This window comes from Garra rufa, chromosome 5 (genome assembly GCF_049309525.1).
Source record: "Garra rufa chromosome 5, GarRuf1.0, whole genome shotgun sequence".
Classification (NCBI taxonomy): Eukaryota; Metazoa; Chordata; class Actinopteri; order Cypriniformes; family Cyprinidae; genus Garra; species Garra rufa.
In genome coordinates, this window is record NC_133365.1 from 22,236,007 (window position 1) to 22,305,871 (window position 69,865).

Sequence of the window (69,865 nt, forward strand, 5' to 3'; positions counted from 1 at the left end):
AACTCATAAGCCAGAGCTAATAAAAGAATGATGCAGGAAGTCACTTAATCATGTGTAAAACTTGGTCTCTTGCAGGATGACTGCTGCAGGCATGATAGAGCTAGAGAGACATTGTTTGCCACAAATAATAATCTGAAATATTACAAATAAAGATGACTGTATTCATTACCAAATATGGATTACACTCTTAAAAATAAAAGTTCAAAAGAGGTGTTTTTGTAGTGATGCCAAAGAACCATTTTGACAAACATTTTAAAAATCTAAAGAACCTTTTCTGCATTTGAAAGATTCCATGGATGTTCAACGTTCTTTGATGCCAATAAAGAAGCTTTAGAGTGTAGTTTTTTTTTTTTGAAAGCATATTAAATCTAGGTTAACATTCTCCACCCAGGAAACACAGCTGACTGGAAAATAAGAAACTTCAAGCATGTGCCCAAACAGTGCTGAAAAGGAGAAGTAGCAGGAGTTTCAAGTATGATATTTATCATAATGAGGAACAAAATAACTCTATAATTAGTGATATATCATAAAATCTGAACATTTTCTCTGTTTCATTTTATAGATGGAGTTTTTACGTCAGTATTACTGGCCAGCATTACTGCTGACCATCATTGTGGTGTCTCTGCTGATAGTAATGATTTTCATAATCATCAATGTTTGCATCAGTAAAAGAGGTAAAATACATCTGAAAACGGTACAGAAGCTGTGTTTAACAGGAAGTAACTGTCACACTTTTTACTGCAGTAAATATAAATAATACTTCCACTATTACTGGCTAGGGAAAAATAGTTGAGTTTATATCAATGCAATTCATTGTAGCTCATTTAACACCCATTAACTCACTTGTTTGTAGCTTTAGCAAAAAATATGAAGGAATGTACAAAAATGATTAGAATTTAAAAGTGTTTTGAACTACATGTTTGAAACTGCAGAAAACAACCTTCAGCTTTCTGAATTCTGCCTCATTTGACTAGTCATTATTATAGCAGATTGATTAAATTTATCTAACTTTTTTTTTGTTTTGTTTTCTCTTTTTCTAGCTGCTTGGTACAGTACACAAGTAAAACCAAATAATTACGGTCACACACATTTTGAAAACCAGTAAGTCTGTCAAGCTCATGTAAGACTAGATGCTTATTACACAAAAATGTGTTTACACTCTAAAATAAATGACTTTTATCATTGCAGGAACAACCAAGTTCATCAAAAAGACGTTGAGAATGAGAAACCCCCGCTACCTTCCAGAGATCAGTTCAAATCCATGGAATCTGGTCAGTTTTTCTGTTAGTCAGGGTAGTGGCATATTTAAATTTTTGACAGGATAAAAATGAAGCAGTGAGGGACAGAAGTACTATACGTTCATTGGATCGTACTGTTGTTTAACATTACACTTATTGTTATCTTTATAAACAAATTTCAGTAGACATAAAGTGAGAAATATTACATGATCTAGGTCTTTTATAGAGTGCGTGCTACTGTAAAGACTGCAAGTCTATCACTCACAGCTTCGATTTCGTCATCACTCAAAAAAGAAAATTTTGTCCTCATTAAATTACCATCAGAGTTGGGTAGATTACTTACAAATTGTACTCTGATACGTATTCCAAATTACATGACAAAAATGTATTAGTAGTTACGTAATCTGTTACATTACACATTTTAGGTAATATAAGATTTTAGATTACTTTTTGATCTCGTTTATCGCATTGATCTAAATATTCATCTTGTACCATACTGAGAATAAAAATACAAAGATTAAGAAAATATATTCCATTCATTGTTATTCCATACATTAAGTGCATTAAACCTTTTATAATGTCAAGGTTTTTAAAAGTTTAATGAAAAGCTTTCTTGAAATGTTTTTAAAAGCTGTTAATTAAAAGTGTTTAATGAAATAAGTCATTTATAAAATTAATCAAAATAAAACACTTACTAAAAAAATGCTATATGTTATTTGTTTATTTACGTCACGTGACCATAACCAACGCCATGCAGAGAACCATGAACATGCAAATGTGATACTTAATTATTAAAATATTTATTTGTAAAATCTCAGGGGTGCTTCAATAAATTTAGATATATTTTGTGAAAGGGGATCAGATGTGAAAACTGGTTTTTGTGAATTTGCGAATTCATGAATTTGTGGATTTGAATGTGCTTGAAAGACGAAAGCTTTCTAAAGACATAGTTAAATAACAGACATGGTTAACCTACAGATTGATAATTCAAATAAAAACTAATGTGTTCATCAGTAGTTAATGCATTATTGAAACACTTCTTAAACCTGAAATTATTTTTACAAACCCAGTGGTCAAATGCTGTGTCGCCACCTGACTAGCGACTCATCTTTGTGTGAATATCCAAAACTTTCTGAATGTATATAACAGTAGTCTATTTTAGAAAGGAACATTTAAAAGATGAAAAAGAGAAATTAGAGAGAATCAATAAATTATGAATAGTAGCCTATTATTGCTATTGTGTAAATAATATGCAATCATGTCATCCATAAAAAAGTAACTGTAGTCTGATTGCGAGTATTTTAAAATGTGATTTATTCTAATTACAAGTACTTCATTTTAGGAATCCGACTACATAATCCAGATTACATGCAATCAGTTACTACCCAGCTCTGCTCACCATCATATTATTTCATACCTGTATAAGTTGATGGTAGCCATTGAGAGTTTTTTTTTAATACTGTGGTAGTTCGTGGCTACCATGAAAACATCTCATACAGGCAGGTTTGGAACAATATAAGAGTGAGCAAATGATGATAAAACTTTCATTTTTTGGTGAACCTTCATTTTTAAATTCAGAATGCCATTTAACCTGACAACCTCCCTGCTGAAAAAAACAGCTAAAACCAGCCTAGGCTGGTCGGCTGGTTTTAGAGGGGTTTTGGCCCCTTTTCCCAGACTTGCCAGGCTGGGAGACCAGCTAAAACCAGCTACTTCCAGCTAAGACCAGCCAACCAGCCTAGGCTGGTTTTAGCCATTTTTTTTGGTCAGCAGGGCTGCCTCTGAATCACAAGTAGCAGAATACTACTACAGAATACATGGCCATGATGCAAAATAAGCATCACAAACTCATCAATATATCAACACAGGAGTTATTTATTATTATTATTATTATTTAATTGATCAGAGTCTCTTAAGTTCATCCACCTTCCCTGCTGAAAAAAAACAGCTAAAACCAGCCTAGGCTGGTTGGCTGGTCTTAGCTGGAAGTAGCTGGTTTTAGCTGGTCTCCCAGCCTGGCCAGGCTGGTTTTAGCTGGTGGTCTCCCAGCTAAGACCATCCTGACCAGCCTGGCAAGTCCTGGAAAAGGGGCCAAAACCCCTCTAAAACCAGCCGACCAGCCTAGGTAGCTGGTTTTAGCTGGTCTCCCAGCCTGGCGGGGCTGGTAAGGCTGGTTTTAGCTGGTGGTTTCCCAGCCTGACCAGGCTGGAAAAGTGGCCAAAACCCCAATTAAACCAGCCTGCTTGTTTTAGCTGTTTATTTGCTTGTTTATTTTTAATGTAAGAGCAGTGCAGCCATTTTGTAACTGAAATGCACAAGGCCTCCGGTGTTATTATTCACTTCCAGTTATTTTAGCTGTACAAAACAGCATTTTGCTGTATGATACTGCAAAAATGATATTTATTTTCTTATTCATACACACTATCCACTTTATTTCTCAATGTGGAAATAAGCCTATGGGCGAGACTAATAATTAGATTAACAATTTGCAGTAAACCGTAAAACTGTTTACCGCACTACAAACCAGTGTGTTAAAGATTATACTTTAAAATAATAAGATATGACACACCAATTTGCAATATCAAGCAGCAAAACGAGCTGTTTTAAAACAGTAAATTTACAGCTAAAAGCGCTGGATGCAGATGAGACAGGAGGCCAGACAGATTAAATTTACAAATGGCCGCACTCCTACCTCAAAAATAAGGTGGATAGTTTAACAGTTTACTGCACTTTACCGGCTAATCAATCTAAAGTCTCGCAAATTGATGGAAAATAGCATCCAAATTTCAAAATGAAGTGAATAGGATAAATGATCTTTCTCTGCATATTACAATACGCAAAACAGAAATGTAACCAGTTTAATATCATATCTGAATTTCCAGTGGATCAGAGTTATGAGGACGTAGATGCCGCGTTGGACTATGTGGAGGTTGAGGATGAGTCGAGCCCTCCTGTCCTTCAACAACCCCCCTTCACGCCACACTACACCACCGCCGAAACTAAAAGTCTAGAGCAAGACGCTGTCTCTGAGGATTACGACGATGTTGAAATCCCTGCTAACTCTGACAGCGAGGATTATGATGACATAGGGTAAAAGACAAAAAAAAAACTATTACTTTCCCTTCAGCTGGACACCTAAGCGGACCCACAAATCAACTATATGTTTCCTACAAAGTACTATTGTAAAGTATTCAAGCAAAAACAAGTTCTAATAGAATGTAAGCGAATATAAGTGTGTGTACTTTCATATTAACCAATCTTTCACTTCCTATTCTTAGAAATGCAATACATCTTACAAAAACGTCATTTGTTTCGTCATTTTCTGTTGAAGTGCAGCACATGAAACATTTGCGTGACAGTTGTTATGCAAGTTCAAATGATGTTAGAGCAATATCTTTATATTTATATCATTTGCACAGACAAATTTCTGATAAATTCTGATACTACAGTGTACCTTTTTTATTCTGTTAATATATCAACAAAATGCTTTTTGGAAAAGAAAAACAAACAAACAGTACTCTGAAACTGTTTTCATACATTTATTCTTAAAAAAGAAAAAAAGAAAAAACAAAGTAAAATGGTGACTATCAATAGATATTTGTCTTTCACAGCTGCTCGATTTGGAATCGCTGTTGTTCGGGGGAGCAACAGCAAAAGCAACATATCAAAAGTCAGTTCTTTTTTTAAACCCATGCCCACAGTCAGAGGAGCGTTATGGGCCTTGCAGACATTTCGAGGCGTATGATTTCCGTGCACACAAAACTACAAGTCTCCCTCTTGCTTGGTGAGTGGAGCTCCAGTTCTTTTGTACACAAGAGAAACAAGTCGAAAAAAAGACGATTTTTTCTTTTCTTGCTCTCAGAGATGTCCATTAAGCGGCAGGCACACGGGTGCTCAAACTAGCCTCCTAGTCGCTGACCCTCACCCCAGGCAAAGCCGCCTGGACGGTCCTCGGGGAGAGGGTTGTAGTTGGCATCTTCCTCAGGTGTATCAAACAGCATCTTACTGGAAAGGTAGAAAGAAAGGGTGTTTCACTTCAAAGCAAAGACTAAAATATCATCTAGAAGTTTTTATTTGATGGCTACGTGTGGACTGGAATGGATAAAAAGCTTTTTTAATGGTGTTGGCTTTGTGAAATTCTGTTTTTTGTGGAAACATAATCTTCAAAGTGAATATTTAAGTTTGCCTGATCACTTTTCTGCAGCAGTTCTGTGTTGTTTGGACAGACACAGTCCCTAATAGTGTTGCTTTTTGCCCACTATTCTTCTTCGTCATGCTTGCGGAAGTATGACAAGTGTATTTTGGTGTGGCACTCACAGGATGGAGGGTGTCCTCAGCCATCTGCCACCACCAGGTTGGTTGGGAAACACATCCTCCAGAAAGAAGTACACGTGTCCCACTGCGATACCTTATATTGAAAAGACAGAAAATATAACACCGGTAACAGATTAATTCATTATTACTTAAATTCATTCCATCACATTAAAATTACAAATAATACTAAATTAAATTGGACTAATTTGTGACTCTGGACCACAAAAGCAGTCTTAAGTAGCATGGGTATATTTGTATCAATAGCCAACAATACATTGTATGGGTCAAAGTTATAGATTTTTCTTCCATGCCAAAAATCATTAGGATATTAAGTAAAAATCATGTTCTGTTAAGATATTTTGTACATTTTCTACCTAAAATTTATTAAAACTTAATTTTTGTTTAGTAACATGCATGGCTAGGTAACTTTACAGTGGATTTTCCTCAATATTTTGATTTTTTGCACCCTCAGATTCCAGATTTTTAAATAGTTGTAGTATCTCGGCCAAATATTTTCCTATCCCACCCATACATCAAGGGAAAGCTTATTTACTCAACAACAAAAAAATGACCCTTAGGGCTGGTTGTGTGGTCTAGGGTCACATTTGTTGTCAATGCTGATAGTAATTAAAAGTTTCTACCTAAAAGATCCACAATGATAGAGTTTCCCAGCAGCAGAGAGAATCCCATGAGCACCCACGGGAGGAAAGGCGCCTGGAAATTCAAAAGGCCAAAGAAGTTCATGCGGACGTTTGGGTTTCTCCTGCTCCATATGTACACCAGCATGATGGTGAATGCCTGACCTAGGAACACAAGATTCACAAACATGCCAAATATCTGCATGGCTATTAAGAAAATTACAACTGGTATTTGAGCAAATGTAATAGGCAATGTTTCTTATAGATCTTGAAATCATAAAAGTGCCTATCCGCCTTTTTCCTTAACACAGAAGTAAGCCTATAGACAAGACTTTCGGTTTATTAACTGCTTTGCAATATCAAGCTGCAAAACGAGCTTTTTGTACAGCTAAAAATAGCTGGATGTGGATGAGCTGAAAGGAAGCCAGACCCCTAAAATGTACAAATGGCCGCACCCACTCTTCCGGTGAAGAAAAAGGTGGATAAATGGCATACTGGATGTTTTATTTTATTTTTTTTATTTTTTTTTAGCATAATGGATATTTTTGACAAGTTTTACTATTGTTTCTACATGAGATTTCACATGATTTTATTAAACACTGAATGAGGTCAAACAGCAAGTGTTTCATTATTCAGTTTCTATATTGAGGTTAAAGTGGTTAGTGACTCATTTTGCTGATCTTTTCGTCCCACGGTACTACAAAACTAGTATTTCATTCTGTGAACTTCTCAAAAGACTGGATGATGATCTAAACCATATTAGGCAATTATATGTTAATAGAAACATACCTAAACTGGAACATTTCCTTCAATACAATGCATAGGATTATTAATTTTAACATTTTATTTTTTACTTTTCCATTCTTTTTTAGATTTGAATCAACTTAAGATAATTATTTAAAACGTATTTGTTTACTTATTTATTATGCCTATGTAGGTAGGTAGTTAGTTGATATTGTAATGCCATGTCTAGGGAACTATGATTGCGGAATCCAGTCATAAAAATGGGATTTACTGTATAACGTGGAATGTCATGTAATTTGCCACATTTCGGATGAATTAATCAAACGTTAATTTAATTAGTACACTTAAATCAAAACATGATATGGACTAGTATCTGTGAATATTAAGCCACATACACACTATTTACATGTGAATCCTGCATGTTTCGTGTTTTTAGCTTCTGCCGCCTCAATATTATGTGAACATAATCTCTTAATCATTAAAATGTAAATGAAATTATTAAAATGGAATCCAGAAGAGTAATGGAAAACTAAAAAATAAAACTTAATTTAAAAAAAGTAAATGCAATTTTTGTTACAATTTTAATAAATTAGTCTTAAATTGTGTATGTTTCGAGATTTTAATTAATTAGACATGCTGTCTTGATTGATATCTTTAAGGTTACCATTAAAAAAAAAAAAAAAAAAAAAATCCAGAAAAATCAAAAAGGTAAAAAACTAAATTTGGATCTAATAAAACAGAATTTTTATAGGTAAATTTGCCACATTTTGGATGAATTAATAAAACGTTAATTTAATTAGTACACTTAAATCAAAACATGATATGGACTAGTATCTGTGAATATTAAGCCACAAATACACTATTTACATATGAATCCTGCATGTTTCATGTGTTTAGCTTCTGCCGCCTCAATATTATGTGAACATAATCTCTTAATTATTAAAATGTAAATGAAATTATTAAAATGGAATCCAGAAGAGTAATGGAAAACTAAAAAATAAAACTTAATTTAAAAAAAGTAAATGCAATTTGTTACAATTTTAATAAATTACTCTTAAATTGTGTATGTTTCGAGATTTTAATTAATTAGACATGCTGTCTTGATTGATATCTTTAAGGTTACCATTAAAAAAAAATAAAAAAATAAAAAATCCAGAAAAATCAAAAAGGTAAAAAACTAAATTTTGATCTAATAAAACGGAATTTTTATAGTATTTATATATAGTATTTATATAGTTTTAACTTTTTAGATTAAAAAAGTCCCCAAGAAAGATTATTAATAAAAATTATGTCTAAGCAAATCACTTTGAAATATCATTGTGAATGAAATATGCTATATGGGCCATTCTACAGAACTGGTGCAAACTGCTGTCCTACACCAAAAAAACCTGTTTAAAAAGCATTTGAGTATTCAAATCTTTGTTGTTTACTAAGATCCTTCTATTATCTACTGAAACTCACAATCAAATTTAAAATCCTAGTAAGCTGAATATTTATAAAATTATCAATTATTGGGTACTTTCAAATGGGAGGTGGCTGTCCCAGTCTAACTCCTAAAAGAAAAAAATATTTTTTTGTACAAAAAATATATTCATTTTAGATTTTCTTTGTAAATTATGAAATTTTATGTACAAAAATAAAGGTGTCCCGCATTTTTCCTGTCACTACGGAAACAGTGTATGTTTTAGTCCACCGGCTGAGACTGATTTTAACTGCACCCCTACATTTATGATCAAGAAATATTCCTGTGTCCCTCTCTCTTATAACTACATGGTGAGTAGATAGGTCCCATCCTTTTGAGGTGAATGTGTTCAAAAGTCTGAAAAAACTGTGTAACTTTTAGGACCATCCCCTACCGAAACACCCTTTTTCTGCAATTAAGCACACTTTTTTTTTTAGGATTTATTCCATAACTTTGAGTTTTTATATGTGTACAACAGTTCAGAACTGTGCTAGTTTACATATGTGCTGATTAGCATCTTTGAGCTTAGATTCAAAATTATTCACAATTGTCACAACCAAAACATTTGGTGGAGTTTTGGTAGTGACATCTTTGTTTTTTAAGTGTTATCCAATAGAATTGTCCCTACTGTACCAGCCAAGACCGAAACATGTCATCATTGTTTCGGTAGTGACAAAAGGGAACATAAAATCCTCATTTTGGGGGGAAATAAACTCAATTTTAGTACAGTTAAGCAATTGTTTTTGTATTTTAGTATGTTTTAGTAGTGTTTAGTATGCAAGTTAAAATTCTGTAATATGATGTGGTCGCTACCAAAGCATTACTGTCACTACCGAAACATGGAATGTTTTTACAAAAATAAAATATACTGAATTATCAACTAAGATGTTATGATAATAATGAAGTTTTTGGTTCAATGTATATTCAAACTAATGAATCCTTAACTTTGAAATCAACTTTTTGCCTTTTTCAAAGAAAAATTGGATTAAAAATACAACAAATATCATAAATTACACTTGAAATATTTTAAAAATGTAACTGTTATGGATTTACTTCTGAAGAATGCAAATAAAATGGCAAATAAATATATTTACAATACAAATGTAAGCAAAATCTTAATAAGTCAATATAACCCTTCTAATTAAATTATTATTACTGTGTTTCAGTAGTGACAAAATTGGGGAAAAAAAATCCCAAACTTTCTGAAAATACAATATGATAACTGCACAATTACTAAAAATTACTTCAAGACATTTCTAACTCTGACTTTGGACCAATTCTGTAGAATGGCCCATATAAACACGCTTGCCTACATTTACATTTTAGTTATTGAGCTATAGAGGTAAATAAAAAAGCTTCTTCTCTTTTGAGAAAATGTGAAGGATACAGTCATGAGAAGGCCACCGAAGAGGAACATAAAGACAAAGTCAGCAGTCCTCCCTCTGAAGGATCCCTCCTCCAGCATCCGACAGTACCGGTACCTGTGAGACTCGAGTTAAGGACTGAACAAACCTTAAACTTCAGAAAATGATTTACAATTTAGTGATTCACTACGAATATGATATAATAAAGGATACAAAAATATCATGTTGAATAAGAAGTTGAACCCAACCGGACCAAAAAACAAAAAGTTGGTTATTAGCCGCCATACCTGTGGACACACACACACAAATTTAGAATCACATGCTGCAATTTTAACCCTATAAAACATATTTTATATTAATATAATTTAATTATACTATGCTTTCTGTCATATGAATGATAAATTATGCTTTTTTATTAAGTAAACAGCCTTTTATCATTCTAAAAATGTCCACCTTTAGGTTGTGGTACACATGTTTTCGTTGTGAAATCTTTAATAATTGGTAAACATATAAAGAATACCTTATATATTATTTTGAATACCTTTCAATGTTCAAAATGAGCTTTTTGTCCATGGTCAAATCATTTTAAAATGTTAGTATTTATAGCTCCGTTTAGATTTATTAGCTCCGTATTTATAGCTCCATATTCTTCTATATCATATTGTAGAAACAAAAATATTACGTTTTCCAGGCTACTGTTAAATATGTCAGTTTTTACAGGCTAAAAATAAAACCAGGCACAATATTCTTCAGAGAAACACTTATTATGACACTTACCTGATAACTCCTCAATATTAAATCTGGGTTGAAGTAAAGCTGGAAAGGTGTGATGAGTTCTAATTGCTGTGAATACAAATGAAACACCACAATCATATACGGAAGACATGTTGCAGGTAAACAAACAGTGTTTAATTGTAACTTAATATTACACTTAAATATCAATTGAAATCAAAAGCAAAGTTACTTTCAGCAGATCGCAGTCAGGTAAATGAAAGTAAACACAGGAAGTAAGATGCGAACATGCAGACAAAGCAACTGGAAACCAAACCTTATGACATATATAGGCTACTTAAATACAATATTCATATTATGTCATATCATATATACAAAATTTGCGGGAGGGTTTTAAGTACATATGTCCTCATAACATCCTCCAGGATACCAGATGTGGTTTAACTGCATAGGGACGAGGACACGGCAGATAATAGCGCTTGAGACCCTAATATTCGTTCATTTACTTACCACGGCGGCTGTAGTGAGTACGCAGGCGGTGGTATAAGCTCTAGTAACCACAGGAATCTGTAAATATTCCTGTCGGATTGTCTGGTATGCCATTTTTTGGAGCGACAACGCTGCTTCCGGCACCTTCTTGACACGTCATCACCTGGACAAGCGAATGAAGGAGGTGGTTTTAGTTTTTGATGATTCCAATTGGTTAACGCTTTCAGATCTCACTGCTCTGATTGGTCATCTAACGTGTCGATTACTGTTTTATCCCGGTCAGTGGAAATATGGCATTTTTCTATTGGTTGGTAAAGATGGTCCACAAATTTATTTATAATTTATAATTGAATATTATTTATAATTGAAGACAGACCCACTCTGAGCTACGAAGTTGTTGTTATTGTTTTTTTTTGTATTAATTCTTGAACAACATATACAAATGTGCCAAGGGTGTACACAAAAAACAACGAGTACTTACATGTATTACATAAATACATAAACTACACAGAAAAAAAATAAAATAAATGACAGGCGTTGCTAAATCATAATAACTTAAATGAATCAAACAAACAAACACAGAGTTTTAATAGCTTTTTTCTTTGTACTCTCCTTAATAGTACTTCTATAAATATCTAATTCTTTAAGTACTACAGAAAAAAGAGGTTTCTGATTACTACATTTACAGCGATGAATATGAAACTTAACAAGTATGATCAAAAGTTTGATAATGAAAGCCTCATTATCCAGTGTTGCCCCCCCCCTAGTGGGGCGATGGCAGTGTTGACTACGCCACCCCTTGGACAAGACTGGAAGAGCAAGGGGACTCTGTTATAAAGAACCACGCACAGGCTTGGTTTAGCAAAGTAAAAAGATACAATGTTTATTTTATCTTAGTTAAAAATAAGTCGCTTTAGATAGTTAATAAATAACACACAAATTCATCATTTAACAGGGATAAGCTATAGTAGAGTGAGTCACCAGAATGTAAGCTTAAACAGGCCTAGGTTTCAATACCACACGTGAGCTAAGGCACACCACTTTAGAGTAGAACAAACACTACAAACTCAGCTTACACACCACGACAACATTGCTAGTGGAGCTATTACACCAGATGCACACTTCACAGCATTACAATGCACACATCGGTTCCAAATGGGTGAAACACTCTAAGGAAACCAAACTAGAACCTGGTGGGCTAATCTATCCTATGGGCCCAATCCACATTAGGCTATTAATAGGAAAAGGGGGGAGGGAAGACAAACAAAAAGAAGAAACCACTAGCCAGTGGCCACAATCAGTACACTAGACACACATCTTTGACAGCCCGCCGGCTAGTGGTAAAAGAAAAAAAAACAATAAATCAATAAACCAAACGAAAAAGTATCTAAGAAGCAGCACCTGCACATACATACACATTCAAACACATTTAAGAGAACAGCAGCCGACAATCTGATTGCTGTAGCCTCTTTTTGCAAGCTAGCGATTGGGTGAGTAGACAGTGTTCCGTGCTTCACGCATTCACCAGGGTCACTGGACGCTTCTCTACGCTTGTCACTTTAGACACTCCCAACGTGTTTTGGAAACGTATACACGCACACAAAACAGTAGCGCCGTTGGCGATCGCTCGGTAACACCTTGCACAACAAACAGCACCCAGGAACACTGCGGCACTCCAACGCGTCCGTAGCTAGCTACAATGAATGGCTCCCGGCATGAGGACCCCAGGTGCCTATACACCTGCCTGCGCTTAATTGCCAACCTCTCCCACCCACATTAGGTGACGTAACAATACGGGAAAGAGCAAAAGTGAGCGAGAGGCAGAGAAAAAGGGAGAAGAGAGGGAAAAGAGAGCACCCGAAATCCACAGGCTACACCAGCTTCTTGTCATAGTTCAAAAAACCAAATATTACATGTTCATATAATAAGAAGTAGTTTGTCATTTATAAATCTAGAAACCTCCCACCAAGGCCTCTTTGCATACTGACAATGCCAGAAAATATGTTTCTGGGTGTGATGTACAAAATGAACAATTTATATCTATTTCTTCAGTAAATCTGTTTAAATAATGCTAAGCCGGGTAAAACTTGTGCAGTATCTTAAATGAAATTTCTTTAATTTTATTTGTAATAAGATATTTATAAGGTAATACCCAAACTTTCCTCCAATCAATATTTCTGATAAACGTAGACCAATAGAAAATAACATGTGGTTTACTAACAATTTCTTTTTGAAATAATGAACGTATAGCCTTATTATTATTATTTTTTCCACTAGATGAAAAACAAATTCTACCAGAGAAAGTATCAGCAGGGTAAAGGAAATAAGCATATTTAGAGTATGAAATACCTCTACTAGAAGAAATAGCTCCTGTTACAGAGGCATATTCTTTTGGGGTTACAGGGAATTCAAAATATGAAAGAAATTCATCATAAGTCTTTAAATACCCCTGAGAGTTCAACAGCTGACCTAGCTACGACGTTGTTGTCTGATCATGATCAGCCCGCATTATTTTACCTTTTCCTCCTTGTGCTCTCAAACTGTATATACATATTTTGCAATAAATGTAAATATATTGTTTTTAATACATAACCAGCATCTTTAAATTAATAGTTTTATTTTTTAAATCCGTCGTTTGTGATTCGATTATATCTTTCGCAGTGCATCATGGGATTGTAGTTCTTTCGCTCGTTGACTAAAAGACTTAAGTACACTTGTTATTAAATGTAACCTGAATTAAAAATTAGGTACTTGTAATTAGACTAAATTATTTTATAATACTTGTAATCAGGCTACAGATATTTTTTAAGGATTACATGATTACTTACACAATAGCACATTATTTATAATTTATTGATTCTCCCTAATTTCTCTTTTTCATCTTTTAAATTTTACTTTCTAAAATAGCCTGCTGCTTACACTCTTCAAGTCTTCCAGTTTTGTGGACATTCACACAGAGATCAGACATTCATCAGGTGGCGACACAGCATTTGACCACCGATTTACAAAAATAATTTCAGGTTTAAGACGTATTTCAATATTGCAGGTTATTTAACCACTTCACTTATTGGAAGGCTTTTGTCTTTCAAACACATTAAAATGCACAAATTCACAAACTTTGTTGTCATCCGATCCTCTTTTACCTAATATATTTACTTGAAGCACCCCTGCCATTTAAAATAAATATTTTAATAATTATCACATTTACATGTTTATTGGTTCTCTGACACTGGTTATGGTCACATTTATGCAGATAAACAAATACAATATCTAACGTTTTTTTAATTTGATTTAATTTATAATTATTTATTTTTATGTTATATATTTTTATGATTTAATACATTTTTAGCTTTTCATTAAATTCATAAACTCCCTTCACAAGCAAGGTAAAAGGAAAACCTTGACATGATGTTTAATGGCACTTCGTGTTAATAACAACAAATGTAATATAATTTCTTACTCTTTCTATTTTTATGTCAATATGGTACAAAATGATTCTTTAAATCAATGTGATAAACGAGATAGGTCAAAAGTAATCTAAAAGTGAGTAGTCTGATTGTTACCCAAAATGTGGAATGTAATGGATTACGCTACTAACTACGATTTTAGTAATGTCATTTGGAATCAGTAACGGATTACAATTTGTAAGTAATCTACCTTTGGTTACACCTTTGTCTTTTTGTCCAATTTTCAAATACTTTTCCGATTCAAATTAAAGTTTGTAATACATGAAATAAACACACAAACATATTAAATCGCTATAACAGTGAATGTGGAAAATATCCCAGTACCAAGGTCGCTGAAAAAGTAGCCAGGCACTGTTGCACTTTATGATGGATAGGTTTATTTTGTAAAAAGTCCAAAAAGTCTAAATCTTCTACGTGTTCGTAATGTTATGCTCCCAATCTCAAGAGGGCGACATTGAGCTTTTAAACACACTTGTACTGTTTGTGTGATGGATGAAGAAGGTTGAACAGTGCGCGGGCTGCAGAGATGGCAGAGAGCGGAGGTAAAATATGACTCGGTTTTTCAAACCTTAATCAACAATACAAAAACGCGGGGAAAGCATAGTTGTGTCATTTTATCTGTACCTCTAGAATGTTATAATGTATTTAGTCACTTATAAATGTAGATAAATGTTATTGTAATAGTTTTATGAGGTTAGTTCTTTAATGTTTTGATTGACAGCAGTCATGTAGCCCTTGGAAACTATCCAACGACACGACTAAAAGCAAGCCTACCGGTATATTATATTTTTGTATGTTGTATTATATTGTGGTTTATGGGCAGTTCTACAGAATTAGTGCAAACTGCTGTCCCACAACCAAAAAAATGGTTTAAAAAGAATTTAATCTTAGATGTTTACTAAGATTCTTGTATTGTCTGTTGAAACCCACAATAATATTTAAAATATCAGGAAGCTTAATATATATAAAGTCGCTTTCATGTCATGTCATGTTTTGCATTTTATTCCATTGTTGTTTTTAAAAATATCTTTTAGATTTTTTTTGTTTGAAGTTAAAATATGTATTTATTTTATATATATTTTTGTAAAATATGAAACTTTATGTAAAAAAAAAAAAAAAAAATGTGTCCTGCATTTTAATGTCACTACCAAAACAGTGTATGTTTTAGTCCATTGGCTGAGATTTTTAACAACACCTCTACATTTATGTTCAGGAAATATTTCTGTGTCCCTGTGAGTATATAGGCACCATCATTTTGAGGTAAATGTGTTCAAAAGTCTTAAAAATCGGTGTGTAACTTTAAAGAATGTTGGTCAAACACTATTTTTCTATAATTAAACACTTTTTTTGGGAGTTATTCCATAACATTTAGTTTTTATGTGCACAACACAGAACTGTGCTAGCATGTGCTGATTAGCATCTTTGAGCTAGGTTCAAAAGTGTCTAAAATTGTCACTACCGAAACATTTGTTGGAGTTTCGGTAGTGACATCTTTGTTTTTTGGGTGTTATCCCATAAAATTGTCACTTAATGTTGTCATTGTTTCGGTAGTGACAAAAGGGAACCCATAACCCTTTATTTGGGACAAATAAACAACTTTTTTTAGTATGTTTTACTATGTGGGTTAAAATTTTGTAATGTGATGTGGTCGCTAGACTCGCTACCAAAACATTACTGTCACGACTCGAAATATGGGATGTTTTGTCAAAAATAAAGTATACTGAATTATCAACTAAGATATTGTGATAGTGTTTGGTTCAATGTATATTCAAACTAATGATCCTTAAATTTAAAATAAGTATGATCAACTTTTGCAAAGACAAATTGGATTTAAATACAACAAATCTCATAAATCACACTTGAAATATTGTTAAAATCATAGTTGTTATTAATTTACCTCTGAAACTTATATATTATAATATAATATATAATATAATATATTTACAAGAAAGATGTAAGCAAGAGGTCAATATAACCCTTTTTAATAAAAATATTACTGTGTTTCGGTAGTGACAAATTTCGGGAGAGTACAAATATTTCAATTTCTGAAAATACAACATGAGAATTAACTGCACATTTACTAGAAATGTGTACATTGAATAATATACAATTTGCATACATACAAATTTTGTGGAAAACTATATATTTTGTAGATATATTTTCTAATTGTGTAGAATGGACCATATACTTTTGTATATACAATAACAGATGTTTGTTGTTCAGCAAGTCAGCATACTAGAATGATTTCTGCTGAAAATTCAGCTTTGCCATTTAATTTGTAAAAATATTTCACAATATTTCTGTTCTAATTTCTAAAATTTATTGACTGCCAGTGTATGGATATGTTTAATCCATATTTGTGGCTTAACTTGTCTCTGTTATGCCTATAGTTTCAGTGGGATCTGAATCCCTCCAGCTGTATGAAGCACAGTTCTTCGGCTTCACCCCAGAGACCTGCACTTTACGAGTTCGCGATGCCTTTCGAGACTCCCTCAATCACATTTTGCTCGCTGTTGAGTCTGTATTTGTAAAAAGACTATGTCCAGGCCAGGATCCGCCAGCAGAGCTCCGACTGACAGCCAGAGAGAGCACCCAAAAGCTACGGCAGTTCTTACAGGAGCGCTTTGAAATCATGTTTCAGCGCATGAAGGGGATGCTGATGCACCGCATCCTCTCCATCCCTCACAACGTCCTGCTGCCTGAAGACCAGCTGCACCAAAAGTACCCAGAAGGCAAAGAAGACCTCATGAAGCTGCAGGAATCCATTGCAAAACTTCTGCAGGCTTATGAAGCTGAGGTCTGCGCCAAGCAAGCACTTCTCGCTGAGCTCGAGGAGCAGAAAGATACGCAGAAAGAGCTGGATGAAGTGCTCCGATGGATCGAGGAACTGCGTCTTTCGTGGAGGAGAGAGGGAATGGGAAATGTCCAAGATAGCGTTAGACACATGATGGAGACTGTGGGCCAACTGCAGGACGTTGTAGGAAAGATTAACAAGAAAAATAAAGGATTGGATGAAATTTAAAGAAATTCTGACCTTCATATCACAAGTGCTGTGGTGTAATCACATGATTCATCCACCAGGGGGAGACGGTGCATAATCTATTCGGTACAATTACATTAACATACAAGTACCACCATCAGTCCAGCTTCAAAGCGCTACATTTGTAATCAGGCGATTTTCCTCAGACATTTGAAATGCAGTCCATCTCTCTTTCCTCAAAGTCATTGGGTTTTCTCATTTACGATTCCGTGCCTTTGATGTTCAGTACAGTGAGATCTGCGTTAGATTAGCCCACATTTCCCACAGGCCCAAACTGATGTGTCCAACAGCCTGGTTGGCTTTACAGAAAGTTTTATGTTGTTTGAGGAGATATTTTAAGGTCTTTCCCTTGATGTTCAGAGGAGAAAGATTTTAAGTTCATATTGACTTGTACAGGACCTCGCCATCGCCAGCAGAGGAACATCTAAATTTTGTACATAGTCTGAATCTAAATGACAGTACTTGGATTGAGTTGCCAAGTGCAAATGTCAAGAAAAAAACATTTAGTAATAAACTGAAAGCAAATGTTAGAAATACACATAATAGTCTATGTTTTGTCCATTACTGTAAATAACAATAAAATGATTTCCTGTTTGCATTATGATCAGAAGTCAGAAAGAGCTTTATTGGCAAGTATGTTTGCACACACAAGGAATTAGTTTTAGTGTCGCAAGCTTCCAGTACACAAAGACAACTACAATACACAGATATAACAAAAATAAGATGTGAATAAAATACACACATGTGTATATATAAATAAACTTAAAAAAAGACTAATAAATTGAGAAATAAAAATAGAGGCATTCTTTTCTAAAAAAAATAAAAAATAAATAAAATGCCCAGCATATACTAAAATGGCAAATAACAAATAACCTTTTCATTAATGCAAAGAAGAAATACAAATGTGTGTGTGTGTGTGTGTGTGTGTGTGTGTGTGTGTAGATATATAGATATAAATATGTATATGTGACCCTTATTTGTAGCAATAGCCAACAATGCTATGGGTCAACATTATCGATTTTTCTTTTATGCCAAAAATGATGAGGGTATTAAGTAAAGGTCATGTTCCATGAAGTTACTTTGTACATTTCTTACCATAAATATATAAAAACGTATTTTTTGATAAGTAATATGCATTGCTAAGAACTTCATTTGGAAAACTTTAAAGGTGATTTTCTCAAGATTTAGGTATTACTATACATAGTATTTCACTAAATTAGTATTTTTATTATTTTAAGAATATTATAACCTCAGCAATAATAACCTTAGCGGAAATAAACGTCCTCTCAATTTCAACTGCTTTTGTGAGATAAATAATGAAACATAAACAACAGTAGGACTGATCGGTATACTGGGCACCTTTCTTCTGGTGTTTTTCAGAGTCAGTAGAAAAGTCTATTTACTGTCATAAGTTGTTAAAACTGACCTTCATTGTCTGCCACCTGTAAACTGTTAGCATCTTAAAATCTGTTGCACAGATGCATGTGCAATAACTGTTTACGGTTCATTGAAAAAGCATGAAAAACTTTTCAACACTTTGCAGTCAAGGTCTTTAAAGCTTATTTGAATTTCATAAAATTGTGTTTAGAATACAGTGTCCTGAAAAATGGTCATTTCTTATTTTCACCCAAAGCAAGATAACATTTACATATATTGGAGAATAACCCTTTAAAAAAAAAATCAAAATTGTATTACTTAGCCAAATTTTAAGAAATATTTTATGCAGTTCTGCTGTGACAGCTGTGAAATTCAATTTCATATTTTCAGGTTCTCAGAAGTAAAGGTCATCATAATTGGTTAAACATCTGTAGTTATGAATGGAAAAAGAAAGTATTTTCCCATTTGCTCCAGTAGCAAAAGGAAAAAAAGAGATTGATTACAGTCAAATGGAAGAAAGATGTTAAATTTGCCGTCACTGCCTCAGCCATTGTGTAAGAAACAACCACACAGTACCCTTAGGTTTTCTGAAATAACACCATTTATTGTGTTATAAATATACATATTTTTTAACAATAAAAAAATGTAAAACTTTGTTACATTTTCAATGTTAATAACTGTGGAATCATATTGCAAAAGAGTCCATTCCCTACTAGTAGTTGCATTTATTTTTGTTTTGTAAGCATTCGATATTAAAAACTGTACAATCAATAATGCAACATTGAAGTTCTATTTTATGATACATACCAACACCCCATTTTGTGCATTTTTGACACTTTGATCATAGCCTTGGTTTATTATATAATGAAAATCCTGAAAGGTTTTTGAAATCAGGAAGTTTATCTTGCAGCCATGTTTCAGTCACACAAATATCTTTTTCCATATATCTATAATTTAATATCTTCAATATGAGGAGTTAGTCCAATTATGTAGTACTATTAATAAATGGAGGCATCCCTTGAATTGAAGTCTTGGGGCCTGTCCACATGAAGTCGGAGCTTTCCCTATCCAATTTTTTTTTCCTCGTTCTAAAAAAAAAAAATCCCATAAACCTGGTGTTGTCTCAGGAAATATCTGCGTACACATGAAACCACTGAAACCGACTCAAAACGATGTAGTATACATGCCAGACCAGTATGTGGCGCTGTAATTCTGCCACAGAGATGCACTAAAAACAGAGAAGAAGACTTGGAGCATGTGCATAAACCTTGCATGCTGTACAAACCCAACACAACAACAGCACAGCAAGTACTAAACTAAGTTCTCTTTCATGTCTTATTGCTCTTAAACTGTCAAATACACAAGTTAATGTTAAAAACGTACAACATATGTCTGTGAAGGTAAACAGCTGAGAAAGAAATCACATGTTTATATTAGATCTTTGGCAGCAGCGTAATATACAGTAAGTAAATCAATAAATACACTGCTCTCTTGTCTCTTCTGAGGCTGGGACTCAGAATAGTTTTCTATTCTCGTCTCTGCAACCAATGACAGAATGGTTAGCATACTTTGCTCGAGCATCTTCCATGGTGTTGGAACTGCTACGCTGTTGTCGCTTGCAAAAAGTAAATGATTGTGCAGATTAAATGGCGGTAATATTTTAATAAGACCCTCTTACTTCCTACTTACTTTTTATTTTTTCCTCTTTTTTTTTTTTTTTTTTTTGTCTAAAGCTGGCTGCACACTAGACAATTTTCAAATCTTAACCGATTTTAAAACCATGGGAGACCAAAGACAGTTTCTATCGACTTTTAGCATTATAATTCTCTGAATGTTTGATATTTACAGTTTGAGTTCAGAGATGCTCCGTTTTGCAGTTCAATAAGAATTATACTCTATAAGTCCTCAAATGAATAAACCTTTAATAAAATATTGTGATAGTATTTTTCTGGATTTTTAGTTATAGTGAAAATCTCGGATAACACACAACAACAAATTCTGTTTGTGTTCCTTTCTTGACGTACCCTATTTCATCATCTAATTTCTATAAAACTTTGGCAGCATGCAGATCGTCCTTTATGTCAGGACTAAGGCAGCGCTGACAAACGCTTAGCTCGCTCAGATAATATAATCATATCATCTATAACGGGAACATCAGATCGTTTTTATGACATAATATGTCGTTATTACGAGAAAAAGATGTCGTTTTAACGAGAAAAGATCTCGTTTTAACGAGAAAAGGTCTTGTTATAACGAGAAAAGATCTCGTTATTACGAAAAAAAAGATCTCATTTTAACGAGAATAGATCTCGTTATAACGACATAGCTGAGTGGAAAAAAATATGTGTGTGGCAGCAATGTGTCACCTTACTTGACCGCATTACGCCTATCACTTCGCCAGATGTTTTCAGTTGTTTCAAAGGTCCTTACAGCCTAAAACAGCAAACTAACCAAAACCCAAGAGGACACTGGCCAAACAAACAAATACACTAAACAACAGGATAAAAACGACAGATTATTTCCATGTTTTTGACACAAAATTACGTTTTATGTACGGAAAGCGCAAACTCTTTCTCCCTTACAGATGCACACACATACAGTTTGCACACACGTTAACATATGCGCTAATGTTGTTAGCGCTGCTCTGATGATTAACAGCTTAACTACATGACATTTCTCACAAACGAGGGAACAATGGTGCTGTCCCTGAAGAAAATTAACTAAAAGTTTTACTATTTGTAGAGACTCTGCAGTTTAACACTTAAAAGATGCACAAAGCTTAATCTCTCTTTCTCTCTCTCTTTCCCTCTGTCTGTCGGTCTGTCTAAACTTCATTATTAACTGCTGTTAAGTCTGTTATCAACGGCTCAAGCGGGAATGACGTTTTGTATTTAGCAACGGAGGCATTGGATGAGATGTGTAGGAAATGAATCCTACTCAATAGTGTTTTAAGGACCAAAAATTAACGAATGCCTTGAAATATATCATCTGATTGATGTCTTGAGGTGTGGTAACCGTATAAGCAGAATAATTGACTTCAGTCCATTTAAATCTTAGAATATAATGTGCGTTATTTTCTAAGAATTACACAAACTGAAGTCAATTATTCCTTACATAATTGCACTTTTTAGCATAATTTTTAATTATCTCCTTTTGTGTTATTATCATTAGCATTTGCGTGTTCTTTTTAGCTGGTTACAGCTGGTTTATACTGGTCCTTTGCTGGTTAATGCTGGTCCTTTGCTGGTTTATGCATAAACCAGCAAAGGGCCAGCATAAATCAGCTAAAACCAGCATCCCAGCACCAAAACATACCTAACCAGCATATGCTGTTTTTTTCAGCAGGGAAAGGAGTGGGAAACAGTACAAAAGAGTCACATTCGCTGACACTTGATGGACGTGGAAAATTAAATCAAGAGTTTGTTAGCTTCTAACAACTTTTTTGTGTGTTTTTGGCCATGCTGCATAAGTGTGATGCATTTATTTATCTTTAGAATTTGGCATTTTACATGTATCATAATGATCCACGAACTCAACAACATTATCATCATCTTTACTTATTGTGAAGCATTTTCCACCCAGAACAAGCAATGTGTATGAGATGATCCACAAGGCTGAAATTCCACTCTATAACAAAAGTAATCTATTATTTTTCTAATTGGCTGTGCAGGAGACATTATTTCTAGCAGCAACAGTAACAAGATTTCATCTAAGCTGTCCACATCTTTTAGACCAATCCAAATTATCTGTTCTTTTATTCATGCCCTCTTGTTTGAGAAGACTTTCCAAGTTTTCTAACCATTGCAAATATATCTTTCTGAACATCTCGCCAAAAAGGCGGAGTGCCACAAATAGGTTTCAGAAAATGTAATTCCTCATCAAAATTAAGAATTATTTGAAGAGAATCTGTATGTATTAGCTTTGCAGAGGTTATGTTATTTTTGTTCTGTTAGCTTTTTCGTAATACAATAGATACTTACTTGACACTTGACTCATTTTCATTTTAACATGTCTCACTGTTTCATTTGCTTTATACTGCCTCCTTTTCCTTTTAAAGTTTACACCAAGCTCACATCAAAATGCATGTCTTTGACACAAATAACAACTTCATAATGACACTCATTTTGATAATTCAAGTAAATTGCTCTATCATTTGACTCCACATTTGATGTGGAATACTTAAGCCACTTGTTTGGAGTGCATGTAAATATTGGCTTAGTAAACAAATCAGCATCTGCTTGTATTTTTAAAGGGGTCATTGGATGCAAAACTAACTTTTACATGTTGTTTGAACATTAATGTGTGTTGGCAGTTTGTGTACACAACCACCCTACAATGATAATAATCCATCCAGTGGTATTTTTTAATCTTTAAAAGTAATAGCCCCTTTTTAAAATCAGGTCATTCTCAGCTTCTTGTCACTGTGACGGCACACCGACAGAGGCCACTCCCACGATAGTTGATTGACATGAGAGCCTTACGTTAGACCCACCCTCACCGAGCTGAAACAGTCCGACTCTTGCCATTGTGTCGACATAGGTGCAGGGAAAAAGAATAATGTCTCCGATTGAGGTGTTCTGTTGTTGGATGTAACAACGAACATAGCAGTAGTCATTTACTCCCGACATCTGAGCCGCTGAAGACGCAGAGGATAACGTTACTTTTTTTAAAAAAAGCAAAGTGCCGATCCCAATCTACATATGCATCTATGTTCACGCGAATCATTCCAAATGCAGCTTCACCCACAGCAGAAGTGAGTATAAGGGTTTTTTATGCATCTTTACAAACGACCTTTCTTAATATTGTGCTTGTTGGCAAGTTAAACGAGCCTAAATGCGCCTAAAGTAAACATTACGGCTCATAATCACCACATCAGAGAGGGGCGGGGCGAGCAGAGCTCATTTCCCTTTTTAAGGTCCATGCAATAAAATTAATTGATTTTTTGCAGAGCTGATTTTGACAAGGTAAAAGGGTGTTTTTACACTACTATTGAGAATTTTTAACCAAAATATATTATAGACTTTTCATTACGACCCTAAAGACTCATATGAACTTGTGGAAAATGGGCATCCGATGACCCCTTTAATTCAGTCATCCAAGTTTCAACACATTTTATGCGTGACCTTTTGATATATTTTTTCTACAGCGAAATTGTAAGGGCAATTTTAGAGGCATATTGCAATATTGGGCCTTTTTAAAGGAGGCATAACCTTTGTATGAGGTCTTTTGAGACGATGCTTAACTTCTACTTCAGATACTTGGTCCTTCTTTGGCTGCCTCTGACCTCAGGAATCGCTTCTTCTGTGGCATCTAAAAATATTTACAAATTACGAGATATGTTAAACTATGCTTATCACTAAAAGCCTCCACTTCATTAAATTCACTAGATAAATTCACTATAAATTTAAACTTTAAACTTCATCAGTTCTGTCTTTTCCTTAAATTAAAGATTAAAAATCTAAGTAGTATCAAAAACATAGTTTTTAAAAACACACAATATCTATGGAACCACAAGTAAATGAAACAAACTTTAAAACATAATATAACTGCACATTTAATTCACTCCAAATACACATGGTGTACATACATGTATTCTCTCAGTTCACCAGCCACTAAATTTCTGGAATAAATGAATCAATTTGTATGCAAATCCTGCAGACCCTGACTCACTGACTGCGTCAGAGTGTAAACAAACATTATTGCGTGAAAGTATTTAGCATTTTTTTTTTGCTAACTTGTCAAAGGTGCAAAGGCCAAAGATGCTCTTCAAGCACATTTACATAAAAGCTTCAAAACTACATTTAAGTTAAACATGAATGAACCCTCAAATATCAGGGGCTTTGAACAATTTCTTATGACTTTATTATGTACACATCTTTAATATTCAAAGCAATGATGTAGATCACACAAATCTACAAGATACAAAGTTATTTATTTCATTAACAGTTTTTAAAAAAAAAATCCAGATATGAATATGTGGTCAAAGGAAGGAAATTAAAAAGCACATGAAGTGCAAATACTCAAAAGCCCCGCTTAAGCACACGCAACGCACTGCAACAGTCAGCAATACACTACTTAAGGAACTTCCTCAACTTTACTTGAAAAAAGGAGGCCTACATTTGACGTGGATTCTTTTGCCATGGTTGCACTACTACTACCAGGATTTTCTGCACTTCTAGGTACACTGGCCTCCACAAACTCAGCCTTAAAAATGAGTTGGCCCATCATTTGTACTCTCAGACATTCCCTGCTTAAAACTTGGGATGCCAGGATACCATTGACATCTTTGAAGTTCTGTGACAGACCTAAAAGCTAATGGAAAATGCCATCACCCATCATAATTTTATGGTGCACACAGTTCACCTCTGTTGAAATGTGTCCATATATCGCTGAATTGGTTTTAGGTGGAAATGAAAAATGAAAAATCTGACATTAATTACTCACCCCAATGTTGTTCCAAACCCGAAAGATCTTTGTTCATCTTCAGAACACAAATTAGGATAAATCTGATGAAATCTGAGAGCTTTATATGGAAGCCCAATTTCTCCCCTACATAAGAAAAAAAAAATTATGCCTTAAAATGTTGAAATTATTAAGTCATAATTATGCAATAAAAAGTCAAAATTATGACTTATAAAGTTGAAATCGACATACTTAAATGTGACCCTGGACCACAAAACCAGTCTTAAGTCGCTGGGGTATATTTGTAGCAATAGCCAAAAATACATTGCATGGATCAAAATTTTTGATTTTTCTTTTATGCCAATTTCTTATCATTAAGAAATTAAGTAAAGTTCATGTACACTGTAAACAAAATCTGTAGAAATTACAGTATTACTGGCAGCTGGTTGCCAGTAACTTACTGTAAATTTAAATTTATGCTATTTACTGGCAACAGTTTGTTCAAAGTTAATTGAACATTAAACATTAACAAGTCTTTATCTTTACAGAATAAAACTAAAATAACAGTCTCATGCAAAGCATTCTGGGAACCAAAATCTGAAGGAAAAAACAGAAAAAGGTTGATGAAGGTTTCTGGTTCCCAGAATGCTTTGCAGTAGGTTGTTATTTTATAGTTTTATTCTGTAAAGACAAAGACTTGTTAATGTTAAATGTTCATTTAACTTTGAACAAACTGTTGCCAGTAAATAACATAAATTAAAAATCTACAGTAAGTTACTGGAAACCAGCTGCAGAACTACAGCAAATTTTTTACAGTGTACCATGAAGATTTTTTGTAAAATTCCTACTGTAAACATATCAAAATGTAATTTTTGATTTGTAATATGCATTGTTAAGAACCTAATTTGGACAACTTTAAAGGTGATTTTCTCAGTATTTTTGATTTTTTTGCATCCTCAGATTTCTGATTTCAAATAGACGTATCTCAGCCAAATATTGTCCTATCCTAACAAACCATACATCAATAGAAAGCTAATTTATTGAGCTTTCATATGATGTATAAAACTCAGTTTTGTCAAATTTAACCTTATGACTGGTTTTGTGGTCCAGGGTCACAAATGATAATTACAAAATATAAAATCGAAATTACGACAAAGTCAAAATTACGCTTTAAAGACTAAATTATGACTTATAAAGTAAAAATTATGACTATACAAGTCGAAATTGACTTCTAACTTCTAACAAACACATTGGTCACAGGATAGTGGTCTAATGATAAATGGGACAATTTAAAAATAATGAATTTGGCTTAAACCAGGTTCAGTACACACCTTAATAATATAGAATACCAGACAAGCAGAATATACCTCAGAATATGCACACAATGCACGTTGTACGTTGAGCGTTTACTTGGGGTAGTGGAAAAACACATATAGTATTCAGATTATTAAAAATAATTAAAAGGCAAGTGGATGAACATGAACACAACACTGAATGAAGTCATTATTTCTACTTTATAATTCATTTTGGCTTTTTATCTCATAACTACAAGCCCTGGCAAAAAGTATGGAATCACCACACTTAGATGTTGTTCACCCATTTTGTTTACTTCATAGAAAATAAACAAATCACAGATATGAGACAAAACTATTTTTGTTTATTAATTTAACATTGTGGATATGTGAAACACACCTCAAACAAATGAGATGAAGCTCTTTTAATTAATGGAAAATTATTTTCCATATCAAGTAGAGGAAAAAATTATGGAATCATTCAATGTTGAGGAAAAAAATATGGAATCAGCTTGTAATTTGTATTTCTGAAATAAATATCTAAACATATCTAAAATGCTAATTAGCCAGCAGTTAAAAGAGAGTGCTTACAGACCTTAACGAGCTGTTGAATTTGGCTAATTGTAAAGAAACATGTGCCCCAACAAGAAAGCTGCGAGTTGAAATGATGGAAAGGATTATAAAACTCTTTCAAGATGGAAATCCATCATGGATTGGGGCAAAGGAAGTTGGATCTAAGTTGGAAATTGTGTCTAAAATGTATGTAAGTATAAACAAAATGGAAAGATTATAAAACGAAAACATACAGGCAGATCAAGGAAGACATCTAAGCATCAAGATAGAAAACTGCCTTAAAAAATAGAAAATTCACAATGAAACAAATGAAGAACAAATGGGCGGAAACAGTAGTCGATGAGTATGACATAACTGTAAGAAACCGGCGGAATGAGTTGAGATTTACATATAGAAAGGCCAAATGAAAACCAGCATTAACACATAAACAAAAGAAACCAAGATTAGAGTGGCTAAAGAGAAGAAGTCATGGAGTGTGGATGATTGAATGAAAGGGATATTCAGTGATGAATCACAAATCTGCAATGGACAAGAAGTTAATGCTGGATCTCTTCTCTTGTGCCACTCTAAAGAAATATATAAAGATGACTACCTGAAGAAAACTATCAAATTTTCCAACTAATTTCTAATATGGGGTTGCATGTCAGGTAAAAGACCACGGAAAATGACTATCCTTACCTCAACAGTAAATTCACAGGTTTACATTGAAACTTTGGACACTTTTCTCATTCAATCAATAGAAAAGAAGTTTGATAATGATCTTAGTATGATAATGGACCTTGCTACAGAGCAAAGAGTGTTAACTCTTTTCTTCAGGAAAGGCACATCAACCCAATGACATGGCCAGCAAATAGTCCAGATCTTAATCTGATTGAAAATGTATGGTGGAAATTGAAAAACTGGTCCATGACAAGGTTCCATCTTGCAAAGCTGATCTGTCAACCGCTAGTCAAGAAAGTTGGAACCAGCTTGATGAAGAATATTGTTTTTCATTAGTGAAGTCTACATCCTAAAGAATTCAGGCCATCATAAATGCCAGAGGAGGAGCAACAAAGTACTTTTTGTGTTTTTTTGGTTAATGATCCCATAATTCTTTCCTCAACATTGAATGCTTCCATACGTTTTTCCTGTACTTGATATGGAATATAATTTTCCATTATTTAAAAGAGCTTAATCTCATTTGTTTGAGGTATGTTTCACATAACCAGAATGTTGAATTAATAAACAAAAATAGTTTTGTGTCATATCTGTGATTAGTTTATTTGCTATGAAGTAAAAAAAACTGGATGAACGACATCTTTTTGCCAGGGGTTGTATGACTTTATAATTTCCAACTTTTAAAAGTCATACTTTCTATTTTTTTTTTCTCGTAATTATGACTTTTTATCTCTTAATTTTAACTTTATAAGTCATGATATAAGACTTTATATCATAATTTCAACTTTTTGAAGTCATATTTTTGACTTTTAAAAGTCATACTTTCTACTTTTTATCTCGTAATTATGACTTAAGTCATAATTTAGACTTTTTATCTCATAATTTCGACTTGATGATCATTTAGACATGTATGACACCTTATAACTGACGTTATCTCATAATTTTGACTTTTTAAAGTCATAATTCCGACTTTATAAGTCATAATTTAAACGTTTTGATCTCATAACTGACTTTATCTCATAATTTCGACTTTATCTTGTAATTATGACTTAAGTCATAATTTTTACTTTTTATCTCATAATTTGACTTTATAAGTCATAATTTTGACTTTATCTCATGACTGACTTCATCTCATAATTTCAACTTTATAAGTCATAATTTTACCTTTGTATTTACTTTATAACTTGTAATTATGACATAAGTCATAATTTGGTCTTTATAAGTCATAATTTCGACTTTATAAGTCATAATTTTAATTTTTTATCTCATAACTATGACTTTATCTCATAATTTCGACATTTTGAAATCATAATTTTGACTTTTTATCTCGTAATTTTGATTTAAGTATGTCATCATTTTGACTTTTTAAGGCATGATTTTTTTTCTTATGAGGCGGAAATGGGCTTAGCTTATTACATATTTTTGACCCTGCATAGACAGCAACGCAACTACCATGTTCAAGGCCCAGAAAGGTAGTAAAGACATTCTTAAAATAGTCCATGTGACATTCGTGGTTCAACCATAATTTTGTGAAGCTACTAGAACAATAATCTTCCTCTGCTTGTAAACAAGGTGCATCCGTCAGAATGCTGGCACCTGAACACGTGGCAAAGACTGACACGGAAAAGAAGAAATTGTTGAATAAAGTTATTTTTGTTTTCTTTGTGCACAAAATTATTCTCATAGCTTTATAATAGGTTGAACCACTGATCTCACATGGACTGTTTTATGGATGTCCTTACTACCTTTCTAAACAAGTTTTATACACCAACGCCAATGCTATTATACAATACTCTTATTAATTACTTTAATAACTGAAACAATGTAACCACTGATGACACATATAAGTACACATATTATAATATCTTCTCAGGTAAATCCATCCTAAGTTTTTTTTTATTTTTTTTTGTTTGCTGTGTTCACCTTTTGAGATAAACCACTTTCGCTCATTACAACCAATCCAAGCTGGAAATCCCAAAGGACAATACTATTCTAATTTAAAAATGAATCATAGCACTGGATTTGCTGGAGGGCATGCACCTAAACAAGGGCTGACAGACAGACACAGTGAAGGATGGGGTGATGTGAGGGCTGGGTGGATTAGAGATGGGAGGCCCCGCAACCTGCCCGACTCCACGTCTGCCTCTTTCATCACTCATTAAAGACGTATCCAGAGCAGCTGGGGCCACGCACAAAAAGTCATGCTGGATGGAGGCGTCACAATCCGGACAGCCTGGCCTCAATCCCCCCTGCCAAGTTAGATTAGCAGGGTCTACCAATAAAGACCCCTTATCTCCACACACCCACGCAATGACAAGCTGGAGTCAGAAAGCCCTGCTTGAGCCTGAAGATACTGAGGTGATGAGTTATGAGAGAACAGCAGAGTGGAACCAAGCTAAATTTAATAAGGTTACAGATGAAATCTGCTGATTAAGAGACTACATTTGCACACAGCGAAACCAACGAATGATTTTACAGGCCTGCCAACTCTCACATATTTAGTGTGAGACTCACGCAACTGAAACTGGCCTCACATTCTCATGCCACACAATTTGCAATATCAAGCAGCAAAATTAGCTGTTTTGTTCAGCTAAAAAATAGCTGGACGTGGATGAGACCAGAAGCCTGATGCATAACATTTACAAATGACCATGCCCACTCTTACGGAAAGAAAAAGGTGGATAATCCATTCAGAATTTGAATAAAAGCTTTGTTTTTTGTGCTGCTAAGAGAACCAGTGGCCACATACAATGTAGACTAAATGCTGACTAATGGATTAACAGAACAATATTTGAATTTTCACATCACAATATTTTTGTAAATGACTAATGAAGCTAATGACTAATTTGTAAATGTAAACGAAAGTAATAACTTGTAAATCTTGCAATTCTTGCAATTCTCTCATTGTAAACCCACCATCTTCTTAGTCAAGTACCAGATATTACAAAATATTTTTAAAACATTGAATGATGAATTTGTATTTAAAGTGATCACAATGTAATAAAACATTGTAAGTTAATTATAACTCCTTAGTTATATAGAAAGCGAGCAAAGAACTATGGAAGCCCGTTTCTGCCACTGAATAAAAAAAAGGTTATTGTGACTTTTTATCTCACAATTGTGACTTTTTTTTCACAGAATTGCATGATACAAACTCACAAATCTCACTTTTTTTTTCCAGAATCACGTGATATAAACTTGCAATCAGTTCTCTCATCATAAACAACAAAGAGAATTATTTCACAGTGTAAACTGCTTCAGTGATTATAGCAGTCCTGGATGTTGGTTTTTCATGGAAGCCCATTTCCGCCACTGAATAAAACCATTAAAAAAGGTAATTGCAACTTTTTATCTCACAATTCTGACTTTTTTTCCTTAGAACTATGTGATACAAATTTGCAATTCTGACATTTGTTTCTTAGAACTGCGATACAAACTCTCAATTCCTAACTTTTTTTCACAGAATTGTAAAAAATAAACTTGAAATAGCTAGAAAAAAACTCTGAATTGCGATATACAAACAATTTACGCAATTCTGACTTTACAACTCGCAATTGTGTAATTCCGACTTTTTTCTAAGAAGTAAAGTGTGTGATACAAACTTGCAATTCTGACTTTTTTTCTTAGAAGTTTGTGATACAAACTCGCAGTTCTGACTTTTCTTCTCAGAATTGTGAAATATAAACAAGAAATAGCCAGAAAAAGTCCGAATTGCAAGATACAAATACGCAATTCTGACTTTACAACTCACAATTGTGTAATTCCGACTATTTTTCTAAGAACTGATACAAACTCGCAATTCAGACTTTTTTCTTAGAAGTAAGTGTGTGATACAAACTCGCAATTCTGACTTTTCTTCTCAGAATTGTGAAATATAAACTTGAAATAGCCAGAAAAAAAGTCTGAATTGCGAGATACAAACACGCAATTCTGACTTTTTTCTTAGAACTGTGATACAAACTTACAATTTAGATTTTTTTCTTAGAACTATGTGATACAAACTCGCAATTCTGACTTTTTTTCTTAGAACTGTGATACAAACCCGCAAATTCTGACTTTTTTTAATAACTTTTTTCCCTCAGAATTGTGAGATATAAACTTTTAACTGCTAGACAAAAAGTCAGAATAGCGACAAACTTGCATTTGCGAGTTGCTATCATGCAATTCTGACTTTTTTTTCTCAGAACTGTGATACAAACTCGCAATTTTGACTTTTTTCTCAGAATTGTAAAATCTAGACTTGCAATTGCAAGAAAAAAGGCAGAATTGCGAGATACAAACTCGCATTTGTAACTCGCATTTGCGAGTTTGTCACTCAATTCTGGCTTTGTAACTCGCAACTGCGAGTTTATGTCTCACAATTTTGAGAAAAAAAGTGAGAATTGTGAGTAAAAAGGCAAGGCAAGGCAAGGCAAGTTTATTTATATAGCACATTTCATACACAATGGTAATTCAAAGTGCTATACATAAAAGGAATTAAATCATAATAGCATAAAAAATCATTAAAATTAAAGATAATAATTACAACAATAAAAACTGAGAATTTAAGAACATTTAAGATTAATTAAAATTGATTTAAAATTAATTAACACAGTAAAATGATTATACATCAAATATTGCAATCTGTTCGGACGCAGCACAGTGCTCATTCAATAAACGCACAACTGAACAGGTAAGTTTTGAGTCTGCATTAAAATGTGGCTAATGTATTAGCACATCTGATCTCTTCTGGAAGCTGGTTCCAACTGTGGGCGGCATAATGGCTAAAAGAGGATTCCCCTTGTTTTGTGTGAACCCTTGATATTACTAACTGACTCGATCCTAGTGATCTGAGTTGTCTGTTAGGTTTATATTCAGTGAGCATATCTGCAATGTATGTAGGTCCTAGGCCATTGAGTGCTTTATAAACAAGTAAACTTACTTTAAAATCTATCTTAAACATAACTGGAAGCCAGTGTAAGGACCTGAGGACTGGTGTATAGCTGTGATATGCAATTTGGTTCTTTCTCATTATTTGACTTAGTGGAAGCATATACAGGCTAAACAACAGCGGTGCAAGAATTGAGCTTTGTGGGACTCCGCATGTCATGGACGTCCACTTATGCTCTCCTATACTAACATAATAGCCTCTCCCTTCTAAGTATGACCTGAACCATTTGAGAACCATCCCAGAAAGCCAGACCCAGTTTTCCAGTCTATCTAGAAGAATGTTGTGATCGACTGTGTCGAACGCAGCACTGAGATCTACCAGTACCAGAACTGATATTTTTCCAGAATCAGAATTTAGGCGAATATCATTTATTATCTTTATGAGCGCTGTCTCTGTGCTATGATGTGGTCTGAAACCATATTGGAAATGGTCCAGGTATCCATTTGAGTGTATGTAGTGGTTCAGCTGATTAAAAACAACCTTTTCAATAATCTTGCCTATGAAAGGAAGATTTGATATTGGTCTATAGTTGCTCAATATGGTGTCATCAAGGTTTCTCTTTTTCAGAAGGGGCTTAACAACTGCAGTTTTCAGGGAGTTTGGAAAAGTCCCAGAAAGAAGTGAGGTGTTCACCACTTCTAAGAGATCTGCTTCTAAACAGTTAAGCACAATTTTGAAAAAAGATGTGGGAAGTGTGTCAAGGTAGCAGGTTGATGATTTGAGATGCTGTACTGTTTCTTCCAAAATGTTGCTATCGATTGCTTCAAAAGCAGACATAGTGACTTCTTTTTGAAATTGCGGTCGAATCTGTCTGACCTCTGCATAACTTGAGGATGTGCTAATTGTCTTTCTGATATTATTGATCTTCTCAGAGAAGAAGGAAGCAAACTCATCGCACTTGCTGTCGGAGAGCAGTTCACTAGGGATTTGACTAGGGGGTTTGTTAGTCTCTCAACGGTGGCAAAAAGAGTGCGAGTGTTGTTTAAGTTGCTGTTTATAAGATTTGAGAAGAACGTTTGTCTAGCTTTACCTAGTTCAGCATTGAAAGCATGAAGGCTGTCTTTATAGATGCTATAGTGAATTTCAAGTTTCATCTTCCGCCACATCCACTCAGCTTTTCTGCATTGTCTTTTCATACTCTGTACTGCTGTTGATTTTCTCCACGGTGATTTGTTAGTCATCTTTCTGCTTTTCTTTTGTGGTTTTGATTTCTGCATTTTCTATGTGAACATTAAAATCCCCTGCAATAGCAAAACAGTCAAAGTCTGAACAAATCATTGATAGCAGTTCTGTGAACTCCTCAACAAAGGCTGGAGAGTATTTTGGGGGCCTGTAAATAATGATAAATAGAATGCGTGGAGCACCTTTCAGCACAATCCCTAGATATTCAAAAGACAAGTACTGACCAAATGACACTTGCTTGCATTGATAGACATCTTTAAAAAGAGCAGCTACACCTCCACCTCTCCTAACAGCTCTGCAGACACTCATGAAAGTAAAGTTAGGAGGGGCTGTTTCATTGAGGACTGTTGCACTGCAGCTGTCTTCTAGCCATGTTTCATTTAGAAACATAAAATCCAGGTTGTTTGTGGTTATAAAATCATTGATCAGAAGTGATTAATTTTTTAGTGAGCGAATGATTAAAAACGCTAGCTTGATGGCATTACTTTTTGTCTCTAGAGTAATCTTAGTTTGATGCCTGATAGGCCTCAGATTAGATTGGTCAACCGTACGGCTTGAGAAGGCTTTAAACTTTCTATCACATATTAAAACAGAAATAGGGAAAACTACAGGCACACTGGGTTCCCGCTTGTTCTGTAAACATTTCTGAGTGTTGCTGCTATCATAGCGGGGACCCGACACATATCACTGAGAGCTGTTATCAGTTGTTTTTGGTTTACTCACAGCAGACGGAGGAGTGTTTGGGCCCTGACGTTGTGGCAGCGGCCGGAGAGCTCTCACAGGAGGAGGAGGGTGAGCTGGACCCACAGGTTTTGGTGGTTGTGGTGCCCGCCGTTTTTTAGATGATAACTGGGGGCTTGCAGCAAAAGAGTGGGAGAGTCTGGTTCCAGCATAGTTCCTCCATTTTCTGTAAGAAGCTTAGAAGTGGAGATTCTGGAGAGAGGGATAATGTGTCTGGTGAATGGCCGAAATATGTTTCCGATGGCTGAAATATGTTGTCCTGGCTTCCCTGGCTGTTTACCAGAAAGTCGTCCTTCGGTGCTGAGTCTTGGAGCTGTTGCAGTATGTCACAGTCTGTCTGTGATGAGCTCTCTGGGCAGGGCTCAGCCAGGAAAGTGTCCATAAGCAGTGCTTGTTGTGGCTGTGTGGAGGACACTGCGTTGTCAGTGTCCTTGTGGGTTGTGTTGACCACATGATGACTCTGAAGCTGATAAGATGACCTGTCGTCACATTGTCCAAGTGTGTGTGTGCCATTCATGTTAGGTAGACTGGCACATTCCACTGATGGATGCCGAAGTGAAAAATAAATATTGTCCTTTAGCACTCTTGCACCAAGTTTGTTTGGGTGGAGGCTGTCCAGTTTGAACAGTTGTCTATGGCCCCAGAAAAGGCTGAAGTTGTCAATGAAGTTGACTCCTTTTAGACTGCAGGTTCTTTGTAGCCAGGTATTCAATCCAGTTCTTTCTTTTCTGTTGAAAGTAGGCAGCTGTGTTTTCCCGTCTCCGGAATATAAGCTGCTGGCAGTGGGAGGCAAAAAGTCTCCTTTTTCGTAATGTTTGTATCAAAAATGTGTTGTCTGAGAAACTGTGCTGATATGCTAAAGTTAAAATCTTAGAAAAATGTGAGAAAGTTCATAAACAGGGAGCAAAGCGTGGAGCAGTAAGCAAGAGCGTCCGAACAGTAGCAAAGCCGGAAGCCTTAGTTAGTTCGTAGGCCACTCTCGTAAAAAAGTCACTATTAACTTTTTTATTTTTTATTCATTGGTGGCAACAGGCTTCTGTGAAGAACCAGCATTTAGGATTAAAAAAAAAAAAAAAACCTGCGTAAATCAATGAAGCAGTCTACACTGTCAAATCAATCTCTTTGTTGTTTGTTGTGATAAGAGAATTCACCAAGGCACAGAATTCAGTCAGAGTGCATGTGCACCGAATAAAACTCCTATATTTTAGCGATGGCTAATCTGAATGCCTCTGACTGGCCTTTATATTCATAAGCTCAACAGAATCATGTGCAATGTTTATAATGTGCATCACTGTAAAAATGCGTAAAAAGAAATATGATGCAACATGACCAGATTTTAAATTATTATCTCAATCAACACTTTTAATTTCATCTTCACTTTATTTACGACAGGCGTAATGGATTTACTAATTTTTATCCCAAGCCCCCGTTAATTTCAAACCCATGGCCATGAGAATGCTTAGACTTGCCCAGCCTTGCGCACACTTCGTCTACATCCAGATATCAGACAAAGACAGTTTGTTCTTTCTTTTCTTTTTTTTTTTTTTTTTTCTTTTTTTTACAAAACAACCCTAACTAAAAACTCTACCCCCTGTGGGAATTCTTACTCCTAGATGAACTCAAAATTTGCCAGCCCTGTATTCTGTACTGTCACGAAACACTGAAAGCTTGTGTTTACGTTGCCCTTGACCGGTGTTAGAGAAGCTACAACTGCTGGGTGCCAAGCTACAAGATAATCATAGTTTGAAGTAGACAAGCTAAAGTTATAAATTTGTGAAAACTTAACTAAGCCAGAACTGTTTCTACAAAAAGCTAACACATTTTATATTTCTCTGTGTGTGTGTGTGTGTGTGTGTGTGTGTGTGTGTGTGTGTGTGTGTGTGAGGATGAACCAATTTAACACATTTCAGTGCTAGCCTACATCTAAAAGAGAAAAATTTAACAGGAACCGATTAAATAGAATACTTCAGAATCATTCTTTCCAGAATGGGCTAAATAAATAAATTCACTGGAATGAATCTTTCTGAATGGCTAATCTGAATCTTGCACATAAACCTGTGTGACTGAGGACCTTTTGATGAACTGATTAAATAGATATGTTATATGCGAGAGAACTGTTTAGGATTATCCGATTCAATAAAATGAATCAGACTTTCCAGTGGTGTACAGTGCCTTGCAAAAGTATTCATACCCCTTCATTTTTCACATTTTGTTTTGTTGCAGCATTATGTTAAACTGCTTTAAATTACTTTTTTTCCCACATCAATCTACATCTCATACACCATAATGACAAAGCACAAAACAGGTTTGTAACAACTTTGCCAATTTATTAGAAATAAAAAACACTCCCGTTGCATAAGTATTCATACTTATATTCATATTTCTGGGACACTCGAAATTTAGCTCAGGAGCATTCATATTGCTAAACTGTGGCAAATTCATTTGAATGAGTAAGATTTAGAAAGGCACACACCTCTCAGAAAAGGTCTAACAGCTGAAAATGCATATCAGAGCAAAAACCAAGTCCTGAGGTCAAGATAACTGCCTGTAGAGCTCAGTGACAGACTTGCGTTAAGGCAATGATCTAGGGAAGAGTTCAGAAAAAAAAATCTGCTGCATTGAAGGTTCACAGAAGCATGTAGCCTCCATTATCCATAAGGGTATAATTACTTATGCAATGTACTTATTTCAGTGTTTTATTTTTAATAAATTTGTAAAATTGGCAAATCTGGTTTTTGCTTTGTCATTATTATGGTGTATGGAGTGTAAATTGATGTGGGGAAAAACTAATTTAAAGCAGTTTAACGTAATGCTGCAACAAAACAAAATGTGAAAAAAAAAATGAAGGGGTATGAATACTTTTGCAAGGCACTGTATATGTGAGAGAGAACAGTTTAGGAAAAACCGATTCATGAATATAAATCAGACTTTGCAGTTATAAGTACAAATGTGAGACCAGTCATTAAAAATAAGTCGATTCAAAGAATCTGACTTGCATTGCTACATACTTAAAAAGAACCAAAGATGAACCGATTCATAGTATGCATTAACTTTCCAGTTATAAATACAAATGTGACAGAAGAGCGTAGAGGATGAACTGATTCAATATAATTATTCAGACTTTTCAGTGTACAGAACCGATTAGGATAAACCAATTCAATAGAGTGAATCAGACGTCCAAGGCTAACTAAGTGTGAAAGAACCAAATGAATGAATCAAACTTTCCACTGATGCAAATATGTGAGAAAAAGGTCTGTTTAGATGAGTGTGTTTGTTATTCAGACACTATGAGGTTTAGTTGTGCAACACCATGACTTTTGGAAAAAGCAGTTCACTTAAAGTACACTGGTTTGACACTGTGCTTCATAATGGATGAATTGTACAACATGCAACTGTGTTATTTTTCTGTTTTATTAATGTGAAGCTGCTTTGTGACTTGACTTTTTTCGACTACTGTCACATTACTACATTTGCATATACTCTTCAAAATGGCTTTTTAATAGCGTATGTTTGCAACTCTAATTACACTGGAAGATAATTTCCATTCATTTAGCTGTGGCCCTCTAAAACCAATGAATAACTCACATCATTAATGTGTAGTCATCTGTGTACCTTAATTTAACATTCAGCAGTGATCAGAAAGATATAAAAGTTAGCTTCAGAAATAAAAAATAAAATGTTAGAGGTCATTTTTAGACTAGATCAGAAAGTACTGCAGTGAACAATAAATAAAATATGCACTACTGCCTTGAAAACCCCCATTACCCCCGACCACGTCTTTCAGAGACTGTCTCCACCAGAGGCAAACATACTTGAGCGTATGAAGTTCAAAGCTATTTTTTTTTATATCCTCCTGTGGTACAAATGGGGAAAGCGAGAAAAGACTGAATCTATTTCATTTCACAGCTTGGTTAGCACCAAAACTTATCTTCCCTCCTGATTTATGCATGGGCCTACCAGATAATTTGTGCAAGGACGTGTGAGAAATATGCTATCCTAAATTAGTTGCATAAAACGTATACAATTTTTTTTTTTAGGTAAAACCAGACTGTGAGAGACGTCAATACAGCCAAGCGGCTCATGTGGGCAATCAATAGACTCTTGAAAGCCCTGCTTGCAACAGCAAATCTACTCCTTGCACAGTCAGAATGAATCAATTCTGCATACAGATGATCCATTTTTAAGCCAACTCAGGATTTTCTTAAAAAAGTCTATTAAAGAAATCTATGCATACTGATGCAATCGTCTGCACAGAGACAGATATTTATTTTAGACCATTTATTTAATTCAGTATGCAGCTCATATTCCCAAACAACGATATAAGATGAAACGACATGATATTGTTGTTGTGGAAGTGCTTTCTTTTTGCATTCAGCTCAAGTGTTTAGTTCAAATCTTTGAAAGGAACAGAGCACGGCCAACTACTGTCCCTATTGCATTGCATCACACCATTAGTACAAGATATTTTGTTGCTTTGGGGATGTTTGAATCATCTGAGCAAGGGCCTCAAAGTTACGTGAAACGAAACCTTATGGCACTATCGATTTCCGCAAAGAAGGTAAAGTGTATCATTTCAGAGCTACAAATAGTCTCTCTCTGGCCAAACATCAAGAATTCTTACGTTTTTAATGTTCTTAAACCAGGTCTTTATTCAGTGCTTCTAACAAATTGTGATTTTACGAAGATGAACTAAGCATTAGAGCCACTTTCCAGAAGTGTTTCCGATATTTGAGGCGTTTGCTAATGCAAACATGACTTTTGGTCATACTTCAAGGGATTGCTGGCAGCTTGTTTAAGCTGTTTTAAGCTGGTTATGAGCTGGTCATACACTCTTAAAAATAAAGGTGCTTTACAGCGATGCCATAAAAGAACCATTTTTGGTTTCACAAAGAACCATTCAGTCAAAGATTCTTTAAAGAGCCATCTTTTTATTACCTTTTCATAATCTAAAGAACCTTCTTTCGCTACAGTGAAACAGAAAGGTTCTTCAGATGTTAAAGGTTCTTTATGGAACCATTTAGACAAAAAAGATTCTTCTGTGGCATTGTGAAGCACCTTTAATTTTAAGAGTGTATGCTGGTCCTAAACTGGTTCTGATCAAACAGCTCTGGGTGAGCTTAAACCAGCTCAAACCAGCTGCCATTCTTCAAAACATACTGAACCAGCATATGCTAGTTTTTCAACAGGGATGTACTTTACCCGCCTTCCTTTCTAACAATATTCTTCAAAATATTTTAAAGAATGATAATAACCAAACTGTTTTGTATGGACATCAATTACTGAGCCATTTCTTAGAATATCTTCTTTTATGTTTCACAGAAGAAAGAAAGTCATACAGTTCTGGAACAACAACAACGAGTGCATAAAAGCATGTTCAGTTTGATCTGGCAATGTTTAATTAAGTTGGTTGTACATATTGCAGGAGTTTAGAAGTAAAACGATCATGAGTGACACTAAAAAGTTAATAGGGGAGCTTGGGGCACAACCTAACACTTCGAATTTCTCAGTTTGTATAAATCCACATGGGGTTCAGAGTGTAATTTTTTAATCCACATTAATTTTACACTTGTCTTGTACAAATATGTCACTTTGTTTTAAAAGTACAGTATATATGTTTTTTTTTAATTATTTACCTCAAAACAAATAAAGTGAAATGTGACAACATGCCTCGTAGGTACATTGTAACATGACCATATGACAGTTAAAATGCTATCTGATTTAATTTAAAAAATATACACGACAAACTAATATGTTCTGTCAATGAAATAATGAAAATAATGGTGTTTTTTAAGAATTAAAAATAATCTTATTTTGGAATTTGACAATGAACACATTGCAACCATGCTTGGACCCATTGAAACACACATTTGCTGAAGTAACAATACTATTTTAACTTGCTTTTACAAAGTCTTTGATCTCTTTTATCGTTTTGTGTTTCACAGGACTCAAATCCTTCACATCACATGTACAACGCTATACCAGGTGAGGTACTAAGCAAGTTTATTATTTCAGAAAAGCCTAGGGGTGCCCAGGGCACACGTGGTTTAAATATTTCCACACATGCTAGCATAACAATATTTTAAGTATTTACTAGTTACCATATTAACACTATATAGAGAACACTATGCGCCAAAATTCTAAAATCTTTTGATGATATCGCTGAACATTTATTTTACCATAGTGGAAGTAAATTTTTCGCTGAAGTAAAGTTTTTTTTATTTCAGTTTTCAGTATTCATTTAAAATGAGACAAATCTGATTTTATTTTAATCTCCAATCTCCAAGTTTTTTAATGCTTCGCTAACTAGCAGAAGACACTTACCAGCTTTAAATTGCAGTTACTCAGATGGGGAACATTGTAACACTGTGTAACACTGTGTTACAGTGTACCCTGCTATTATAGTAAACTATGCTATACTATGACATTAGTGCTGTAATTTACACTATTTACTTGAATGAATTTTAATGAGGAACCACAAGAAACAGGTAAATAAAGACTGACAGTCAATGTTTAATTAAAAAAAATATATAATTTCATTAAATGTAAAGCATTTTGGCTCGTTTATGTGTCTCATGTTCTATGAGAGCTGTGTGTGGAGGGAGAGGAGTGTATCTCTGTGTTTTTCTGAATGTCTAAATGTGTTTTGGTTTTGGTTTCAGATGATTTGTAATTTTTATAAAATGCCATTATTTTATTTGAAAAAGTTCATAATTGCATTTTTGTATTTTTATATAAAATGTATTTATTTAGAAATCAAGCACTGTGGTAAAAGTGTTGAGTTCATAATACAGTTTTGTGCACAAAAGTCTTTATTAATTGATAATTTGCCCTGTAAAATGAAATCCATTGTATAGTTTAAATAAAGGCAGCTAATTTTCATATGTACTGTAAGCACCACCCACATTTTTCAATTATTGTAATATGGTATTGTTACATGTAATATATAAAAAAATAAGCATATATAAATGTTTTTTTTCTGCGGTTTTACCTTGTTCAGACCTAATTTAGTATGTATGTATGTATATATTTAGTTAGTTAGTTCAACATGGATAGAAATATCTTTGCAGGCCCAATCCAAATCACTTTTGTAGGTTGTTTATGTGTTTTTTCACTAATGCGTTATGTGTTTTAATGCAATGCAAGTCAATGGTCACCAAAACTGTTCTGTCAGGGTAAAATATGCGAATTTTTCTATTGTAGAAATCTTTTTTTCAGTTTTCTCTTGCATCAGCACTTACAACACATCACAATGTTGTTAGATAAAACTGAGAAATATTTGGGGCCTCCCGAGCAGCTTTATTAATCCCCCAAAAATCTGGGTGAGGAGCATTTCCATAGTGTGCCCATCCCTTGGCCTTCTGGCTGTAAGCAACAGGAGTGCATTGTGGGTGGGAGAGCAGTCTTGGCATATTCTGGGGGACAGCTGGTGACAGACTGTTTGTTCTTCTTTAGGACGACAGCCCGGCGCAGTCAGGGAGAGGTCACCTTCTCCACGCCTTACCGAGCTCTGAGAAGCCTGAGATTCAGATTCGTCTTTCTATCCACCGGTCCTTCACGTTTCTCAGCCAGCAAATTGGCACCAGGTACGAAATACGTGCAGTGATGCCTTGATCTTTAGCAGTTTCCACGAACGCTGGATGAACTGATATCTCATCCAGCAATATAAGCGGATTAAAACTGGCAGGCAGAAATATTTTGTCTGAGTGAACGAGAACGATCATGATGATTAAATTACGTTTTTATCTTCTTTTTGTTCTGATCTCATGTAAATAGCAGCATGGTCAACAGCATATGTTTTGGATATGGGTCCCAGCATGAGATTCTGGAGTGCTGGTGTCTGCATTAGTGTACCTAGTTTAATCAACAATAGTGATTAAAGGTGACATCTCATGAAAATCTGACTTTTTCCATGTTTATGCGCTATAATCGGGTCCCCAGTGCATCTACCAACCCAGAAAATGAGAAAAAAGGCAACCCAGTGAAAATCATGTGAAAAAACAAGCCGCTCAGTTTTCGTTCCCCCGTGATGTAGTAAGGGGATCTTATTATAATTTTAGCACCCCTTAATCTGCACGTTTCCACCCACGGCATCACCATTTTGTTTTTACAAGTGACAATGGTGTACCAGTTCTAACGCCATTGCAGAAGTTTGAGCAAAGCATGCTGACTGTTCTGTCTTTGGCTGCACAGATAAGCACAGAACACTATTTAGAGTCCCAGCCTCAGAGGAGACAAGAGAGCAGTGGATTTATTGATTTATTTACTGTATATTACGGTGCTGCCAAACAGATCTAATAAAAACATGCAATTTCTTTCATAGCTGTTTACCTTCACTGACATAACTCACTGTATTTGTAACTCCTGTGTGTTTTTAACATAAACTTGTGTGCATTTGACAATTTAAGTGCAATAAGACATGAAGGAGAAATTAGTTTAGTACTCACATGCCGTGTGACATGATTTCAACTTGATAGACATGATAGTCAAAACCAAACAGATGTTTTTTTTAGCAGAGTTAGCAGCTGTAAAGGCACAGCTCTATTCTGGAAAAGAGGGCAGGGAACATCAGCTCATTTGCATTTAAAGAGTCATGCTCTAAAAATGCGTGTTTCTGCTTCCACTCAAATTGGGAATTTTTTAAATGATATAATAAATTATCTGTTGGATATTTCGAGCTGAAACTTCACAGACACATTCTGGGGACAACTGAGACTTTTATTACATATTGTAAAAATGGGCATAATAGGTTTCCTTTAAATTATAATATGTGATTTATTATATATCAAAACTGAGAGACACTCACCAGGATTTAAGTTATATATTTAAAATTATAATTAGGCCTATATGAACTTCAAACTTACTGTGACAGGGTTAAAACAGCAGCATGATACTTAGCAATAAATATTTGTAAAATTCAAAGCTGTAAATTCAATTTTGAGGTCAATCATATTATTTACATCATACATTCATTTTCAGAATGAGTGAAGATTTGGTGATTCCCCCAATATTTGACTTTTACAAGAATAACCTTAATTAATTAGACCAACACCCTGGCAACACTAACCAGCGTAAACCACACTGTGCCAGCATGGAAAGTGAATAAAAAAAAAAGTTGGTCTTTTGAAGAAGGAGGGTGTGGATGTGAATAGGTACACCTCTACGCATCAGCACAATAGAGGGGTGACCCGGGCTGTAGACCAGCAGTAATGAGCAGCTCTAAGGAGGTGTGGGGCTCTTTCTATATTCTGTCGCTCATTGAGGGGGTGTAGAGCAATATCCCGCCGCACAATTATCCCCCCTCAGGGTTAACAAAGAACCCTTAATGACAACCCCACTGGCACCGCTCCAAATACGAGTGTACAAAGCAGAACAAGGCAGATGACGGGGGCTTTCACAAATGTGTGTCTGAATATTTGTGAAAATGTGGGCTTTTTCCATGCTGTGGACCACATATGCATGCATACATGCAAACCTAAAACTACATTTTGGTCGTGGATTTTTTTCTTCTTCTGTGATATACAGTTGAAGTCAGAATCTGCAAAATGTTAATTATTTTACCAAAATAAGAAAATTATGCATGTTATTTTTTTTTATAAAAATAATAGTTGAATTTAGAAATGATCCTGTTCAAAAGTTTACATACACTTGATTCTTAATACTGTGTTGTTACCTGAATGATACACAGCTGTTTTTTTTTTTGTAGTTGTTCATAAGTCCCTTGTTTGTCCTGAACAGTTAAACTGGCTGCTGTTCTTCAGGTCCCATAAATTCTTTGGTTTTTCAGCATTTTTTTGTGTATTTGAACCCTTTCCAACAATGACTGTGTGATTTTGAGATCTATCTTTTCACACTGAGGACAACTGAGGGACTCATATGCAACTATTACAGAAGGTTCAAATGCTCACTGATGCTCCAGAAGGAAACACAATGCATTAAGAGCCGGGGGTGTAAACTTTTGAACAGAATGAAGATGTGTAGGCCTACATTTTTCTTATTTTGCCTAAATGTCATATTTTTTTTCATTTAGTACTGCCCTTCAGAAGCTACAGAATATACTTACATATTTCACAGAAGACAAAATAAGTAAAATTTACCCTGATCTTCAAATTCCAAAAGTTTTCACCCCCGGCTCTTAATGCATCGTGGTTCCCATATGAGTCCCTCAGTTGTCCACTGTGTGAAAGGATTGGTCTCTAAATCATACAGTCATTGTTGGAAAGGGTTCAAATACACAAACATTTTGAAAAACCAAAGAATTTGTGGGACCCAAAGGATTTTACTGGAGAACAGTGGGCAGTTTTACTGTTCAGGACAAACAAGGGACTCATGAACATCACTTAACAAAAAAAAAAAAAAAAAACAGCCGTGGATCATTCAGGTAACAACACAGTATTAAGAATCAAGCGTATGTAAACTTTTGAACAGGGTCATTTTTATAAATTCAACTATTATTTTTTCTTGTAGATTATATGTAAACGTCTTTTATGTGAAGTATCTTATTCAGGTCAGTACTAACTGAACATAACATGCATTTTGGATGATCCCCTTATTTTATTCAAATTAACATTTCGCAGATTCTGCAAGGTGTATGTAAACTTTTGACTTCAGCTGTATTTAGAAATTATAGATATTCAAGTTCAAAATTAATTACTTGACAAAAAACTTCTAAATCTCATTGTATTGCAGTTTCCATAAAAAAATATTAAGCAGCAAAAACTCTATGCTGAAAGCTTTGCCATCAGGAATGTAGTAAAACAATTATTATTTCATTAATAATATTTCACAATATTAATGTTTTTAATTGAATAAATGCAGCCTTGGTAAGCATAGTTCTTCATCGTCCAGTTTCATTTTGTGTGTATGTGTATCTACCCCCATGAGTTTGCAAATGCATTGTGCTTCTAGAGGGGGCTTTTTTTAAAGGGGTTTAAGATGGTGGTCTGCTACCTCCTTCAGCTTTGAGAGTGTTAATGAAGAACTTCAAAGGTAAAACTGTCCCTTGAGGTCACAGCGCTCAGCTACTGTAATTGAAATACGTGAAATACATGCATTCAGAAACAGAATAGAGTTTCTAACATGTAGTTGGGACGTGAGGTTCAATTTGCATAATTTAAAATTGTACGGGCAAAATGGTTCTTTGCAACTCAGCAATTTCGGTTTAGGAAAGGTATGCTTTACTTTAATTTGGTGTGTGTCATGCTCTGTTTTGATAATTAAGGAACTAAAGAAATGGTTTAAGTGTGTCTGTCAAATTTAAACTTTATCTACACAGGCTGAATTCAAAATCCTTGCTTTTAATACAGAATAACAACAGTTGTTCATTTTTTTTTTATCAAAAACTTTTTTATTGTAAATGTTTCATATTTTTAAGCATAAGTAAACATTAAGCAAAATACTTTAAAACTGCTTCTCATTTTTTTGAGTCGTGCATACTCTGCATTCTGCATGCATAATATTTAAGGTCACATTTCAAAGATCTGTCATTTTGAGACGTATAAAAAAAAAAAAAAAAAAAAAGCTACATACATGTCAGTGCTGCAGTGCCTTCAGGCATACCATCTGTAGCATTATTGCACTGGCATCCAATGGCAGCCATTTGAAGACATGCCCTACCTAAGAATGAGATCTCTGTTAACAGCTCATAGCAGTTGAACTATGTGGTTTGGTTTAAGGCCAGGAAGAAAATTGACCAGGTGTTACTCTGCTATGTACAGCAATGTAACGATATAATAAACACTGCATGTTAAATCATGCTACCTGGCTACACTGTGAAAAATGTATTTTTGAAAACAGTAAAAAAAAAAAGGAATAAATAAATAAAAAAAACAGTAATAAAAAGAAGCTTAAGCTTAAAGATAAGTATTTAATGAATTTATATTTAAAGGAATAGTTCACTCAAAATGTAAAATTTGCTTAAGATTTACTCACCCTCAGGATGTCCAAGATGTAGATGAGTTGTTTCTTCATTGGAACACATTTGAAGAAATTTAGTATTACATCCCTTGCTCACTAATGGATCCTCTGCAGTGAATGGGTGCTGTCAGAATGAGAGTCCAAACGCTTATAAAAACATCACAGTAATTCAGCAGCTCTAGTACATCAATTAATGTCTGTTTATAAGAAACAAATCCATCATTAAGACAATTTACCTCTAAATTGTTGCTTCTGGCCAAAATACCAGTCTATAATCCATAATAACACTTCCTCCAGTAAAAAAGTTCCTTGTCCTCCTACATACAAATCTAGTATTTGTTTAGAACTGTTTTCACTTAACGGTGCTTAATCTGTGCATATTTCTCTCCTGATTCAAATGAGACAACTATTTGAGCAAAATAAACAGAAATTTCTGATAATATCCATTCTTCCTTTATAACGTGGTCGCTATTTACAGTACATCTCATACTGTATGTAAACACTTGCGTTATACCTATGGCAATAACTGATGAATTTGTAATACCAGATCTGTTATCAGCCCCACAGTGGAAAACGAAACTGGATCAACAACGAGAGTGGTTCGGCATGACGGTGGAAAAGCCAACCTGATCTCATGACGAAAATGTACCTGTGGGAACTTTTTGGCAAGACACAAAATATGTACTGTCATCAAAATCTGTACTCAAGTAAAAGTACAAGTACTTATGTAAATATTTACTCAAGTAAGAGTAAAAGTAACAATCTTAATAGTTACTTGAGTAAGAGTAAAAAAGTATCCGATGGAAAAAGTACTCAAGTAGCTAGTTACTAGTTACTTCTGATCTGATTGATATGAACTGAAAACCCCTGAATTTCAAACTGTTTGGAAAGCTTCCACACACCTCTCCATGAAAACATAGGCTGAAGTAAGGTGTTTATATATATATATATATGTATGTCTAATCAGAAATGTTTTTAATACACAAATATAAACAAATATCAAGGAAGTAATTTTATTTCATTATATTTATTTCATTTAGTGTATCTGCAGAATTTTTAAAAATTAATTTAATATGACAATGTAAAGTAGAATATTAAGCCATAAAATGGCATGATTTAAAATTCAGATACAGTTTCACTGAGGGACTCATATGCAACTATTACAGAAGGTTCAAATGCTCACTGATGCTCCAGAAGGAAACACAATGCATTAAGAGCCGGGGGTGTAAACTTTTGAACAGAATGAAGATGTGTAGGCCTACATTTTTCTTATTTTGCCTAAATGTCATATTTTTTTTCATTTAGTACTGCCCTTCAGAAGCTACAGAATATACTTACATATTTCACAGAAGACAAAATAAGTAAAATTTACCCTGATCTTCAAATTCCAAAAGTTTTCACCCCCGGCTCTTAATGCATCGTGGTTCCCATATGAGTCCCTCAGTTGTCCACTGTGTGAAAGGATTGGTCTCTAAATCATACAGTCATTGTTGGAAAGGGTTCAAATACACAAACATTTTGAAAAACCAAAGAATTTGTGGGACCCAAAGGATTTTACTGGAGAACAGTGGGCAGTTTTACTGTTCAGGACAAACAAGGGACTATATATGTATATATATATGTATGTCTAATCAGAAATGTTTTTAATACACAAATATAAACAAATATCAAGGAAGTAATTTTATTTCATTATATTTATTTCATTTAGTGTATCTGCAGAATTTTTAAAAATTAATTTAATATGACAATGTAAAGTAGAATATTAAGCCATAAAATGGCATGATTTAAAATTCAGATACAGTTTCATACAAAAACAAAACATGTTACACTATGGCATTTCATCCTTTATAACATTAAAAGGGATAAATTGAGTATATAATTTATTAAATTTATTTAAAACATAAATATTACTGTACTTGTATAGATTTTAAGAAGGCACCTTAACTTTTTACATTTACAACTCTGTGTTTGCTGCATAAAAACATGGGTCAATAATTGCAATCATTTGACCATAAACAGCTGAAAAGAAAAATGTATTGGAAATGAAAAATGCATTCTCTGCCCTGACATATTACGGATTCCATAGTAACAGCTGTATACACAGCAGTATTAACGCAGTTTTATCAGACATGAAATGAAAATTCCAACGACACGTTTCTGAGGACAGTAACGGAGGAACGCCATCAAATGTAGCGAAGTAAAAGTAAAGTTTTTTCACTATAAATGTACTTGAGTAAGAGTAAAAGTACCTATCTTTAAATATACTCTAAAAGTACTAGTTACGCCAAAAATTTACTCAAGTAAATGTAACGAAGTAAATGTAATTTGTTACTACCCACCTCTGCCACTGAGTGGTGCTAAAAGAACAGATGAGCCCTCCAAAGGCAAAGCGCAGTAACTACACATTTGGTCAAAATTGAGTTAAGGCTTAAAATGGACTTTGTGACAACTGTTTTGTCTTGTGGCAAAGTCTCCTGGTTCAATTTTGTCCCAGAGAAACGAGAGTGTTTTAGAGAAACAAGAGTATCAACATGTTTGAGTAGCTGGCGTAAAAACTTTAAAGGCAGGTTTCAGTGCTGGCGTAGTTACTGCACTTTGCCTTTGGAGGGTATGTTTTATGTGACATTGGTTTTGTACGTGTCACCGCAGTTCTGACTTAAAATGTCCATCCGTACCTTAAAACTTAAAACCTACCATCTGCACTACACCTAAACCTACCTGATAGTGAATGAACAAAAGCAAATGTGATGTAAAAACGCAATTGCATATTTTTTTTTAATCTCTAATCTTTCAGCTCTTTCATCATGAGTCATGTTTTTCACAGGATTTGTACCCAAGGATTCCACATCCTAAAACCAATTTTGCGCCGGCTAAGCTGCCAAGCAAGCTTGTTACATTTGGAAAGCGAAACATATCTAATCGTACGAAAACGATTACAAGTGCTCACAGTTTTACTGCCTCTAGTGTTCATTTCTACTGGAAACTGCAGTAATATGTAGGCTACTCATTGCGTCACCTTAGAATTATAAGGTTCTATCTGCGTTCCGAGTGGTTTTGAGATATTGAGCTTCAAAGTTTTTGCATTCTATATAGCAAAAATGATATGGGGAACACGTCTCTTTCCTACATGAGAATGACAGAGACCCTAAATGTATTCTAAATGTACAATATCAAAATCCTCTCAGATTTTTAAATGGGGATTTTGGGAACAGGTCAAATGCAGATAGAACCTTCTAATTCTAAAAAGTCGTTTTCTGCTTGGAATTATAAGGTTCTATCTTGCAAAACATTAATTAAAGCAACAATTTTCAAGAAATAAATGTAGTTTACTTATAATTTGTTTTAAAACATAAATTACTGTTGTAACAATGTGTCAACATGTATGAGAATTTAATGTTGTAATGCTTTCTTTATCACATTTATTTAATGTTTTAGGACAAATATTTTTTTCTTGTTTAAGTTAGGCATAAAAGGCAGTGCTGAATATTTTGTCCACAGCAGATGTTAATTTTATAATTATAGTGGGTAATTAAAGACATTATTGCAGAAACAGTTAAAAAATATCAGCTTCTCTAATCCATCTGACCAGGACTTTATTCCACAAAAAGCCATATTCAACCATATTCGCAAAACTATCGTTTTCAACATCTTTAATAACAACAGTTTGATCGCTATTGACCACATTCAACATCAAACGACAGTGACACTTATATTTCATTATGTACTTTACATTATGCAATTGCTCTGCAGTAAAGCCATTCAAGTCAGTTGCAGATACTATTATTTGTTTTATGCCGGTAATGTATATAATGCCGGTAGCGGTAATTATGAGTAAAAAAATTCACGCCATCATTATGTTTTAAACACTGCCACTTTGAGGAATAAATGTGAATTGCACTCATTGATTCTACAGACGTGCAATTGTTGTTTTACGTTTAATCTTTCCTGCTGTTATGGAGCAGTCCGGTGACATGACAAAGAAAGTTGATCCTGATTGGTCCTCTTGTTTGCATTCGAAGTGCTGATTGGCTCACAGATAGAACCTTATAGAACCAAGTTATAGTTCGACTCTGCAGATAGAACCTTTTTCTTTTCTAAATAAAAAGTCCTAAAATGTACACAACTTTAAAAAAAACATCACATAATGTAAATAAGTTGTCACAGAATAAGAATATGTGAATAACTCAATTTTGACAAAAATGTCAGATAGAACCTTATAATTCTAAGGCGACGATTGGTACCTATATTTAGCATCTTGCGAAAAAGTTTTCACAGGGATGCTTTTGTCATGTATGGAAGATTTCTGCTACTGAATAAAAAAAAGGTTATTGCACTTTTTTTCTCAGAATTGCGTGATACAAACTCGCAATTCTGACTTGTTTTCTCGGAATTGTGAAATATAAACTTGCAGTTTCGAGTTATAAACTCAGAATTGCAAAATATAAACTTGCAATTGTGAGAAAAAAAAGTCAGGATTGTGAGATGAAAAATCGCATTTGTGATATAAATTCGCAATTGTGAGAAAAAGGTTCAGAATTGTGTGATATATGCTCGCAATTGCAAGTTATTAAATCAGAATTATGAGATATAAACTTGCAATTCTGTGAACATATCAGTCTTTTTTTTTCTCCTTAGGTCTGGACTTTATAACTCACAATTGGGAGCAATGACGCAATTTTGAGAGTCAGAATTGTGAGATAAAAAGTCAATTACAATTACATTTTTTATTTTTTTATTCAGTGGCGGAAACGGGCTTCTATAGTCATGAGATCAGGTAGGGAAAAGCTAAAGGTTTCAAGTTAAAACACCTTGATGCATTTGTTTCTTATGATCAGATAGCTTTTCACTTTACAAGACGTTAATTGATGGACTGGAGCGGTGTGGATTACTTTTGGATTATTGTGACGTTTTTATCAGCTGTTTGGACTCTCATTCTGACGGCACCCATTCACTGCAGAGGATCCAAATAATTTCTCCAAACCTGTTTCAATGAAGAAACAAAATGATCTACTGTACATCTTGGATGTACAGTCTTGGATGTACATCTTGCATCTTGGCCTGATGGTGAATACATTTTCATCAGATTTTCAGTTTTGGGTGAACTATTCCTTTAAGATAATTTAAAGTCATTATTCACTGATAGAATAACATGAGAGTTAATTAAAACATTAATATATATTTTTTGGTTTTGTAAGTAAATATCTTGTTATATTGTTTTGTTTCTGGCATGTTGTTACTGGACAACTAGGAATACTGCTGGTTAACAATAGCATTTTGCAGCATAATGAAACTTAACAAGGCAGAGATTTATTTTAGCATCTGTTTTTTCTAGGTGATGTCATTTACCAGTATTTCAGATCTGCACCAGACCATAGTCTCGGGGGGAGCGGCCAAGATGGCGACCGTGTAAGGTACCTTTTACTGAGCGCCTGCATAAAAGTTCAAATATACCTGTAAAAACTCAATACAAACGAAGTACAGACAAATTGGGAACTGTAGGCCCGCATAACAATCTACTGCAACCTAATGTCGAGCCGTGGAAGGAAAAGACTGGGCCTACATAACGTCCAAAACGACATCCCTGAGGTCCAAGGTAACGCTAGTCTGATAGCATCGTGTCATGACTACAGCAGCATGTCGACACTAACAGTTGTACCAGAAGAATTTCCTGCACTACCTGTAACCCCATGCAAGTCCCCGGCTGCGAAAAAGGTTCTTTACGGACCGGGAGATGAATCTGCAGAGGATAATATTGTCATCCACACCCTGTCCAAACTCATTAATGAGCGAGCAGATTCGTTGGAAAAGAAAATAGACGGCAATACTCTGAAAATAGAGGGCCTGAAAAAAACATTGGACTTTGCGTGCAATGAGATTAAAGACACACAGAGGAGAGTAGAAAATGTCGATGTTCGACTAAAAAAAGAAGAACTAAAGTTGTCTAAGCTCCAAACGCAAGTCTCTGATATGGAATCATATGGCAGAAGGTGGAATCTAAAGCTCTACTGACTTCAAGAAAGCCAGAATGAGAACGTCAAGAAGAAGGTGATGGAGCTATGTGAAACTATCCTCCCAGAAGATAAGCCCAAAGCTGCCGAGGCCGTCGACATCGCACATCGCCTTGGGAAACCGGGGCAAATAAAGCCAAGAGCCGTCATCATCCGGTTCTCTCTCTGATCCTACAGAGATGCACTTTGGAAGGCTGCAAAAAACCACCCATTCCTGCGTGACAACAAGCTCCGTTTCGCCGAAGATTTATCACAGACGACCAAAGAGGCAAGAGTGAAGTTCTGGCCCGAGATAAAGAAGGCGCGGAGTGAAGGAAAGTCTGCCTTCTACGTCGGTGCGTGTGCGTTTATCGATGGACGAGAGCTGACGTGACCTGACTGTAATTTGCAATGAGGTGGCTACCCCTTGCCATTAAGATTATAACGTTTCTTGAAACTGGTTGTTTCTTACAAGTACAATGTTTAGACATTTTCAGTTTCAAGGTCCACAGGTATGTTTATACAATTGGTCTGTCTGTCTTTAGCCTGGGTTCATATTTGGCTACGTTTTTCTTGATTATTACATTGCGATCATGCAGTGCTGCTCAGTGTTTCGGTTTCTGATTCTTGTTGTATACCTCGAGTTAATTCTCTAAGCATTTCATTTTCAATATTTTCGTTAAACGCCAGGGGTTTAAGAAATATCACTAAACGTAAAGCTCTATTTTTATTTGCAAAACAGCAGAACACAGATTTATGTTTTTATCAAGAATCTCATTCGGTTTTAAAGGATGTTAATTTTTGGAGAAGTCAGTGGGGTTTTGATTTATGGTTCTCGCATTGTAGCGAAAGATCAGCAGGTGTGTTAAATTTAAAACATAGGTTTAATGGCAATATTATACATACAGACACAGACTCAAAGGGTCATTTCATCTGTCAAATTATAAATCACAATAAGGTTATTATTATTGTTTTAAATGTTTATGGGTACAACTCAAGTGCAGAGAACATTCAAATGTTTGTGGAAATAGAAAGCAAACTTCAACATTGGTTACTTAAATTCCCTAACGCCCTAATAGTATTAGGGGGTGACTTCAATGAGGTTTTAAATCCTCAAATAGATAGATGGCCACATGTGTGCAGTAATAAAAACAGTTTTCTAATACCGTTCATGGATAAATTTCAATTGGTAGATATATGGAGAGCTAAGTTTCCAGATACAGTTATGTTCACATGGAATAATAAAGATCTTACAAGGCTTTCCCGTATTGACTTCTGGTTAGTCTCAAAGAGCCTTAAAGAACAAGATATCACAGTGAATATTTTACCATGTCCATTTAGTGACCATAAAGCTATATCGATTTCTATTAATTTATTCACCTCAAATAGTCATGTTAAAGCCAATTATTGGAAACTAAACAACTCTTTACTTAGTCATCAAGAAGTGAAAGACTATATAACTCGGTTAATTGAGCATTTCTTCACAAAAGCTAAACAGGAGCAGTCATTTTGTCTAAATTGGGAACTTTTTAAATATGAGTCCTCAAAATATTTTAGGAAGTTTGGAAGTAACCTTGCTAAGATTAGGGCTTCTGAGGAACATAATATAATTTCCAAAATTTCGTTGCTTACTCGGATGTCTCCAAACTTGCTAACAGAAGAGAACAAAATTGAATTATCTAACTTGCAGGAGAACTTGGATGGGGTTTATAGAAGGAGGGCTGCAGGTGCTTTTATCAGATCACGAAGACAATGGCTAGAGGAAGGAGAGCAGAACTCTGCTTATTTTTTTAATTTGGAAAAGTATAGGGCCAAATTGAACACTATTAATGAACTTCAAATCAATGACACTATAACTGATGATCCGAAGCTTATCTCAGAGTTTTGCGCCACCTTTTATAAGGCACTATATAAAACTAATTACTCAGAATGTGATGCAGAAAAAGAAGCATGTGATTTCCCTCTTTCTCTAACGGAGGTTAAGAACTGTATAAATGGGTTGAAGGATAATAAATCACCGGGAACAGATGGGTTAAGTTCTGAATTCTATAAGTTATTTACTTTAGAATTGGCTCCCTTTTTATTGCAAGTATTCAATGAGAGTTTATCAGCTAATGTATTGCCGTGGAGCATGACTCAGGGTTTAATAACCCTAATTCCAAAATCAAATAAAAACTTACTTCTAATAGATAATTGGCGACCGATCTGCTTATTAAACAATGATTATAAAATATTGGCCATCATCTTTGCCAAAAGAATTAAAGTTGTGCTTGCATCGATTATCGATGAGGCTCAATCAGGGTTTATGCCCAACAGACATATTTCTGACAATATCAGGCTGGTTTTAGACCTTATTGATTACTCAGATTTAATTTCTGAAGAGAGTTTTATTTTTTTTCTTGATTTCCGCAAAGCCTTTGACACCGTGGAGCACAATTTTCTTTATCTTTCACGAGTTCGCCCTTACATCTAATCTGCTTGAGCAAGTATTAAGCATATTTTGGCGTGCTGTCCGGGGGAAGGGTTCCGGCCGGAATACAGGCCGGACCCAGAGAACTCCCCCTGCTAGTGTAGGATAGAAACAGATTAGAAGTGGGGAGTAGGGGTGGAGGAGGGATGCCAAGAAACTGTCGCTGGATGGAGGTAAGACGGCTGGTAATATATAGAGGATGCACTGATTGAATGATTGGTTAAACAGGTTGCACCTGTGCCGAATGGGTTGATTATCTGATCGTGCTCCTCCTGAACCTTGTTTAATCAAACATCAATTCTCTTAAAAAATTTGGTTTCGGTGACTTTTTCTATAATGCTATAAAAACCCTCTACACTAATGCAAACTGCTCTATAAAGCTTAAACATGGCTCTTCAGCTAGATTTGATGTACAGAGGGGTATCCGCCAAGGATGCCCTATCTCGCCTTATTTGTTTCTACTTGCAGCCCAACTTCTATGCTCCTACATTAAATCAAGCACCCTACAAGGTATCACCATAGTGTCACAGGGAGTCAGACTGAGACGTGCGGATCCATTTGCGGCATTTATTAGAATCGTCAACAGGCCAGAATAATCACCAGAAAACAGGAACAACGTAGGTAATCCGGGAAACAGTTCGATAGACAGGGAATGGTCGCAATGGCATGAAGCAGGAATCGTCAACGGGGTACACAGTCCAGAGTCATACACAGATAATCCAACACAGAGAAAAACGCTTAGAATTACGACCATAGGAACGATAAGACCTCGCAAGGAAGCTGTGTGTGTGAGTGGCTTAAATGCAGTCAGAGTGATGAGGTGCAGCTGTGAGAACTAATCAGTGTAGTGAGAAACAAGGGCCAGGTGAATGCAGTGATTAGTGCAGTGGCTTGTGGGGAATGAAGTCCATGAAGTGTGGTGCAAGAGTTCATGATGACAGGGAAGACCAGATACGTGACAGAGCCCCTCCCCAAGGAGCGGCTTCCAGACGCTCTAACCACCTTATACAACCTGGAGGGTGGTGGAGCGGAGGCGGAACAGGGGGAGGGATGGAGGGCCAGGTCCATGTAGGGGTACTGGAACCACGAAATGAGGCGGAGCCGACGGAGGGAGAAGCCATGGTGGAGGAAGGGTTGGCTCCTGCATGGGGCCGACCGACGGAGGTGGAGCCGGTGGAGCCCGAGGCGAAACCGGAGAGTCGATGGTCCTAGGTGACACCGAGGATCCGGAGGGCCAAGGCGGAACCCAAGGCTCTGGCGACCATGGCGGAGATGGAGGTCCGGAGGTACGCAGCGGAGCCGGAGTGACAGAGGATCGAGGCTGTGCCCACGGGAGAGAGGAGGTCCACAGAGCCGGCAGGACGGAGTGACGAGGCGCAGCCGGAGGAGTAGAGTCCAGAGGCGAAGGTGGGGCGACGACTGACCGGGGCGGAGCCGGAGAGACGATGGAGCCCGGAGGAGCTGGTGGGCCGATGGCCGACAACGGAGACGAGGGAGCACAGAGCCGGGGTGGAGCCGCAGGATCGAAGGACCGAGGTGGAGTCCAGGACTCTGAGACTGGAGGTGATGGTGAGGGATCCCTCAGTCTGGACACCGATGAAGACTGGCAGTCCCACGGCAAGTCCTCTGCACCGAAGGTGGGATGTGGGTGAGCAGAGGGACTGTCAGGAGACAGAGGTGGCGGAACTGGAGCAGCAGGGAGGGTGGGTGGGAACAGTCCATGCATGAGCTCCGTGACCAGAACCGGGCAGACAGGAATCTCAGGACGACTGGATGGAACCAGCGGAGTCTCTGGAAGGCTGGGCGGAACCAGCGGAGTCTCTGGAAGGCAGGGCTGAACCATTGGAGTGTCTGGAAGGCTGGGCGGAACCAGCGGAGTCTCTGGAAGGCAGGGCTGAACCAGCGGAGTGTCTGGAAGGCTGGGCGGAACCAGCGGAGTCTCTGGAAGGCAGGGCGGAACCAGCGGAGTCTCTGGAAGGCTGGGCGGAACCAGCAGAGTCTCTGGAAGGCAGGGCGGAACCAGCGGAGTGTCTGGAAGGCTGGGCGGAACCAGCGGAGTCTCTGGAAGGCAGGGCAGAACCAGCGGAGTGTCTGGAAGGCTGGGCGGAACCAGCGGAGGCTCTGGAAGGCTGGGCGGAACCGGCGGAGTCTCTGGAAGGCTGTCTTGAGGAGCGGGCTCTGGACGACGCTCTTGAGGAGCGGGCTCTGGAGAACTGGACGACCCCAGCGTAGACTCTGGAGGGCTGGGTGTCTCCAGCGGAGACTCTGGAAGAGCAGGCTCTGGGCGAGTGGTCACAAGAAGGCGCTCTGGCGGCGCGGTCCCTGGAGAGCGCTCTGGCGGCGCGGTCACTGGAGGGCGCTCTGGCGGCGGAGACTCTGGAAGGGAGGCCATGTTGTTTACAGACTCATGCGTGGTAGCCATCTTGGCCGGGAACTCAGGAACAGAAGCCATCCTGGCAACAGGCTCAGGAGGGGCGGCCATCTTGTGAACAGGCTCTGGGTTGGCTTGAGCAGACTTTGGCCTGGTAGGCTTGGCATGAGAGGGCTCTGATGTGGCAGACGTGACATGAGCAGGTTGTGGTATAGGGGTTACCGCAGGCTTGCAGGGGCCCTCATCCACAATCCCAACAGTAAATGGTGAACCAGCCAGCTGGAGTGCATGGTCGATGTATTGTTCTAGTGTCCAGTGCGGGGTGTGTAAAGGCATACTGGGTTTTAACTCCTGGTTCAGTCCATAATAAAAAATGTGCTTGAAAAAAATGACAGTGAAATCCACCTGGTGACATAGTTCGCAGAAGTCAGCCACATACTCCTCAATAGGCCGGTTGTTCTGGCGAAGACGAACTAGACGGTCTCCTGGGTTCATGGTGAACGGCTGATGAATAAAGCCGCTGGATCCTTGTAGCGGCGAAGTCTTCTGTCACAGGGAGTCAGACTGAGACGTGCGGATCCATTTGCGGCATTTATTAGAATCCTCAACAGGCCAGAATAATCACCAGAAAACAGGAACAACGTAGGTAATCCGGGAAACAGTTCGATAGACAGGGAATGGTCGCAATGGCATGAAGCAGGAATCGTCAACGGGGTACACAGTCCAGAGTCATACACAGATAATCCAACACAGAGAAAAACGCTTAGAATTACGACCATAGGAACGATAAGACCTCGCAAGGAAGCTGTGTGTGTGAGTGGCTTAAATGCAGTCAGAGTGATGAGGTGCAGCTGTGAGAACTAATCAGTGTAGTGAGAAACAAGGGCCAGGTGAATGCAGTGATTAGTGCAGTGGCTTGTGGGGAATGAAGTCCATGAAGTGTGGTGCAAGAGTTCATGATGACAGGGAAGACCAGATACGTGACACATAGCTAATAAAACTATTATTATTAGTCAGCTGGCAGATGACACCACATTGTTTCTAAAGAACAAATTACAAATTCCTATTGTCATTAGCCTCATGGAATCTTTTTCAATGGCATCTGGGCTCCATTTGAATCTGAAGAAATGTGAACTATTAGCTATTAAAGATTGTAATATTGACTCAATTATGAATATTCCTGTCAAAAATTCTGTAGTTTATCTTGGAGTTACCATAAACAAACATGATATTCTCAGATGCTCAGTTACTAAAAAAACTAAAAACTAAAAAAAAATTAAACCAATGGCTTCTTCGTGACTTGTCTTTAAGGGGCAGAATCTTACTCTCTAAGGCAGAGGGAATCTCTAGATTAACGTATGCAGCTCTCTCGTTAAGTGTAGATACGCAGACATGCAAAGCTATAGACAAGATTTTGTATGACTTTGTATGGAAAAACCGCACCCATTATGTGAGAAAGTCAGTCTTAATGAATGAGTACTGCAAGGGTGGCCTTAATTTTTTAGATTTCTCCACACTGAACCACACTTTTAAAATGAATTGGATTAGGTGTTTTCTTCGGTGTCCAACATCTCTGTGGAACTTTATCCCACACCATATTTTCACATCACTCGGTGGTCTCAATTTTGTTTTATTGTGCAACTATAATATTGACAAGATTCCAATCAAACTTGCTTCTTTCCACAAACAAATGCTTCTGGCATGGTCGATGATTTACAAACACAATTTTAGCCCTCATAGATTCTACATATGGAACAATAAGCATATTTTGTTTAAAAACAAATCACTTTTTTAAAAACAATGGTTTGAAAGCAATATTTTGGTTAGCCAGTTGTTTAATCAGGATGGTCAACTTTATTCTTACTATGAATTTCTCACTAAATTCGGAATCCCTGTCACCCCAAAGGATTTTTCAGTTGTCTTTGATGCCATCCCTACAGGTGTAATATCGTTATTTAGAGGCGGTATGGGAAATTACAATCCTCCTGTATTAGGGAATGTTTTGGAAACACATATTGGTAAAAGCTGTCTTTCAGTTCAGAGTAAAAGTGTAAATAAAAACATTCGCCGATTTTTCCAGCAAGAAATGATCACTGTACCATCATTAGTACCATATTGGTCTAATTTTGTTGGTGATATGTGTTGGAGTAAAATATGGCTGCTGCCGCATAAGTTTTTTTTAACTAATAAAGTTAAAGAAATTTCATTTAAGATGCTTCATAGGTTTTACCCAACTAACCATTACCTACAGAAGCTTAAAAAAGATATTGATGTTAATTGCTCATGTTGTGGAGATCAAAGAGAAACACTTGTGCACTTATTTTGGATGTGTCCTCATACTAGGCTGCTTTGGAGTAAACTAAGTGAATATATTGCCGAACATATTTATCCTGGCTTTATGCTGAAATGGGAAAATGTACTGTTTGGTTTTGTTACCTATGACATGAACTTTACCTCTGAATTTTATCTAATTAATCTAATTATTATTCTGACCAAGTTTTACATTCATAAATCGAAATTCCAGAATAAAAAACCTACCTTTTTTGAACTCTCTGTTGATGTAAAACAATACATCTCCTCCATTTCCTGCTCTACGAATAAGAAAGCTGTTAGATCACATACAATGTTTTTGCTTTACAATGCATTTATATGAGTTATGTATTTTTATTTTCTTCTTTTATTGTATGTTATTTTAGTTGTCTTCTCCCCTGGCGTGATTGTTACTGCTTTGTACACAAAAAAATTGTACTTGATGTACTCTGATGTTTAATAAAAAAAAAAAAGAATCGTAAAAAAAAAAAAAAAAAACAGACCATAGTCTCACATCATCCTCTTAACACAGCACAGATAATGAGTCAGTAATCTGATTCTTGTCATTGTTCTGCTTGGTTGCTTCAGGCTACACAAATGTAAAAGAATGTAGTCCACTTCATTTTTTTTTTTTTTACCAGCCTCTATAATTATGACTAGGTAACCGTTCTACCCGTCTCTTTTGTCTAAATACGTCAGGGAAAATGCCTTTTGAATAGTCAGGATGTCAAATCATTTTATTGCTCAAAAGAACAATTCAGAATATTATAGTAGAGATAAAACTAAAGCCTTTCATTTCTTTCAAGTGCTGTCTTCAAATACTATAGAAACTGTTTTTCAGTTTGTGTTTTCAAAACAATGTAAGTCTCCGGTAATAAAATTCTCAAAGCCTCTTTCCTGGTGCCTTTTTGTATATCGTCTGAAAGCTAACAGCTTTATGGTAGGTTGGATGTTTATTTCTACTTTTTGTACTTTGCATAGATGATACAGTGGCATGCGAAAGTTTGAGAACCCCTTTGCAGAATCTGTGAAAATTTGAATTATTTTAACAAAATAAGAGAGATCATACAAAATGCATGTTATTTTTTATTAAGTACTGTCCTAAATAAGATATTTTACATAAAAGATGTTTACATATAGTCCACAAGACAACAAAATAGCTGAAATTATTAAAATAACCCTCTTCAAAAGTTTGGGAACCCTTTCTTAAAACTGTTTGTTCTTACCTGAATGATCTACGATCAAAACAATGTTTTTTTTTTGTTTTGTGATGGTTGTTTATAAGTACATTGTTTGTTCTGAACAGTTAAACTGAGCAATGTTCAGAAAAATCCTCCAGGTCTTGCAGATTGTTCAGTTTTCCAGGATCTTTTGCATATTCAAAACCAGAGACAGCAGAAAAGCAGAGACAGTATGATTTTGAGATGCATTAAGAGCTGAAAACTTTTGAACAGGATGAAAGTGTCCACATTTTTCTTATTTTGTTGAAATATCATTTTATTCCATTTAGTACTGCCCTTCGAAAGCAACAGAAGATACTTGCATGTTTCCCAGAAGTCAAATTAAGTACAATTTACCTTGATCTTCAAATTCCAAAAGTTTTCACCCCAGGTTCTTAATGCATCGTGTTTTCCTTCTGGAGCATCAGTGAATGTTTGATTCTTTTTTAATAGTTGTGTTTGAGTCTCACAATTGTCCTCAGTGTGAAAAGATGGATCTCAAAGTCATACAGTCACTGATTGATGTAATAATGTGTGTTATTGTGTTTGCAGTCTGAATTGTGTGACTGTTGAATTTCTTTGGGTTCTTTAAAATTGAGTAAGCTCTCTTTCTGTCATGCATATTCAACATCAGGGTGTGGTGAATTCATTTCAAATTCACACTCGTGAGTTGTAAGGGAGCCAGTTCTTAAATTATGAATTTTGTCCAACGCTGACCTACATCTATGTGGGCCAGAGGTTTACTTTATACATGAAGCCGATCAACAATCACATCTGAGATTAAACACCATTTGAGAGAAATTCATTATGCACCCTTTGTTAACATTAAAATGATGAGTTCCCTTTACTAATAGAAGTCTTTATCACATTATGAGCCTGAAAAGCCATCAAGCCTGACGCTAGTAATTTATGATTTATCTTGCCTGTGTGATTGCCCTGAGGAAGTCTGTAATGGACGAGTCTTAGGCCTCCCTTTGACAGCATATGCCTCTCACCCCCCTTTCAAAATGCCATTTCTGAAAGCCGGCTCATTTTGGAAAAGCTCTTATCAAATAAACGCACAAGTCGAATCTGTGGCTGCTCGCTGTGCCTTTCTGACTGCAGCGGCCATGTGATTATGCCTGTCTACTGAAAGTAAGGGCAAGCCTGCCCCTCCTTGCAAAAGAACATGGCTCTCCACAAAGAAAAGATTGTGTTTTTTGCATGTGAAATGGTCCCCACCTACTAAGATCTAGTGTTAACATATCAGCCATTCAGCTGAGCTCTTTAAAGCTGGATCCGAACAAGATCAAGCCTGCATTTGGCCTGCAGATTAAAAAATACATTTCATGTGCTTCTTTTTCCACTCAAAGCCACACAGCTGGTTGCTGACAGGGGCATATACATTTTTCTAAATCTGCATAAGATATTTAAAAGAGACAAAAACAGATGCTAAGGCAAACATCACTTTAACTATTGCATTATCAAGGGACTTTTGTAAGCCCCCAAGTAAAATGTTGGCTTGTAACTTGTCCAGCGCAGTTTTTGTTATGAACATAAAAGACCAAGATGATGGAAGTTGAGAAAATGCTATTTATTTTTATGATTTCTGGGTAAAACAGGCATTAAAACTGTATGTATTTAAATTGAAGATGGAGCCTTAAAGAATAAGTTTTGCTCATTTTCAACAAGCTTTGTATTGTAGCAATGTCAATAGTATATGAAAACAAACAAAATGGACTCTTTCTCCTTGTTACCTGCACTCAGATATCATAGTTTGTTTGTCAGGAAAAGTCTTAAGACTTTTGACAGCTCCAAGGTTTTTGTTAAATGTGCTGTATTTTTTTTATTAGTATTATATTTATTATAATAATATTATAATAATATTTATTATATATTATATTTATTTCTTTTTTGACAGTGCTAAAGCAACAAAGTACCATAACATTTGCAGATATTTAGGAAACGTGCTGAGTTCAATTTTTTCTCTCAGAATTGTGAGTTTAAAAAAAGTCCAATTTTGAGTGGATAAAAAGACTAATATGTCTGAAAAAAGTCACAATTGCGAGATATAAACGTGCAGTTCTGTGGAATATCTCGCAATTCCGACTATTTTTTTAGAATCACAATTCTGACTATATAACGCGATTGCAAGTTTACGTTATGCAATTTTGTTTATATTATGCAAAAAGTCTAAATTGCGAGAAAAAAGTCTCAATTAAAAAGTTGCAATTAGCTTTTTAATTTTTTTTATTCAGTGATGAAAATGGAAATAGTATTCCGTGTCAGAATAGCTAAATATACACCTGAAATTCCAAAAAAAAGTTACATTTGTGAGATATAAACTTGCAATTCTGAGGAAAAAGTCCAACTGTGTCTCACAATTCCGACAATTTTTTCATAATTGCGACTTTGTCTTACAATTCTGACTTTATAACTTGCGATTGCAAGTTTATGTTATGCAATGTTGTTTATATTATGCAAAAAAGAAAAAATTTAATTTAAATTTTTTTATTCATTGACGAAAATAGAAATAGTGTTCCGTGTCAGATTGTCTTTTTTTGTTTTGATCAGTATAATTCTGCCCACTGTGAGTTTAACTACTTAAATGAGTTTAAACTACTTACAGAAACTTCGACACCCTGTGTTGCCAGTTGCTGCAAAACACAGCGTATCATAGCCATAAAAGCCAACAAATGATCTGGGAAAGAGATCGTAGATCCTACCTGACCTAAAAAGCCTTGGCGCCCATTTAAAGCCCTGTCCACACAAACACAGGTATTTTCAAAACCGCACATGCAAAAGCAGTATCAAGTCACTGAAACCAAACGTTTTGGAAAAAATAAAAATTAAAAAGATTTTAAGAAACGCTGGTTGCAGTGCTTTCATGTAGCCAGTGAAACTGGAGATTTTGGCTTGTGACGTTGGAGTGTGGGCTTTCTTCAGGCTTCTGATTGGCCAACATGGCCACCTGTTAGTTTGGCATGCTCTTGACAGTGCTTCATAGTGTGTTTTCATGTGGACAAAATGTTTTTTTTTTTTAAACAAAGGAATTAAAATCACCTGTGCTTGTGTGGACTAGGCCTAAAAAACTCTATGACAAGAAGTATTTTAAAAACACGGATAAGTCAACTTACCAACTTACAGTACAATAATTGTCGCTATCCAATTTTAATTGAGCTCATTCCTATTGTGTGTCCTCAATCTGGCAACCAGTGTGACCGTTGCATCTGAGGGGGCAGAAGAAACACCTCTCTCTAGTATTTTGAATTTGGACTGCAGTACCCATTTCAACCTCTATCTATCAATATTGCATACTGTGCCTTTAAATTTATAGATTGCATATCTGAATTTTTTATTCCCACCCATGGACAGTTGACTCAACAGAGTGACACCAAAAACCTAAAAAAGTCCATTATTGATGTTGAATTTTTTGCCACAGCCCTTTTTTTTATTTTTATTTTTTTATTATTTAATATTAGTCATATCTAGGAACCAAACTATCTTGAATTTGGTGGAAATATGGATATATATACATACAGTCAAACCAAAATTTATTCAGGCACCTTGAACATTTCTCACACTATCACAGATTATTTGCTATAGTTTAGAAAATGGTAATAAAATATGACAAGAACTCAGAGTTTAACTGTGTCAGAACAAATTCATCTTGATAATGTCAGATAGTATTGATAGAAAGGTATGTATTACAATCAGTTAGTATGACAATTTTCACACAACTATCAATACTCTGTTGACCAATTACCAAGCAATGCTTAATTTTGTTCAATGTTCAGTCTGTGTTGTAAAATTGTCACATTAGCAATTAAAGAATCACTTGAGCTGGTTTAAGTGTCTGAATAATTTTGGTCCCAAATTTTATTTTACTGGTAGTCCACTGTATAAAGATTTTTTGGGTATAATATGTCACAGTTTACTTTATTATATATATGAACTATAGTGTCCTGCACCCAAAGGTAAAAAAATATCAAAAATTATATCTGGTGTCTGAATAATTTTGGTTTGCCTGTACATATAAACATATATAAACATTTGCATGGTACCACAAAAAAAGAATGACATGATGCATTTTTGGAAATCCTTCTTTCCCTCCTAAAAGCCTCATCTCTTTTCTGACAGCTGTTGTCTGCCTCCGTCTCTCCTCCACTCCCCCACTCTTTCTCTTGTCTCCACCCATAGCAGCTGTTCCCTTCTTATGGGCTACCATGTGAAACTGGCATAAACTGTCCATGAAATCACTCCACCATTCTTCACCAATCCACCCCCATATCTGTGAATGACTCCTATGCACCTAACATGATATAGCCTTTATCTTGACACAATCCCTTATAGCATATATAACATAAAACTGGATGCTTTACAGACACCATGAAATCAACATGAATGTGGCTTTAGTATGTCTGTTAGCTTTGAGATCATCTATATGCTAATGTAATCCTAAAACCTGACAAAATTCACTTTAAGAGATGCATTTAAAATTTACAGTCTGAGAAAACAGACCAAAATATTTATGACTTATGCAGATGGCTAAAGGTCTGTTCACACCAAGACAAACAATCAGCACAAAAAATGTGGTAAATTTCACAAGTACTTAGTTTGTTAAATGATTAGTTCACTTTCAGAAAAAAAAAATCCTGATAATTTACTCACCTCCATGTCATGAGGATGTTTGTGTCTTTCTTCAGTTGAAAAGAATATAAGCTTGTTGAGGAGAACATTTCAGGATTTTTCTCCATATAGTGAACTTCAATGGGAGTCAATGGGTTGAAGGTCCAAACCGCAGTTTCAATGCAGGTTAAAAGGGCTCTATACTATGCCAACCAAGGAATTAAGGTCTTATCTAGTGAAATGATCTGATAATTTCATAATGAATTTTTTTTAATACTTTTTATTCACAAATGCTCATCTTGCACTAGCGCAACTTTATGCATTACGTCACACTGAGCCTGTTTACATGGACATTCTTAAGCCAATTATGCTTAATAAGCCAAAATGCACATGGTCATGGAAACGTGTTAAGTAAGGTCATAATCGGCGTAAGCATAAAATGGTCGGCACAGGTAGTTTTGACTCTTACCCTGATTTCGGGTGGCATGTAAATGCAATAACCCGCTTTCTGTCTGCTTATTGAAGAGTGCATGTATACATGACAGGAATGCATTGTTAGTGCAGATTTAATCACGTCTAGACAGAGCAAGAGCTTTGCAGTAAAGAAAGGTGGACAGACATGACACCTTATAAAAGGTGTTCTCATCTTGTGCAGCAAAAGTAGAAGTGGTTCAATCAAATGCTACATTTATAACTGCATGAGAGGATAATATAAATTGCTTTATTTAAAGGTGCCATAGAATGCATTGATACAATATTTTAAATTGTTCTCTGATATCTACATAGAAGGTATATGGCTTAGATAAGGGCAAAAATTCTCCAGAAATGGTTTTACAAGTCTATTTACAACCCTAGGATTTGTCCCTAGAATGAAATGGTCTGTTATTGCCTTATTTGGAAGGTTCATGAATAATAATAATGAGCTCTGCTCTGATTGGCTGTTTCACAGAGCAGCTGATTTAGCTCTCACACAGCAGGAAGGAAACACATGGAGGAAAATATAGGCTGTATCCGAAACCGCCTCCTATACCCTCAAATAGGGCACTATTTGAGGGGACATCCATTTTAAATGGTGTTCGAAACCATAGTGGACGATCTCGAGTGCACTCATTCAATCCCACAATGCACTGCAAAAACGAGTGTACAACCGGTGTTCACTCAACAGCTAGAGATAACCCATAATGCACTGTGAGGCTGTATCCGAAATCTCCCCCTATACCCTCATTCACTATTCCCCACATTAGTCCACTCATACAGTCCACTTGAAGGAGTGAATGAAAACGAGTGAGTGAATTCGGACACTAAGTGCACCAGAAGGACTGGCGCTTTTGCATAGTATGTTTGCTGTTTAACATTCATTTAAAATGGACCTTTCCAGTAGTAAGATTAAAGGATTTGTCTTGAACTATGTCACGGAAATTACATATAAACCCTAGTTAAACAAACTGAATAATCAATTTACAACGAATTTTTACCTGTGTTGTACGCTGTATTATGGCATGGACGAGCACGTTGTAAAATGGACGAATGGATGATTCAGCTGCGGGCGCCATCTTTTGGCGAGACACGGGAATTCAATCGGTGCGTGGCGTGACTCTCAGTCATAGTGCATTATGGGTTATCTCTAGCTGTTAAGTGTACACCGGTTGTGCACTCGTTTTTGCGGTGCATTGTGGGATTGAATGAGTGCACTCGGAAACGTCCACTATGGTTTCGAACACCACTTAAAATGGCCGTCCCCTCAAATAGTGCTCTTTTTAAGGGTATAGGGGGCGATTTCGGATACAGCCTGAGAGTTGTGCGCCGATTGAATTCCCGAACCGTGTCTCACCAGAAGATGGCGCCCGCAGCTGAATCATCCATCCGTTCATTTTACAACGTGTTCGTCCACGTCGTAATACAGCGTACAACAGGTACAAGTTCATTGTAAATATGTAATTAAATTGTTTATCTAGGGTTTATACATAATTTCTGTGACAGAGTTCAGCATAAATCATTTAATCTTACTACTAACTGCCCATTTCAAATGATTATTAAACCGCAAGCAAACTATGCCTTCCGGTGCACTTAGTGTCCGAATTCACTCACTCATTTTCATTCACTCCTTCAAGTGAACTGTATCAGTGGACTAATGTAGGGAATAGTGAAAAGGGTATAGGGGGCGATTTCGGATACAGCCATAAACTGCCGTTTTGAATGCGCGATAACTTTTTACTTTCACTTTTGAGATTTGTGATTGCATGTGCTCTCTGTAACGTTGTACTACAGCGGCAGTACTTAGCACATTTGAAAAGTTTAGATCTTGTCAGGAGTGATTTTTGATCGGTTTATGTGGTAAGTGAAATTTTATGTACTGCAATGCAACAGGCTAGCGCTAACAAGAAGTTAACCGTGTCCCTTTAGTGGCTTGCCTTATTTTATTAGAACACCTTATTTGTTTTCCGTGCCTTTCTAAATACAGACAACCTATCCCTGCACTTAACATCTCCTGCACAGCCTGGAACATTTGCCCTCGCTTTGTTTTTTCACAAAAGCCTACTTGCAGAACTTATGATGATGCAAATGTTGGGGCTATGACTATTATTGATCCGAGACTATAACATAATAGTCTGTGTTATGTTGGAATTGGCCTCTTTTTCAGTGGTCTTTTGGAAACACCAGATGTATATAAGAAGGAGGTGTTTGAGACTCATGGTATGTCATGTCCATGTACACAACTGGTATTATTGAACTATGCCAAGGTAAATACAGTTTTCCATTCTATGGCACCTTTAACATAACAACTTACAAACATATGGAATACTCGGAGTCAGATACGCACTAAAGGGAAATAACCTGATTTAATAATAAAGTCATGTAAACGCAGCTTACTTGCGTTGTCAGGTTACTTATGTGTGTGTAAACAGGGAATCCTGGTTATTTTAAGCTGATATTTGTTAGTTAAGTCACACATGACTTTCGGCGGAAGTACCCAGTGTTTACAAAGTAAATGTGCAAAGAAAGTAAAACACCCTTTGCAAAAAAGGTAAAACAATGAAGGAGAATATGAGACCTTTTTTTAACCAAAGTACACAAAGAACTAACTGCTTGTGACTTTCCAAAATGATTACGCAATGTGCAAAGATGCACATGTGCATCGCAGAGCAAGACAAGCATTTTCGGTTAAAAAGTATATCAATTTGTGTTTTTTTTTTTTTTTTTGTAGAAAATGTCTGATCATTTCACAAAAAAAGACCCTTGGCTGGAATCATGAGCCCAGAGAAGCTGCATTAAAACTGTAGTTTGGACTTTTTAACCGCTTAGCCTCTGTTACAAAGGCGGTGAGAGGTGTATCCAATTGCAAGCTTTATTTGAATAGACGTGGTCGAACAGCAAACAGTACATCCAAGAAAGTCCAGAAGAATAATCCAGTAAACATGCAAAATGGTCAGGGGCAGGTGGCAAGAATCAATAAACTTATAAACAGTCCAAGATCAGAAAACACAGGGAAACTGGAAAACACGAAACAAGGGAAGTTATAGCTAAACAACGATCAGTGAACACAGAGGGGGAAGGGAATGCTTTATACCAAACACTAGGGGTCACATGACAGAAACAACCAATGGGAGACAGGCACATGGAGCAGGAGAACCAATGAGAACATGGGACAGAAACAAGGGAAATACATGGTAGGTTGAGACAACACATAACATCAAACAGTCCATTTTGGAGTGCCCTCTAGTGGGGCTACCGGGCACTCCGTAACATAGCCCCCCCCAAAGAGCAGCTTCCAGACGCTCCCAAATGACAATGCACAGACAGTCCTGGAGGGTGGCGGAGGGGAGCAGAGGAACGACGGAGGGCCAAGTCCATGTAGCGGTGGAGGAGCAGGAGCCCACCAGGGCAGCTCAAATGGAGCGGGAGCCCACCAGGGCGGCTCAGATGGAGCGGGAGCCCACCAGGGCAGCGCGGAAGGAGCAGGAGCCCACCAGGGCGGAGCAGATGGAGCAGAAGCTGACCAGGGCGGTGCAGACGGAGCAGAGGCCCACCAGGGCGGCGCCGACGGGGCACATGCGGCCTCCATGGCTGTGACAGGGCAGACAGGAACTTCAGGAACGGCCTCCATAGCTGTGACAGGGCAGACAGGAACTTCAGGAACGGCCTCCATAGCCATGACAGGGCAGACAGGAATTTCAGGAACGGCCTCCATAGCCGTGACTGGGCAGACAGGAATTTCTGGAGCGGCCTCCATAGCCGTGACAAGGTAGACAGGACCTTCAGCAACGGCCTCCATAGCCGTGACAAGGTAGACAGGGACTGCAGGAACGGCCTCCACAGCCATAACAGGGCAGACAGGGACTTCAG

General features: G+C 36.1%; 2 protein-coding genes and 1 long non-coding RNA gene across 3 annotated transcripts; 2 read left to right on the plus strand and 1 right to left on the minus strand.

Moving 5' to 3' along the window:
- Positions 1-965: 965 nt before the first annotated feature.
- Positions 966-4,510, plus strand: LOC141334342 (uncharacterized). The gene is made up of 3 exons (XR_012355545.1): positions 966-1,101; positions 1,189-1,271; positions 4,121-4,510. It is a non-coding gene; the product is annotated as an uncharacterized lncRNA (long non-coding RNA).
- Positions 4,511-4,682: 172 nt separating this feature from the next.
- Positions 4,683-11,128, minus strand: LOC141335114 (derlin-2). Its single transcript, XM_073840426.1, has 7 exons — positions 11,003-11,128; positions 10,538-10,603; positions 9,974-10,047; positions 9,784-9,877; positions 6,194-6,389; positions 5,556-5,646; positions 4,683-5,243 (listed from the first exon to the last, which is right to left on the minus strand). The coding sequence occupies exons 1-7, from the start codon at positions 11,093-11,095 to the stop codon at positions 5,138-5,140; spliced, it is 720 nt and encodes a 239-aa protein (XP_073696527.1). The 5' UTR covers positions 11,096-11,128; the 3' UTR covers positions 4,683-5,137.
- Positions 11,129-14,974: 3,846 nt separating this feature from the next.
- On the plus strand, positions 14,975-18,089 carry mis12 (MIS12 kinetochore complex component). Its single transcript, XM_073840015.1, has 2 exons — positions 14,975-14,990; positions 16,839-18,089. Exons 1-2 carry the CDS (start codon positions 14,975-14,977, stop codon positions 17,468-17,470), a joined length of 648 nt encoding a protein of 215 aa, XP_073696116.1. The 3' UTR covers positions 17,471-18,089.
- The last annotated feature ends 51,776 nt before the right edge of the window (positions 18,090-69,865 follow it).

Coding starts and splice junctions, on each gene's coding strand:
- LOC141335114 (XM_073840426.1), bottom strand. CDS start 11,095: ATGGCATACCAGACAATCCGACAGGAATATTTACAGATTCCTGTGGTT. Junction 9,878..9,973: donor TTATTCAACATGATATTTTT/GTATCCTTTATT, acceptor CGAGTCTCACAG/GTACCGGTACTGTCGGATGC. Junction 6,390..9,783: donor TCGGTGGCCTTCTCATGACT/GTATCCTTCACA, acceptor ATAGCCATGCAG/ATATTTGGCATGTTTGTGAA.